The sequence below is a fragment of the Seriola dumerili genome, unplaced genomic scaffold (assembly GCF_002260705.1).
Source record: "Seriola dumerili isolate Sdu_G_001 unplaced genomic scaffold, Sdu_1.0 BDQW01000111.1, whole genome shotgun sequence".
In the NCBI taxonomy this organism is placed as follows: Eukaryota; Metazoa; Chordata; class Actinopteri; order Carangiformes; family Carangidae; genus Seriola; species Seriola dumerili.
Window position 1 is genome coordinate 2,299,361 of NW_019174366.1, and position 63,772 is coordinate 2,363,132.

Below are 63,772 nucleotides of genomic sequence, written 5' to 3' on the forward strand. Positions count from 1 at the left end.
CCTGTTACAGTCTGTGTTACAGCCTGTTATATTCTGTGTGACAGCCTGTTACAGCCTGTGTTACAGCCTGTTACAGTCTGTTACAGCCTGTTATATTCTGTGTTACAGCCTGTGTTACAGCCTGTTATATTCTGTGTGACAGCCTGTTACAGCCTGTGTTACAGCCTGTTACAGTCTGTTACAGCCTGTTATATTCTGTGTTACAGCCTGTTATATTCTGTGTTACAGCCTGTTACAGTGTGTTACAGACTGTTATATTCTGTGTTACAGCCTGTTACAGCTTTATATTCTGTGTTACAGCCTGTTATATTCTGTGTTACAGCCTGTGTTACAGCCTGTTACAGTCTGTTACTGTCACACCGTGGTGAGGTTGTCTTGTCCTGGGTTTGTTTTGTCCTGTCATTTCCTGTTTTATTTTGAAAAGTAATTCTCCTCTCAGGTCACTTGCCCTTCCTCATGTGTCTCAGTCTGATTGTCCTAAGTGTTTCCACCTGTCCCCTATTTCCCTCCATGTGTTTAAATAGTCTGTGTTCCCCTTGTCTTGTGCCAGAGTGTCTTCGTCTTCGACCTGCACCCAAGCCGTTGTCCATGTCCACAGCCATAGTAATCACCAAAGTAAGCCGTTTGTACCTCCAGAAGAGTGATTTTTTGTTTGTAAATTTTTCCATAGTTAAAGTTCATAGCCTTTTGTTTTTCCTCGTTAAGAGTGAATTTTTGTTTGTATTTCTTCCCTTAGCCTAGTTATTAATAATTCTAGATCCTCCGCTTAGGAGCGTGAGTAGATTATTTTGGTTTATTTTTATGTAGTCAGGTTTTTCCTCCGTACGGAGCGTTTTGTGTTAATCAGTTTGTTTCTTTTGATTAGAGCTTTTTTTCCTCCTCCTGGAGGGTTTTTCGTTCCTCAGGATTCAGAGTTAGTATCTAGTCTTTGTCATAGCCATTTTGTTTGTCACTCTGTCTGAGGTCTCCGGTGATATCAATAAAAGCCTATTGTTTTCTAAATCTCTGCATCTGAGTCCTGCTTCGAGTCTCGGCCTGACAGTTACAGCCTGTTATATTCTGTGTTACAGCTTGTTGAAGTCTGTTACAGCCTGTTACAGCCTGTGTTACAGCCTGTGTTACAGCCTGTTATATTCTGTGTTACAGCCTGTTATATTCTGCGTTACAGCCTGTTACAGTCTGTTACAGCTTTATATTCTATTACAGCTTGTTGCAGTCTGCTACAGCCTTATATTCTATGTTACAGCTTGCTGCAGTCTGTTACAGCCTGTTACAGTCTGTGTTACAGCCTGTTATATTCTGTGTTACAGCCTGTTACAGTTTGTGTTACAGCCTGTTATATTCTGTTACAGTCTGTGTTACAGCCTGTTATACTCTGTGTTACAGTCTGTTACATGTTGTATATATGTATATGATTATATGTATTTCTATGTAGATACATAGAAATGTCTGATAGTGATATAAGTTGGTAAGTAAATTGTCATACTTGATCCCATTTAAGGGTCAACCTTTACATGCCCCCCCCCCCCCCCCCCGCCGGGCCTATGGGCCAGGTCATCTCTACCCTTTGACCCCCCGACAGTGGAGCTGCAAGACAGAAACCATTTATTTCTGGCACCTCCAGCACAGTTCACAGTTCAGTTCAGTTATGTCACTTACTCTGTGAACGTCTTATGTCTCTCATCAGTGACACTCCACTCTATGCTTTTCTCTTTCTCTCTTTTAAAGCTTCTTCTCTTTGCTGGTCACAGTGTCTCCAGCAATTTTATTTCATTTTCAAGATTGTCTTTTAAATTCCTCAGAAAAACATTTGTTTTTGAAATATGCCCCATAAATAATCTGACTTGACCTGGGTCCAAATATCTATTAAATGTTGCTCAGGACAGAGGAAATCTTTCCCTGTAATGGAATGCAGCCATAAAATGTATACTGTACATCAGTGAGACACTGGAACAAGCAGATACACCATCATACTGTGAAAAAACCAAATATATTATTAATAATAATAACTTTATTCATATATTACCTTTAAAAATATAGTCTGGAAATAACATAACAACAGAATGTCAGACGGTGAGGCTGAAAAGAAGGAGGAGAGAAATGAGGTGAAGTTGGAGAGAAAAGACAAAACAATGTACGACAATATAAATAAAAACTGAAGAGAGTAGAAACTGTAAAAAAGCAATAAAAACACATAAAAGCAAGACTATAAAAATGAGTTTTAAGAGGCGATTTAAAACAAGTCAGACTCTGCCTCATCTGCTCCGGCCGAGGGGTCCTGACGACAGAAGCACGGTCACCTTAAGATTTAAGCCTTGACTTTGGAACGACCAGAAGGACCGGCCTGAGGATCTACGGCTGCGTACTGGCTCGTATGGGGTTAATAGTTCTGTTATGTAGCTCGCTGATCAGTAAAATTTTAAAACCAATTCTAAAAACAACAGGGAGCCAATGAAGGGAGGCGAGGACCAGGATGATGTGATGGCGTCTGTAGCTGCTGTGTTCTGAACCAGTTGGAGGCAGGAGAGTGACTTTTGCTTTATGGACTTATCTGGAGACTTTAGGGGAAAATGTAAAAGTAAAAAGGACAATTCTAGTTTATTTCCTGTCATTTCCATCAGTGATAAAAGCATCACAGTAGTTGTGAGACTGAGGAGTGCAGTGACGTTACTGCACCACAAAACTGGACAGTCGAGGATCATAGAGGTTGAACAACAAAGTCCTTAGAATATATATTAACTGCAGGTCACGGTCTGGTTCTTCTGTCCTTCAGGTTTGATGGGAAAATAAAAAGGTGCAGTGTTTTTGTTCAGCAGTTCATCCCTCACTCTCTTCTCCTCATATCCAGCACTTTACTCCACCCGTTCAGAACAGTGTTGTCTGACCTGTAAAATGTGGATTAATCTACCGCTGAAAATCGTTGTGAACAAATGCAGCATTTCCTCCTGTTTAAGTGGAGTTACCTGAAAACAAACAGTGTGCAACCGTTTTAGGTAAATCATGAAGCTTTTTACAAAATAAAACTATATAGTTGTGATCTGTTTTTTTTTTTTTAAAGACTTACAACTTCTGTAGGAACCACTGGAGAGAAATCATGTCTGAAGGAGCCTTTAAATGTCATATTTGCTGCATTGCTGCCTCTGACATTCGTGTGCTGCAGACACGTTTTGCAGGAGTCAGCGTGTGAATGAAAGCTCCGTCTGTACAGATAACCTAATAAAGACTGTCATGCACCCCTGACCACATATTGTCCACAGCAGCAATCTTGTGATAGTGATGCGCACATGGTATTTATGCTGACGCTGCAGCACTGATGGATGCTGGGAGCAGAGGCACATCATCAGGAGAGGGAAACCAGGCGAATGCTTGGGGCCCTTAGGGAGAAAAGTGGCCCCTGATGGCCCCTCATATTGACACATTTTGCAATGATAAATACAACTGTATAAACTCCCTTAAACCTCCCATAAAAACTACACAGTGCACTGCTGCTGCCCCCAAACCCCCCTAACTGGAGCACTGATGAAATGTGCTGTAAATAGCCTCGACCCATTGTCTGCATTTGAGGTGTTCAGGGAACATCTGTAAATTGTAGCTGGGCTTCGATGGACGTCATTGCCTGGGGCCCCCCCTCCCCCAGACTCCAGGATCGCCACTGGCTGGGAAGCTTGTGCAGGAAGCTGCTAAAAGGTTTTTAATGAGTGTGTGTTAAAGTCGTCATCATCAGAAAAGGCTGAGTGAGGACACCTGATGTGAGTGATGTCACCTGTGTGTGTTTGTGTGTATGGTGAAGGAAAAAGAAAACTCATTCATATTCTCACATTTGTCTCTCTCCATAACTTATTTGTCATCTCTTCTATAAAGTCCTGTGATGACCATCATTTCCTACTGAGGTCATTTTACTCATCTACAACATTTTATATCACCTCGTTGACATTTTTCTTCACTCCGCCTCTGGCTGATTTGACAAACTGATTCAAGCTACAGACAAATGATTGAAGTCCTGCCTCCAGAGAGAGACACAGTGAAATGGATCTGCATGTCCTTGAAAAACAGGTGGTGCTGAAATCTTGCTGCAATGGAGATTATACATTGGCAGGGCTAGCTGGCAAACAGCTGGAAAGCTAATTGTTAACATGCTAGCCAGCATCTAACACGTGAGTCCCAGAAGCTCACCACGCTAGCTTGAAGTTCACATGATTATTTGTACCAGTGACTTGCACTGTTTATATTCTAGCAGAGCAATAGAAAAGTAAATGGTGACCTACATATGACCAATGTTGTGGATCTTAAGTTATCAGAGACGTCCTGTGTCACTGACTTTAAATGTGAAACTTTTATTCAGTATTTTTACTGTTTATAATCAGCTGATGTGTTTGTTTCTCTGTGGATAATTCAGCACAAGGTAAAAGCCATAGATTATAAATAAAGATGGATGTAGCCTCTGTGATTTCACTCACAGGTTTCTGAAGAGTGGTTTTGAAGCTCAGAGTGAGCTGCTCAACCGTTGCCATCTTGGCAATACCTGACTCTGCCGCTAACTCCCAGTTAAAAATGGTCAAAGAGGAGGGGCGTGTGTGGAGCTGAGACTTCAGTGAATTCCAGTTTGTGGCAAGCATACGCTCACCCACCTGTCACTCAAAAAAGCCGCACCCTCAATTATACAGAACTTTAAGCCTTGTAAATGTAAACAGGTGAGTTATATAAACAGGTGTCATCAAGGAAGAAATTAGCTCTAGAGACCAAAACTGTTTTTGTACCAGGCTGTAAACATGTTTATTTCTACTGTAAAGTTGAACATTTTAACATGGGAGTCTATGGGGACTGACTCACTGTTGGAGCCAGGCTCTAGTGGTCATTAGAGGAACTGCAGCTTTTGGTTCTTCAGTGTCGGCTTCAGTTTTCAGGCTTTGAAGTTGCTGCTCTGTAAAAACCTCCCGAATGACACTGAAGGAATCCTAACAGGGAGAAGCTGACGGTAATGGTGGGGAAGACAACAACTCCCATGATCCCACACTACTTCACAACGCCACCAAACTCCATCTTTTGTTACTGTTTTTATTGAGAGACCTCTAGTGGCAGAAGTTACACACACAGACATATTTCAGTCAGTGCTCAGAAAAACTTCTTAGCTCCTTCACACAAACTAATAAATTGTGAATAGTCATTTAAAAGTTTGATGTCATCCTCCATGTTCAGACTCCTACAGCAGCTTCAGGTGCTCTGTAACTCCTCTGCTCTGCTCTGACTGTAACAGTGAGGTGCACTCTGCATAGTCTGGGCTCTCCAACAACAGTCAGCTGGATTTATTGCAGACTCACAGGACTCCTGCTACTGCCCCACCCCACCCCACCCCGCCTCACATCCCCCATTCCTCACCCTCCTCTCTCAGACGCACACATGCAGACCCTCCTCCCTCCAACATACCCCGCTCAGAAACACAACTCTCCATTTCACCGGCCTGGCTTTGTTTTCATAGCAAACCCAGAGGCCCTCTTCCTCCACACCGGCGACCTCAACAACTTTCCCCGCTTCCCTATCGCAGCCTGAGAGTCATTAACATGGAGGAGAGCAGTGTTGTTTTTAATGTAGCTGCAGACCTTTGGTGCAGGAACTGGTGTCTTTTTTCTGGCCTGGGGTGGTGATGTTGGTGTGGGATACCAGATGTGTGGAAATAGACAGATGCCAGGATAAAGTTCCTCTTCATGTTACCTTCAACAAAGATTCAGAGGAGGCGTTTCTCATCTGCAAACTCATCATAGACACATGTGCAGTGAAATACATAAAACATCATCAGACAAACTGAGTGAAGTTGAAAATGCATGCCCTGTTTCAATATATGGAATCAAATGTATGGGATCAGATAAAGGTCAAAAAGATTTAGAACATCTGTAAATCAATCTGAAAAATAATCCGGAGGGGAAATTCAAGTTTGTTCATCTGTAGAAGAGACTTAGATTTGTAAAAAAAAAAAAGAGACTGTGAATAAATGATATCAGTTGTATCAGGTTACTCAAAGACACTGTGACAGGGGAAGAGCTTTGTGAACATCTGTGAACATGTGTGCAGATACAGAGCATACAAAACTGTGTAAAAACCCAAAGTTCCCACACTCTGTGAGACACTAAAGTTACAAGTACACATTTTTAACCCTGTTCTTACACCTGAACCTGATTGAACAGTGACAGTCCAATCAGAGGGCAGGAGGTTCTGTCAACTTCATGTCCTGAAAGGTGTAGTAGAATTTCAAGACAGGCGACGTGCGACTCTTTCATGATCCAGGTGGGTTTCATTATATTTGATGATGCTGTCAAAAATAACGTTAAACATTTGCAACAACTGCGAGGAGCGATGTCATCACACTCACTTACAGAGCACACACACAGACGCAGTGGAGAGAGAGTGAGCTGCTATCCTGAGGTTGGTTTCTAAAAGTGCCGGAGCCTCCGTGTGAGACGCTTCGATCGGTGACTGTGTGCTTTTATAACTTATTTCGGGGCTGCAGCTCACTCTTTCATCCTGGCGCGCAGTGTAGCCGCCGTGTTTGTGGTTTAACAGCACCGTGCTGGACAGGTGACAGGTGCGTCTACAGTGTCTGTGCTCCGTACAAATGTTACAGCAGGAGAAGAGGTGAAAATTAGCGAGTTCAACTGGGTGTTGTGTTGACATCAATGCTGATCGGAGCCAGAGTTGATAAATACCTGCGTCTCCTGCAGAGTCATGTGACCTGGGTGTGAATGCTGACGGTTGCTTTTCATATTGACAACAAAAGCCTGATGTTAGCGGGTCTTATCGGGTTTTTTGCCCAGTGGAAATGGGGCTTTAGTATCCCACAATGCAACGTGAAAAGCAGTGTGCAACTGGTGATCACTAAAGTGATGTATACCATCAGGCACTGCACTTGTGTTGAAAGAAGAAAAACATGCCGCAGAGAAAATGACCCGAGTTTTTTAATATTGCAGATGAGCTCAGTGTATAGTCTCCTCCATAGAGCTCCCTGCATAGTGAGCGGGGAGCAGAGAATGAGTGAGTGATGTTGGACACAACCAAGGTCAACATTCACACAGTGGGAACTTTGAGTGCTGAGTTTTACACAGTTTCCTGCTTTTTTTTTTTATCTGTGCTCAGACGAACAAGCTTGAATTTCTCCTGCAGATTTATTTTTGCAAAAGTTGATTCACAACCACAAACTTTAGAATTGTTTGTGAGCCTCACTTTACACACTCTAAATCTTATTGAGCCTCATTTGATCCCGTACAAATGAAAAACACAAAGTGGGAGACGGAAGAGTTAAAGTCTAGAGAACAGAAGAGACAGAAGTTACTGCTCAAGTGATAATTCAGCCTCGTTTGAGTTATTAGGGACGAGAAAACTCTGTGCTACAGTTTGATGATGTATATGAGTTTGTGTGTGTGTGTGTGTGTCTAAACGGCACTTATGAAAACCATATGACAAAGACAGAAATGCAGTTTTCTGCACCTCCCCCATTCCACATACCCCCCCACCCCACCCCATCCCACCCCCCCCTCTTCCAAAAACATACAATTCTTTTCCTCAGCTCCCTCCCTCCCTCCCTCCCTTCTTTCTTGCATATATATCCCCTCCCTCCACACCCCCACCCCCCCTTCCCATTCCTCCCCTCCCTCCCTGCTCTCTGCATGCACTCAGCTCCGGCTCAGATCTGTTTCAGCAGGACAGAGTGAGGAGCTCAGACAGAGGGTTCAGATGAAGAGAGAAAAGTTCAGACAGAACAAAAGCCACAGTTAGAGGAAACTTTCCTAGGCAGGCACATTAGAGTGTAGAGAGTCAGGGTGAAGGCTGATTCAGAATGGGCTCCCTGGTGAGCAGTGCTGCTGCTCTCCTCTTCACCTCCCTGCTGCCTCTGCTCCTTGGAGTTTCTTCAGTCCTGGGCCAAGACCTGAGAGAGAGGGATGCACTGTGTACCGAGGACGGCTGCTTCGTGGTCTACTTCCAACGGAGGACCTTCCTGGACTCATGGAGGGCGTGCAAAGAGAAAGGTGGCAACCTAGCCACCATCAAACGCGAGGAGGACGCCTCCACTATCGCCACGCTCTTCTCCACTCTGGACCTGCGCCACTCACGCACCAACGTCCAGGTGTGGATCGGCCTGCAGCGCCAGCCTCGCCAGTGTGCCGGTGCACTCCCGCTGCGGGGTTTCTCTTGGACTACGGGAGACCAGGACACGGAGTACACAAACTGGCAGAGAGAGCACTCCCCCAGTACGTGCATGGTGCCGCGCTGCGTGGTCATGGGCTACAGCCTCCAGGAGCAGACTGATAACTTTAAATGGCTGGACGGTGCCTGCTCGGTGCCTGTGGACGGGTATCTCTGTCATTACACCTACAAAGGAATGTGTCCGGCCCTGTGGAGCGAAGGTGCAGGCAACACCCTTTACACCACGCCGTTTAACCTCCTGAGCACCCTGCTGACCCATGTACCCTTTGGATCTGTGGCTACCGTGCCCTGCCCCGGGGGCACCAAGGAAGAGCAGTCGGTTCTGTGCATGCAGAGGGAGGACAGCTCAGTGGGGTGGTCCAGAGACTCCCCCCTCTGCTCTGATTCCTCTGTGTCACACAGCTGGTGCGACCAGGATAACGGCGGGTGTGAGCACTTCTGCCGGCCAGCCGGTGATCAGTTCTACTGCGAGTGCGGCGACGGGTATCAGCTGGGGGACGATGGGCAGAGCTGCGAGCTGGCTGACGTTTGTGAAGGGGACCCCTGCGAGTTCGAGTGTCTTCCCCTCTCAGACGGGTACCGCTGCGCCTGCCCTGAAGGATACATGCTGGCGCCGGATGAGCGTGGCTGTCTGGACGTAGACGAGTGCCTCCAGAGTCCCTGTGAACAACTGTGTGTGAACGCTCTGGGCTCGTTTGAGTGTCAGTGTCGGGAGGGGTACCATTTAGATTCCGAGGGCGCTTGTGAGGATATAGATGAGTGTTTAACTGAACCATGTGAACACGACTGTGAGAACGCGCTAGGCTCTTATATCTGCCACTGTGACCTGGGTTTTTCTCCGGTGCCTGAGGACCCGAGCCGATGTCAGGACACCGACGAGTGCCAGATCCCCGGGACCTGTGAGCAGATGTGTGTGAACTATGAGGGCGGTGGGTTTGAGTGCTACTGCGAGGAAGGCTACGAACTGATGCCTGATCAGCACTCATGTAGGAAGAGAATGGAGGGAGACGACCAAACTGCCGTCACCCCTCCTTTTCCATGGGTCACCCACCAACCTGGACCTGTATGGGACTCCATGGACTATGACTGGAATCTGCAGCAGAGCCACACTGACTGGCCCCCAGAGGAGGAGCAGTCTCTGGACTGGCTCACTGATCCACCCAGAGTTTTGAACTCTGATGTCATCTGGGTCACCAGCGCTCCACAGGAGGAGCTGCCCTCTGATTCAGGACTGGAACCTCTGACACAGGGACCTGAGAACGACCAGGACAACATGGACAGCGGGGGAGCTGAGTGGTTGCAGTGGGGTGAGAGATCTGAGTCTGAACCGGAGGATTTACCAAACACTGTCTACACCACACCTCCACCCACCACGGCCTTCACCGCTACCCCAGACTCGTACGAAGATGACAGGGAGACCATCACGGCTCTTCCCTTCCTCTCCACCTCCACGATCTCTGAGGGAGCGTGGAATTGGTGGGCGGGGCACGCCACTTCCAGCCAGAAACCAGGAAATCCGGAGGATCCAGTCATAGACCACAACATGCCAACGGACTCCAGCTACCACAACGAGGGAGAAGAAGAACTGAACCCCCTCAGGGGACAGTCTGAGTCCCCAGAGGAGGAGATGGGGGTGGAGGAAGAGGACTATGTGGAGATTACACTCTCTCAAGACCAAACTGTTCCCACCCAGCTTCCTTCTGGAGAGGTCAGAGAGGGCGGAGAGAGCAGTGACGTCGTGGATCCAGTCCAGGAGGACAGCGGGCAGAAGCAGAGCAGCACTTGGCTGCTGGTGGGCCTCCTGGTGCCCACCTGCATCTTCCTCGTGGTGATGGTGGCGCTGGGCATCATCTACTGCACCCACTGCGCCGTTCAGCCACGCAACAAGAACGTCAGCGACTGCTACCACTGGATCTCCGGGGCTCATGACAAACAGGGGGCTCCTAACCCCTCGGCAGGGGTCAAGACCCCCGTTTAAACAGACGAGAGAGAAACTGACATTCCCATAAACAGACTCTGAGAGGTGAGCAGGGGGAGAATAATGTTTCACCCTCTGACTGTGGAGCTGCCCGCTCTCCGAACACACTCACGGACATTACTGTTGAACAGAGGGGGACAATGAAAACCACTGACTTCTTTTTAAGGGTGGGGTGGGGTTGCTACTGCTTTGATGTTTCATACACTGATCTGATTGCTTCATGATTGCACATAGTTATAAAATATCACCGCCTTCATTAGTAAAGTCAAAGAAACGGGAGGAGAACGTCTCACAGCTGGAGCCGGACCCCGCGGCGAGCACCCGAGCGCGGCGTCTCCTTCGCGTCAGCAGCGTGTCACCGAGGAGGGGCGTGCTAAAAAAAAAAAGGATTCAGACGCATCGTCAGCTCTCACAGCAGGAGGAGAGACGTTCTGCAGTCACATGATAATGCTGGGAAAACAATCACTGTGTTCATGAGCTGAGACCAAAACTTTCTTTGTATATATGTGGTTCTGTTGTATTTATGTTCATTTCTTTTGCTTTAGGAACTGTAACAACTGTAATGATTGAATGGCATTTTGATATCTCAGTGACACTGTTTATGGAGCCCATACACCTGGTGATACGCAGAGGAATGCCTGTCCACACATGGGACTGTTCCTTCTCCTTTAAAGAAAGTTCAAGTGCAGATGTAGGAATGTTGTAGAGGGCTGTTGTAGTTGATATTAACCTTGACCTTGTTCATAGAACGGCCATCAATCACCCTTCGTTACCCTGATTCATCGGTGCACCCCGAGATGTTTTTCAGTTCCTGCTGCAAAGGAATGCAACAATCAGATCTCAGATTATAAAATCCTAAATAACAGGAGGAGGAAAGCTGCGTTTTTGTGTTTTTGGAGAAGTGCTGATTGGACATTAGGGTGTATGGGGGGTGTATGAATTTTATAAACCAAAGAAAACAAGTCATTTACACATGAAATACGTCTTTATTTTACTGACAGACTGTGAACTGTAAGAACATCTGACGTCTTTTTTTTTCTGTTCCATGTAAAGACATTGTGAATTAAAAGGTGTGACAGGGGTTTCTGTGTGAGAGTTTATTACTGACTGTGGAAACAGTTCGAGCAGCTTCTTCTGGATCTTTCGGGGGGAGGGGTTGGGGGTGGGGTTGGAGCAGTGGTTCTCAAAGTGGGGTCCAGGGGCCCCCAGGGGTCCTTGAGGTGGTTCCTTGGGTTCCCTAGCAAAAAAGGGGATTAATTTCACTATGATTCCATCCATAAGTAAGACAGTGACAGAATGTATGACTGTCTGCCATGGGTTTCAAACCCTTTCTGTAATCAAATATCTAAAAGCAAAAAATCCTTCATGTGAAAAGGTTTGAGAACCACTGACTTAAAGGATGAGTTCACAGAATCTGCCGAGGAAAACCATGAAATGGGTTTGAAAGCTCCTGGAAAAGCTAGTAAGTAGCTTACATATGACAGGGTTTTTGTGGATGACTGATGTGTTTTTATCTCGTCATTCACCTTTTTCTGGACACTGAATCCGTGGTGGATTGAAGAGCTGTGTGGTGCGGGTGGAGGGAGGGGGGTAGGGTGGGAGGGTGGATTGGGCGTGTGACAATAAGGATACTGTAATTTTAAAGATTCCCATGATCCTCCGTGGGAGTTGTTATAGAAAACTGCAGCAGATACTGGAGCACAGCGAGGAAGCATTGTGATTTTATTGACTAATGGAATGTGCTGATCAAAACCAGGTTCTGGCTCTGAGTGGCTCTCAGAGGGGGTCTCTCCCTCTTTCTCTCTCTCCTCTCTCTCTCTGTCTGTGTCTCTCTCCCCCTCTGACCTATTTTCAGTCTTGTCATCCCTCCTACAGCTCAGTGTACAGACATCATTGAGCTGGGCTGTAACTGACTCTGAAAACATGATGACGTCAGTCAGCTGATTTATATTAAGACTCTGACTTTTAAAGTATAATTCCAGTTCATTACGAGCTGGGTCTTCCTGTAGTGTTTTCCATATTTGTGAACTCACCAGAAATCCAACAGGGAAAGAAACAAGTAAGACAACCAAACCATGTCACCCAAACTGACTGTTGTAAACAGGTTTAAAGACTTCAGGCTCTCAGGGGCCACAGTGTCCAGGTTTACTGTGTGGCAACTTATTTGGGATAAATTAATTATTTGAAATATGTGTTTAATTAAAGGTCCATATAGTATAAATGTAGATGTACATGTGTTGTTTGATTATAGATCAGGTCTAGGTTCTGTATTAACACTGTGAAAGTATCAAAGTCTCAGTCCACAGAGAAATGCACACAGCCTGTATTCAGACACTGAGCCTTAAAACCAGCCGTCAGGACTTCTGGAACTTTGTGATGTCACAACAAAGCAGTCACCGACCTCAACCATGCCGCAAACCCCGCCCACCTGGACCCACTATCCAACTTTGCAGGATTTAGTTTCTTTGGAGAAACTCAAGCTGCCAGATGTCAAGAGTTGCTCTGGTGAGTGAATAATAACTCAAATAAACAAAAAACCAAAAGTAGGAAAATAAACTGTAATTATCCCTTAGTATGTTTGTTTTTTGTAATACTGTAATCATGCAAATGAAAAAAATATGTCCTGTGTTTTTCTTTAAAAAAATAAAACACCCACACTATTCAGTTATAAAGGTGGAGTTATAATGCCCCCCCCCCCATTCATCGATCACAGTTCTGCATTCAACACTATCCTCCCCTCTAAGCTGGTGACTAAATTACTCCACCTCGGCCTCAACTCATCACTCTGCAACTGGACACTGGACTCTCTCCCAAGGCTGTGTGTTGCGCCCTGTCCTTTACTCCCTATTCACCCACGACTGCCCGTCTTTCCATGAATCCAACACCATCATTAAATTCGCAGAGGACACCACAGTGGTAGGCCGGATATCTAACAACAACGAGACCGTCTGCAGGGAGAAGATTCAACATCTAGTGACATGGTGCTCCAACAACAACCTTGTCCTCAATGTTAAAAAAACAAAGGAACTGATAATGGACTTCAGAAAGTGTGCGGAGAGGGCGCAACATCATCCAATTCAGCCCCACCCATTCCAGTAATGGATTGTTCAACGGTACCAGTGCCTCCAGGCCAGAACCACGAGGCTCAGGAATAGCTTTTTTTTCCCCGGTCTTGTCGTCATCTTGTCTTTTTCTTGTCATTTTTATTCCTGTTTTTATAAATTGCACTTTTGCTCTGAACTTCCTCAGTGACACTGCTCATATCGCTGTACGTTGCTCTGCTGTGTATGATGACAATAAACTGAAATGAACTGAATTCAATCGAACCTGTTTCTACCACCATGTTCACCAGCTGCTCTCTGCCTGTCTGTCTGCTGCTTGGTGCTGAGCAGGTGGTGGTCATGAAACAGCTGCCTCCTCCTCCTCCTCCTCCTCCTCCTCTTTTTCCTCCTCCTGCTTTAACCAGTGTTAAATTTATTCCTAAAAATTGTGATTGAGAATATGTTTCTCAACAAACTTTTTTTTCTCCATGATGAAGGTGAGACGCTGACAAGTCACAACTGATTTTATTAAAGTGTGACAAAATCTCCAAACAATATCACTGACAAAAATAGAGGAGACTGTTTGTTTAAACAATCATATAAACCACATCTTAGTTATTCACTGGTTCACTGCACATTTCCATCTCATGTTTCCTGTGACATCATCACAGGAAGCTTCACCTGGAGCTTCACCCTGCAGCTGCAGGAGCTCAGCTGACTATATGAAGGCAACAGCAGAAAAAGCAGCTGACATTTGGACTCCTCCAGATGTACGACCCAGGAGAGATGAAGCGAGTGTGAAGTGATGTTGTTGTCAGGAGAGAATACCTGCAGCTACAGCAGGACACACCTCACATACTCATTGTTAATTATTAACAGCTCACACAACGGGACACGCAGCGACATTGAATTGGAACAATACTCGGTCTGTGACTGACGACGTGTCACAAGTCTGCAAGAACGCACGGACAGAGAAGAGCGCAGACTGAGGAGCGACTCTAGTGAATGTTTGGGCCAAATTGGAAGAAGCTCCGGACGGACGACCCGAAAAACAACATGCCTCTGGCTGTCGCCGGCATGGAGGTGAGAGGTTTCCTTCAAAAGGTCTACATGGTAAAACTCGTCGTCGTCGTCATCGTCGTCTCCCACTTATCCGGATCCGGGTCGCGGGGGCAGCAGCCTCAGCAAAGAGGTCCAGACGGCCCTCTCCCCAGCCACTTCCACCAGTTCCTCCGGGAGAATCCCCAAGGCGTTCCAAGGCCAGCCGAGAGATATAATCCCTCCAGCGTGTCCTTGGTGGGCCCCGAGGCCTCCTCCCGGTGGGACATGCCCGAAACACCTCCCCGGGGAGGCGTCCAGGAGGCATCCTCACCAGATGCCCGAACCACCTCAACTGGCTCCTCTCGACATGGAGGAGTAGCGACTCTACTCCGAGTCCCTCCCGGATGACCGAGCTCCTTCTCGTTCTTTCGGTCATTACCCAAAGCTCATGACCATAGGTGAGGATCGGAACGTAGATCGACCGGAAAATTGAGAGCTTCGCCTTCCGGCTTAGCTCCCTCTTCCCCACAACGGACCGATTCAGCGCCCGCATCACTGCTGACGCCGCCCCAATCCGCCTGTTGATCTCCTGCTCCAACCTACCCTCACTCGTGAACAAGATCCCGAGATACTTAAACTCCTCCACCTGAGGCAAAGCCCCCCCCCCCCCGCCCCCCCCGACCCGGAGCGGGCAATCCACCCGTTTCCGGCTGAGAACCATGGCCTCAGACTTGGAGGTGCTGATCTTCATCCCAGCCGCTTCACACTCGGCCGCGAACCGCCCAAGCCGAGTGTGAAGCGGCTGGGATGAAGACATGGTAAAACTGTAAGAAAATAACAACACAATTTTCAGACACTTGACTGCGGTGTACCGCATTTCTATTTGAATATAAAATAGCTGCTCATTCGTTATAATCACAATGTAAAACGCAACAAAGAAGATGTAAATTCTAAAGCTACAGAAAGCCGCCAAGCAGCTATGCTACTAACAAAAAAACCAACACTCACCGGCTGTGCTCTCCGTAAAACAACAGGAAAGATGGACGCAGATTCAAACATCACAAATCCGACCTCTGTCACTGTCAGCCGTAGCTGAACACGAGGTCAGCTTCATTTCCTGTCATTCCTATTGGCTACTGCAACACACACAAATAAAATGAACCCAAAAACCAATAGCACCACCTGCTGGCGGGAATAATCTCTGCCAGCACAAACATTCTTAGTTTCTCTCTGAGAGTCCAGATGCTCAGATGAACATCAATTTCATATCTGTGTTAAATACAGAGCTGGAGTAAGCATAATGTTTAGCCTAGCTTATGACAGGTAGAACTGTATCGCTAATTCATTCATGGGCACTGATTTGGAGTGGTTGTGTATATGTGTGTGTGTTCACTTGGAGTGAGCCAATGGCTGTTTTGGGTGTTACGTCTGCAGTCATTCAGTCTTGGTCTCTTCCTTTAAGGCTGAGGAGTGTGCATGTGTGTGACCAGCCTGTCCATCGACTTGCTCAAGGTCTGCCGGCGAAGCATCGGTACGCGTATCATAGACTGAGGAAGCAACCGACCGGCAGCGCAGCTCGCCTTGACCCTGGACAACCCCTCCTGTCCACAGAGAGTAGGACATGGACCTTGTGAGACTTTGACTGTTCCCCTAACTGATTATAATTGAAGTCCAAGATTTTAATTTTTATTCTTTTATATAATAACATTAGCATATGGACTGTTGCTACTACCCACCACTACTAAAGGTCACTCACTCACACGGCGTATCTGATGTTGTTTACCTCGTATACTGACAGAAAGGTGGGAGTCGTGTGCTGGAATGGTTTTTTCATGCGGGCATGCAGTTGGTATGCAGGCCTCTTTACTGCCCTCAGCAGGCAATTTGTACTGTGAAAACAGTATGGTGCTGCTGTGAGTGCCAAGAAACAGTACCTACTACCCAGTGTTACTACTAACATGCTACAGAGAGCAATGGCTGATGGGAAAAAGGACTTCCTTGTCCTATTTTGCAACTAGTGGCCTGAAGATGTTGGTCTGACTTAAGGGCCTGAAGGTTCTAATCTGTGACTTTTCCACATTAAAACATCTAAAAACAACTCGACCTATGTTCTATATGTTGTTGAGTTGTGTTCTTACATTTTCCCAAATGTTTCCATCAATTCTCAAACCAGAGAAATCTGTGATTTTAATCATGGTAACGCTCCGTTTCATTTGGATACAGAATGACGTGACTGTGATAGAAAATCCTGTGAGCTGGATGAAGGAGTTTTCAGGAAACGCCTGATGTCTTCAGCAGAAGTATTTACTGCAGCTCGATGCATCAAGGAGACAGACAGTGGACAGTTACAGACAATAATAGTTAACTATTGTAATGCAATCCCAAATCTGGAGCTGTCGATATAAACCCACTTCTCTTCTCACACGGCTCACGCTCAGCTCTCACCAACTATATTATAGATTAGGTACACGATCTTGTCTCTTACCTTACTCACATTGAGGATCTTCCTGGACTTGTGTCCTCATAAAGATGATGCCTACGATCTGTCCCTGGGACTCTGATCTTACTACACCTGCTATCAATAGTTGCTCTGCTGTAACCTTTACTACAGCTGCTGCTGAGGGAGTGGAGCAGCTGCTCTCTCACTACACTGGAGATAAAAAGATAAAAGAAGAGGTCAAAGCCTGGAATATGCATCGCGTACAGTCAAGGAGGATGTAGTTCCATCCCTGAAATGAGTTTTTCTAGGTTGGCATATGTGTATACTTTATATATTTGTATTTGAATGTACAGTATGTGTGTGTATATGTATGCAAGCGGAGGTCTATACAAATTGATGTGACTTGTGTCACTCTTTGTCTTGTGTAATGTTGTGTGTTTCTGTACCTGAAGTCCCTCCCCCTGCAGTCATTCAGTAAGAACTGTGACAATGAGCTGCAGGCTTCAGACGTAATGACACTGACTGTTCATAATATAAAAATATTAATGGATTTCCAGAGAAAGAAAGAATTCAAAGGATATAATCAGAGAATGGTGGAGGACGCACAAAGACAAGATGGACAAAATAATTCCAGTTTTGTTCCAGATAATTGCACTCTGCATCATTTCTCTCTTTGTCCCTGTCAGTAAATCTATAATTAGTCCTACAAGCGTCTGATTAGTCGTCCGAACCTTCAGACCTGTGACGAATCTTTTCATGGATAAAGGACGCAGCAGTCACACAGGAACACTTTGTTCTCCAGGAGCACCATGAGTTTTCCTCATCAGACATTCCTGGAGCTGCAGTGTCGATCGTCACAGATGTGTTCAGCAGAGATTGAATCAGAAAGGTGCCAAAGGTCAAAGTGAGGGCGGCAGATACAGAGGTACGTTGGTCTCATGAGATTATGGGATGCACGAGTGCACGTTGGACAAACACTAAAGTATTTTTGCAACCTGCGGTTACTGTAACCAAATCCCTCTCTTCTTCTCTTTGTTTATGGTTTATCAACACATGAGGTAATCTTCATCTTCCTCTCTGACAGTGACCTCCAGATTCCTGAGCTGTTCTTGGATGGAAACAAGAAACCTCAAAGTCAAACTAAAATATTTAGCGGGCAGTTATTCTACTCACAATAATGGTGTTAATGTCTTATACAAATGTACAGTTTAGGTCTGATTACAATAGTTGAAGCTGGTGGGCTGAGCCTCAGCTGCATCTCCACCTGCTTTAACGAAAGAATCTGGTATATTCCAACCTGCCATATTTCATGTAGTTAGTACGCTGGCCCTGAGAGCTCAACGCACTGCAACTTAAGAAAACACAAGCAAACAGACAAATGACATGAGCTACAAAAACATACGACACAACCAAATACGGATACGCTGCAAGTAGCACAGATGACAGCAGAGGTGTTTCAAGGGGACACTAAAGATCGATGAACCCGGTGGGGGTGTATTATAATACATCCATGCAAGTGTGTCCCAGCTGGGTTCATCACTTTTTTTGTGTCCCCTGGAGTTGTTGTCATAATTGATGAAGATGTTTTCTGAAGCTGTTATTGTTTTGTCTAGTTGCATGTGTTGCCTTAAGTTGCAGTGCGTTGAGCTCTCGGGGCCACCATACGTTTGCATGAAGTAGTGCTAACTTTAAACTTACCATTGTTGAGAATCGGGGGAAACAAGAGGCCTGCGCACAACAACATGTCAACTGAAGTGGCTCGAGCCTCCTACAGCTGCTGACTCAGCAATACTTGCCTCTGACAAAGGCAAGCTTTTGTATACATAGACCGTAAATAAAGATGGACGTAGCCTCAGTGACGTCACTCACAGGTTTCTGTAGAGCGGTTTAGAAGTTCAGAGTGAGCTGCTCCACCGTCACCATCTTGGCAGTGTCTGACTCCGCCCCTAACTCCCAGCTAATCCAAAAATGGGAGGAGGTAATGTGATGTGTAATGTGTTTTGCTTTTTTTTATTGTTTATGTGGATTAAATCACACAAAGTGAAATGTGGGAATTAACCATTAGATTTTCATCAGTTTTTCATTAGTAGCAAGAGCGACAACAGAGGGTCAGAGGAGAGTCAGCCCAGTGTGTTACTGTGCAGAGGAAGGCCTGAGGCACTCAACCCAGGAAATTAGAGACATAAGTAACATCTAGAATGTATGTGTGTATGTAGTCAATAAGAAACAAATATCCTTAAAGGAGCTATTTGTTAGTTTAGCTGTTGCTACATAGCTAACATTAGCATTAGCACCTACTAGTCTAGAAGACTTCAGCATCAAACTTCATTCCTTTACTCACCAACATCTGTCTCCAGAGGTGGAAACAAACACCAATGTTGTCTCTATCACGTCTTTTCTTCTACTGAAGTTAGCATGCTAACCAGCTAGACTCTGCCTGTATCGTCATTTTCCAATAGCAACTCACCGTAGTCTCCAGTCTGTACTGAAGACGCAGCTGCTCAGAGGATGTATCATAACCTCTTGTCTTGCAAACACAATGCTGGGCGAGGAAACAACCAAACATGATGTTCTATCTCTCTGTCCATGCCACATTAATTGAAATACATCTTATTCATCAGTCACCTGATCACCAAGACTTTGGTTCTTCAGAGAATTACAAACGGACAAGAACATCTTTGATGATGAGGATGAATATTTACTGATCAGCAGACTCTAGGCCTTTTAACTGTCTGCAGAGTCTCAGGAATACTCAGACAAAGGAGGACAGGACAGACGTCAGCTGTGGGCAGCAGAGAAGTGATATGGTGTCATGAATCATTTCTTCTCAAGTGTTTTTAAGTATGGAGTGAAACCTAGATATAAAGTTTTAAACCCTGTGGGGCAGTGATAGACAGAATATTACCTTACCTCCTTCATGGTACTGAAACCACTGAGTCTGTGTAACTGTGAGAGGATGTTCAAAGGTTCTTAAAGATTTTGTACCAGACAGAAATAGATACAGGCACATTTTTAAGATGTTGTAATGTTAGAAGAGAAAGAACAGGAAGTCAAGAAGTAGGGAGAGAAAGCAGGGAACAAGAGGACAGATTGTCAATCTTTTCAGAGAAGCAGAAGTAAGGGAAGAAAATAATATAATAATGTAATAATAAGGTGTTTTGGTGACACTTTTCTGCACAGAGTTGATCAAATTAAGTAATTGGGTTTATGGCTTGACACTGAATTTACATTAAAAATCACATTGATCATGTTTTACGCAAAGTGAATTTTGGAACCAGTGTTGGTCCAGATACTGTTTTACACTTAGTATCCGGAAGAAACCTGCATCACAACTCATACTACCATTTTTAGACGATGCTGATGTTGTTTAACAGAATACATCTCAAACCAACCTCCTACCGCTTAATACAGCATACAATAATATTTGTAGATTTGTCCTTGGCTGTTCCTGTAGTACTCATCACTGATTAATATATAACTGTTATTAACACCCTCCACTTAATATAAGACACATTCACTGGCTTCAACTAATATTTGAATGTGTGCATTTCAACTTTCCTTACTATTGACAGCAGTTTCTGGTACCATGTTCATCGGTTTATCATTTGAGGCATTCAACACTTCAACACTTCCTCTCCATCCCTATAGTCCTAGATATTTATATCTCACTGCGCTGCAGAACAGAGAGGTTCAGGAGATCCTTTGTTCCCACTGCCATCAGGCTATACAACACCTCAGCCAGAGGAAGTGGACTAATCTAATTATTATTGTTTATTTATTATTACCTGTTTTTATTATCATCAACAATAAGCTAATGGACACATGAATTTCCCCTAGGGTATGAATAAAGTGTCTATCTATCTATCTAGTCAGAAAAGCAATTGGAAAAACAACTTTTATGTTTAAGCCTCCGACTGGATTAACTTGCCTTCAAACATAAGAACCATCAAATTATTCGACATGTTTAAACAGAGTGTCTTTCTATCTTGAGAATAATTTTTCATGTTTCCGATGATTTGATTTCATGTCTGTATACAGTATACAACAACAGTAAATTTTATGTATATGTAATATATTAGTTTTGTTGGGCATGCGTTTGTTCACGGCCTCTCTGTGGCCATCTAGTGGTTGTGTTGGCCATTGTACTTGTTTTTTTTATGTTTGTGTATTTATGGTCCTCACTGTTGCGTGTTTGTTGAATCGCTGATTGTTGTTTTGTTGTGTTTTCATGTTTATTTGTATTGTATGATAGGAGGGTTTATCCTGATGATTAAACTTGTATCAAAAAGCTGCCGTGGCATTAACGCTCAAACAAAGAATCCACATGTGGCTGATACTGCTGCTGTGGCTGAGCAGACAGAAGATTCACAACAGGGAGAAGAAGATGAACCAATTCACCCTGAGCCTTCCCCTCTCTCTCTCTCTCTGACCCCTCCACCAGATAAAGCAAAGCGAGAAACGAAGGAAAAGACTCAAACTTACTCTCCTGGAAAATCTCCCTCTCCAATAGCAGCTTCTTATGAGCCGAGGTGACAGAGGAGATGTGCACTAAATCAACCACATGAAGCTCAGCCACGGGCCAGCTGGGCTGTAAATCCTTCCCCAGTGATCCCTCCTCCGAGAAGTCAGTGTGTCAGCCTGTGGGGACTGGATGAGGATCTTGTTGTAGGACCCTCCCCGCGGCTTCATCATCATGAGGTTGCAGCAAATTGGACTCCAAGGTCCTCACATAGTCAGTTCATAAATCACTCCAACTACACTGATTCACATGCATGAAACTGGCACACCAGCGCCGCCAAGGAGTGGCAGCAGAGGTGAGAGTGATATTGGCTTGTCACGGATCAATCAATCTTATTTAAAGTGCAGCATGGTCCCAATACACGCAACAATTAAAGGAAATACATGGGACAAAACAGAAGGCAAGTAAATAACATATGTGTTACAAAATAAACAACCACATTAAAACATCAATGTTAGGATGTTTGAATATCAAGTAAAGACAACCATGTTTAAAGGTAAGCTGTAATAAAGTGGATAAAGGTAGAACCTCAGTCTTGATTTAAAGATTTCAACTGAATGCGCTTCTTTTAATGGAAGACCATTCCAGGTTAAAGGTCCATATAGTCTAAAGGTAGATGTCCATGTGTTGTTTGATTATAAAGCAGGTCTAGGTTCTATATTAATACTGTGAAAGTATCAAAGCCTCAGTCCACAGAGAAACGCACACAGCCTGTATTCAGAAACTGAGCCTTAAAACCAGCCGTCAGGACTTTGTGATGAGCACTTCTTCTCTCTCTCTCTTTCTCCCTCTCCAGGCATTTATATCAAAGTCCTGCATGTTGTTAACTATATATTTTCTCTCTCTTCTTTTGTTGTTTTGTTTGTGGTGCTGTTCTTTAGGTCACATCATCCGCTCGTGCCGGAGCCCGTCTTTGCCCGTTTTCGGCTGGTCCCTCCTCCTAATTTATTTGCCCTATCCCCAGCCTCCTGACTAATTGCGAAACATGATAAAAGCCAGAGGCGGCTGTGATGTTGGGTGAGCAGTCCACCTCTGTGCCTCTCGTTCTGTGTTGACTAGTGAGTGTCACGAGAATCGTTAACTTAGATTCAGACAGTTAACTTGATGTGGTTATTTGACGTACTGTTAACCTGACTGAGGCACGTGGTCTGGTGTGCAGGGATTTATGGGCTATATAGGCTTAGTTGTTTTGATATTCTCTTACACCTTCTGTTGTGCACCACACTCCATTTTTTTTTATTGTTTAGAATACACTAGGTTATGGGTATGGGTATGGGTTGCGGCCCCCTAAACAGTTGGGTTGTTTCATGATTTGGTGCCACTTCCTGCCCTGTCTTTGTCACCTGGCCTCTCTATGTTCTCTTTCTGTTGTTTGGTTATTGACCTGAGAGTTTGTATTTGTTATCGTTAATTAAAATATTTGGTTATATGAACAATAAAAGGCTTTGCTTTCCAGACCAATCGCATATGTCGCTTCCCTTCCCCCTAGATACCTGCAGGGTTGTTAACATCTCTCTCTCTCTCTCTCTCTCTCTCTCCCTCTCTCTGTGTGTCCTCATTCTGTAGGTATCTCTGACTCCTGACTTTTTGTTTTATCCATATAATTACTACCTCTGAACGTCCCTTTGTGCCTGTGTGGCGGTGGTATTTTTAGAGACTTTTAGGTATGTACCCAGTCACCAGCCGCTTCTCAACATTTTCATGTCCCAGCTGCTGAAGCTGGAATACACCGATGTGCTGACACTTGCAAATTCAGAAACATTGACATTAGTTCAGCTCATTATGCTCTCAGCTTCTCAGCTCCCTATAATTAATTGGTTTTATAGGTTTGATCTGTTTTGTGGGAAAACTAATGAATGGATTAGTTCCCCTGAGGCGTCGACTTTGAAGCACTTTATTTGCATGGGTAAAAATCTGGCAGGTACTTAAAGTTAATGGTGAAATACTACTGTATATATAATGTATAATTTATAAGATGGTAATTTCATCTTTCAGCCCGACGAACATCCAGCTCTATCCACATCAGCGTGATAAACAGGGAGCTGAAGATGTTAATGCTGATTAAAATCAAGAAATTTTCAAGTGTACTGTTTTCAGATGAAAGAAGCATCTGAGCTGCACCTGTCCTGGCAGCGGGGGCTGTTGGCATGAGACCTGGCTGGACCAGAACACAAGCTGCAGCTGTGGAGGAATGTTACTCAAGTGCTTGTACTTTACTTCCATTTTTATTTTTCCATTTCATGCTACTTCTTATTTCAAGTCCACAACATTTCACAGGAAGATATTGTACGGACATCCCTAAACGCCTCACATGCAGGCTATCAGTAGCCGCTACAATTTACAGATGTCCCCTAAATGCCTCCCATGCAGTCTATCAGTAGACTGTATAGTTTACTGATCTTCCCTAAATGCATCACATGCTATGTGCTAACTACGGCACACATCATCAGGGTGTATGAGGGGCCATCAGGGGCCCGAAGCATCTGCCTGGTTTGCCCGTCCTGACAGTGCGTCTCTGTGAAACACTGGTCAAACCAATTGTTTTGATTGTTTAATTGTTTTAAATACATGTTAATATCCATTTAACAGTGTCGTAAAAGTCATCAGTCAGTCCAGACACGTATTTAATTAATATTATGACTTTGGGCCCCTGCTCCTCTATAACATCGTCTGCATGTCCCTGTGTGTCACGGCCGGGTGTGTTTACAGGAGATGAAGTTTAGCCAGCTCGTGGATGAGAAGATTATGATTGGCTTCTTCTTCTTCTTCTGTCTGACTGTTTTCCTGTTGCCAGAAAAATCAAAGAAAGAAAAACTAAAGTGAAGTGCTGTTTGGCACAAAAGCACGTAACATGATGGAGGAAGTAGTTTCTTATCTGTGTTAGCTAACATGCTAGCTTGTGATGGTCAACCCGGCCACTGTGATGAGTTAGAGGTGACACGGAGGCACTTTCTTTGCTTGGTGGGTCTTTTCCATAAAACATGATCAAACATAAAATAGACAGTGTCGATGAGAACCACCTCAGTATGAACTACTGTCCTTACATTCCTGGCTCAGTTGAGATGTGATTCACATTGTGGATTTCTCCGTATTCGCAAACTACAAGCACATGTTTGGGTCAGGGTCTTCAGGGAATGGAGGCGGACCTTGATCCCTCAGCCGGGGCCCTCTCCTCCCACACCCCCATGAAAGGCCTGTGGTCAGTGAGACTGACCTCACCTGTGCCTGAATCTGAACGGAGACCATCCAGTCTCACGCAGAACTGAACCACCTACAGGCCGAGCTACAGCGAAGCATGAAACATCTCTCACATGTGGCTTCATTTATCAAAGAGCCCGCTCTGAACCTGTCCATGAGAACTGTCCGGACACATATTTATCAAACGTGTACACACATATGTGTATGTAAGGGGAACTCCATTTGACTCTGTTACTCCATGTGCTTTAGTGAGTGGGAGCTGTGTGAAGTCTGGTAAATGTCCTCAAATCCTCCTAATTTTACCTTTTTATTTTCTAATAGTCAAAATAAAAGAGGGGGTGGGTTCACCATTATTTTCTCTAATAGTTTCACCTTCACTCCAGAGACTGTTGTTGTGAAGTGTAACATTAACACTGAAGTTATTGAATGTTACCTTTCCCCCATCAACCACTGGCTTAGTTGATGACCTTGTTGATAATTCTAATGATAAAATAAGAGACACAACTCCCTAGAAACACAAGGCAATGAATCCACAAATCACCACAGAAAAATGCTGCAATTTGTCAGCTGAAAAGAAATTGTCTGAAAACTGAGACGATGGAGAAAAAGAAAATTACACGTTTAAATTTGAAATTTTTGCAGCCAGGAAAGGCGAGACATGATTATTCCAGAAAATCAAAATAATCCCAAAGTGCTTTTTCCACGATAACTCATCAAGTCTTAAATGTGAAGAATTTGCTACATTTTTAAAGAAAAATTGTTTCTGTCAGAGTCAGCCTCCGATGCCAAACTTTGATTTGGTGTCAGAAAATGGTGAAGTAAAGTAATTAGCAGGATGAAGTCTACACCAAGCTGTTTAAATCCTGTTTCCAAAGCCTCTACCAGGTAACAACTGTAGTAAACTCCCTTCATTTAGGCATCTTCCTCACAGTTTTCTGACTGCTATGGTAAAACTTCTCCTCAAGAAATCAGATTTAGATTACTCAGAGCTAAACAATTACAGAGCCCCAACAAAAGCATTTTAGGAAAGTTTTACTCTGGTTATCTGATAAACCACAGCACAGAGATGCCCCTACTGAAAGTTGTAGATGACCTGAGAATCATTGTGGAATCAAACAGTGTGGACGTTCATCTTCTCTTAGGTCTCAGTGCAGCTTTCGATACAATCGATCCCAAAGTTTTAACCGACAGTTTTGAGAAATGGTCTCTCTGACTGTGTATTAGCTGGTTTCAGTCTTATTTAACTGGTTTAAATTTTTGGGTGGGCCGCAATGGCGGGGCCAGCCCTATAACCTGGGATGTCCCTAATTGATTGACTGACTAATCATATTCATCATCACTGGTCAGCCAAGTGCTTCGTCACTAAGTTGGAGTATACAGACTGGGTATAAAACCTGGTTCATGACTGGACCGTGTGTGGATGCTGACCAGGGGACTAAGGCTACACCTCTTGTTACAGGCCGTTTCCTGGCTGCTTGGCAGCAATAGTCCGTCTCTTCTAACCTTCTCTGTTAGTGATCAATTTACAGGAATTACAGCTCAATCTTTGTCTTTCATTTATGTGTTTGGTGATTTTGTCAGACGATGTTGCAGTTATAAAATCAGGATTTGACCATTGGGGGTCCAGACATATACTAGGCTTAGACCTAGTCTTATCATCAGCCTGGGTGCTCATGTGTCTGAGACCCATAGTAATGAATACGGTGTTCCTCAAGGAAGTGTTCTCAACCCAGTTTTGTTTTCGTCATATATTCTCCAAATGAAAACATTATTACTGATGCTGTTTGTGGAAAGGCCCCCCAGCCCATGTACTTACCGAAAGCTAAGAGGTTTTAATGTCAACACCTCTTTTATGAAAATGTTCTATTCTTGTTTTATTGAGGCTGTTTTAAACTTTTCATTAATCTGCTGGTTTGACTCACTTACCCTGAAAAAAAGAAACAGGTTGGAGGTCATAGTGACATTGTGCAGTAAAATCACTGTGACTAATCTTGAGTTACTGTCAGTGTTGTACAGAGCCAGAGCCATAAAGAAGCCCAGTCAGTCCTGGCTGACTGTAGCTGACTGTAGTCCTGGCAGACCAACTCCCCTCAACTGTAGGCAGAAGGGAGTCGAGCCAACAAGAGACAGAAGAAGAGAAAGGCGTAAAAGAGAGACCCCTTGTTCAGTGAGTAGAAGTTGCTCCCATCTGGTCACAGATATAAAGTCTAGATACAGGATGTACAAATTGTTTGAGTGAAGGTTGGTAAGTGTGATTATTGTATTTACTGTACTTACTGTACTTTATTTATAGCTGGATGTGCAACAAATTGCCCCCTGAGATAATAAAGATTACCTGGAACCTAACCATCACCATGTCAATTAACATCTTTATGCTGATGATACACAATTGTACATCTCTGTTTTTGCCAAATGACCCCAATACGCTGTTTTCTCACATTCTTTTAATAGGATCCAGAGTAACAAAAGAGAAACTGAATTCATGTTTGGTGGCCTCAGCAAACATATTAAAACACACACCACAAACCCAGGAGAGATTATTGAATTTTTGTAAGTTTTCTCTGGTGCTGAACATGCAGGTGGTGATGATGGTGGCATAACAAGAACTTCAGCCAAAGCCAGACATTTTTTAAGTCAGAAAGATGCTGAAAATGCTCACATTGCTTCACATTTACATTACTAGCTGATTAGACTATTGTAATTCCCTTTTTACTGGATTACCTACACCTGCTCCAGAAAGCTGCGGCCAGAATCCTTACTAAGAAAAAGAAAATAAATCACATCACCCTGCAGCTTTTTCTTCAACTGTTCTTGTTTTGTCTGTCTCATTTATAAAGCTGTAAATGACCTTACTCTTCCTACATCAGAGATCCTCTTTCATTTTATGCTCTAGTCAGATCACTGAGGTTCTCACAGCCCAGCTTTTAAAGGTCCCACATGTCTCATAAAAGAACCTGTGAGGCTGCCTTCTGTTGTTAGTCCTCTAAACTGTGGAGCTGTCAGGTGTTCTTCTTCATCCCCTCGTGCATCGCTGTTTTCTTCCTCATGTTCCCTGTATGTCCCCAGTCTGTCTGTCTGTGTGTGTGTGTGTGTGAGTGTGTGTGTGTGTGTGTGTGTGTGTGTGTGTGGACGTGGCCCTCCTGCCAAACCACCTGTACACCTGCTCATGATCAGCTCATCAACTCAACAAGCCCGCAGTATTTAAACTCAGTCATCTGTGGCTAGTTTACGTTCATGTTTCCTCACTTTTGACTCCAGTCTATCACTGTTGGTCACCTCCGCCTGCCTCGCCCAGCTCCTCGCTGTGTATGTGACCTCCAGTCATCCAGTGCTCGTCCTCCAGTCCTGCCTGGTTTCCTTCTCTGCTGCAGGTCCTAATCTCCAGCCCCCGCCTCAAGCCTCACTTCCTAAGTTATACAATAAAGTGCCTTTGCCACACAGCTCCTCTACCTCTGAGTCCAGAGACAGCTTTACTTAAAACATAACAGGAACACACTCTTGATATTAGAAAGGAAAGCTTGGTTGTATTTTAAAAGGAAACTAATGAGCTATGTTTTTAATTTGGAGCATTGATTTAACCTTTGGTTTTATTGACATTTAGTTTATTATATATGTGAGGAGCTTTGGCCTGCATGTTGGTATGAAAGCTGCTGCATAAATAAAGTTGAGTTGAGATAAACCAAATTATTTCAGAGGTTTTATGTTTGAAATTGTTTATTTTGTTGAACTGTGTTTAACTTTGTATCTGCAGCCATGCTAGTGGCTCTGTGACAACTGGTAGGAGGCCTCTGGGCAGATCTGGGAACAGGAGGAGCTGGAAAACGCTGCTGGAGACACACAAAATACAGCTGAGACTTAAGTCTTGGATGAATTGAAAGTTTGACCTGATGAAGGCCCTGGATGAAAAGTCAGAGTGTCAAAACCATTAGGATGCAATGAGTTGGGACCAAAATCGTCTGAACCAGATTTTGTAATGATCCTGTAGGGAGCTCAGTGTCGGGGATTAATGATTTCAGCAGACAAGAACAAAAGTGGCTGGAGCACAAAGGAATTTAGTAACAAAAATATATGATCAATAATGTAAAAACTGTCTAGAGAGCAAAACTCAGCATCTGTAAATGAGGGGAAAACGTTCATGGGCTAATGACCAAATCCAAGACAGGAAGTAAAGCAAAAAGTGGACACACAAGGTAAGCAACTTCAAAATAAAAACAGGAAATAGAGCAAAACAAAAGAAGGCGTCCTCAGGGCAGACCGTGACACTCAGACGTGCCAAACTCACTCACTTAATAACTCTCCATACCTTCAGATCCACTACAGGGAAACTGCACATATTGTTTTATCATCCCTCTACGCCTGCAGTTCGGAGAGGATTATTATATCATGTCTACAGTATCTAATGTCTGTTAGCAAATACACGCAGACATCAGTGTAACCTCCTGTTCCTCTGTTCTCATATTTACATCCTGAGTGGATAATAATGTTCAGGTAATATCAGCTATTGAGGTGATAATATCACATCTTTCCATGACTCTCTGCCTCTTTCATTACACAGAATACAATGATGTGAAAATTCATCTCGTGCTCATTATTTCATATGCGTGCGACTTTGTTAAATTAACCACAATACCAATCATCTACTTTAAAAAGAATGAAAGTGGAGTTTGGTTTGGTTTCTCCACACTCCTGGCCTGATCCTCAGATTTCTGTCTTTACTCGCAGCACACGTTCCCACATCTTCCTGAAATTCAGCAGATTTGCCGCAGTAGTTGAACCGTGGCAGAACTAACCTGCTCAGGAGCCCAGGGGACAAATGAGATTCCTGGCCCCTCGCTCCGTTCCTCCCACTCACAGGGCAGTTTGAGTAATCTTCAGTCTCAAACGCTGGAGAACCTGAGACCAGACTTCCATCGTGATTCTGTGATTTTACTCCCAAACACAATTTCAGTTAAGGTAGCAAAAACCAGTGGAGACACACAGCGTGGCCCCTCGGAGGTCAGGGGCCTCAGGGATGTTGTCCAGCCTCGAGGTGAAAACAGACAAACATTACGATTCAGCCTTTTTTCAGACCAAGTGTGATTACTGAAGAAAGATTACTGAGAGAGTGAAACACAAACAACAAATCAAAAGAACCAGTTATCAGTCTCATATCTGTGTGTGAGAACAGATCTGAAGTCAGGACGTGGTTAGCCTAGCTTAGCATCAAGATTTGAAGACAGTGTAAACAACTGGTGGGGCTCTGTCCACTGTCACGTGACTTTCTCACTGTGAGCAAACACACTCTTTCCTGCCAAAGATTTCTTTATCTGTGCTGTTCTCACTGTTTTAATTCAGGTTGAAAAGTGTGATTTCATTTAATTCCATCCATCCATCCATCCAACAATCCAGCCATCCATCCATCCATCCATCAATCCATCCATCCATGCCACTTATCTGAGCTCAGGTCTCAGTGGCAGCAGGTCAAGCAAAGTAGTCACGATGCCCCTCTCCCCAGCAATGTTTCCCAGCTCCTCCTGGGCGATCCTGAGATCTCTGCAGTGGGTTCTGGGTCTAACGGAAGGCGCCCAATAGGATCACGATCTGATACCTGAACCACCTCACCTGGCTCCTCTGGATGAGAAGGAGCAGCAGCTGAACCTCAGAGCTCCTCACCCTGAACACACTGCCTGTGTTGCGTGTGCGTGCGTTGGCTGCATCATTGAACTGCTTGCGGCTCTCACACGTCTGTGTTCACACCAGCTGCTTTCTACATAGAGTTTGCAGGTTACTGGAATGTTGGATTTTTTTTTTTTTTTTCATTATGAATTCATTCATTTTTGAGAGAAAACGTCAGTAAAATGTCTCTGTCTCCACATGCAGCCACTAAAATGATATATATAAATAATATATTTATATTTTATCAAGTCTGTGTCATATTCAGATTCAGCCTTGACATAGAAACTATAGCGAAAGCTGTCAGTTTAATGTGATGTTGCTGGTGTGATGTCACTATGACATCAGCAGGTCTTTTTTCTCTATTTTTGCTCGGAGACGTGTCTCGAGTGAAGGAACAGACGAGAAGCTGAATCTCTAGATCGCAAGGAGCAAGACACGAGTGTCATGCGTTGTCAGCTGTAACCTGTTGTTTGTTGGTTGTCTCAAAAGTTTGTAAAATTTGTTAAATTCACTCATACTATCTACCCCACACTTTCCACTTTAACCCGTGTCATTCAGTGGGATGGATTGGACCGTGCTTTTTTTATCCAGGTGCTGGCATCTGGTTGAAGGCTGGCTTTCTGCACCTGAACCCAACAGGATCCAGTAGGTACACCGGGGACTTCCTGTTGAAACTGAGCATGAGTGCAAGATTTGGACCACCAACAGACACATATTCATATCATATATATATATATATATTGTTCATTGTCTTAACAAATACAGAGAATGTTATTAATAAGGTCTGACACTGAGTTTTCAGGGGCTTTAATCTGTTTTTAAAGCATTAATAAGCAAAACATTCACCTCCTCATCCTTCAAACTGGAAAATGAAGTGAAATTCCTGCAGGTCGTGGTGGCACCAGGGGCTGCTGGGACATGTGTTATTTTTGTGATGAGTGATGTGAGGTTTTTTACCCTCGGCTGTGTCCTGAATGAAATGTTGTGAAAGTCACAGTCACATTAACCCACATTAAGAGCAGGTTCCTGCAGGGTTCTCTCCGGTCTAATCATCAGACTTGAACTTCAGGTGACCAAGAGGAGACCTGGACCGGGTCAGGTTACTCTGAGCTCAAGTTCAAATCCAGCACGTTTACTGAGCAGCTTTCAGGATTTAAACGTCTTCTGCCACCTGAAGGCGTGAGCCACACATTCATCAGAGTATGTGTGTGCGTGTGTGTGTGTGTGTGTGAATTTAATTGCAGCTCCAGGGCTGGCGCTGCAATTAAATTCGTGGTCAAATGACAGAGAGAGGCAGACGATAGAGGAGAGATTAAATCCAGATGTGTGGAGTTTACGTCCAGGACTAACCTCTTAACTCAGACTCTGCTGCTTTGTTCCCGTCAGGAGAAGACAGCAGATAAAACAGAGGGGAGGGGGATGTGGGGGGGGGGGGGGTCCTCTCTCTCTCTCTCCCCCTCTCTCCCTGGCTCCTTTTGCAGATCAAATGGAAATGACAGAAGTTAGTGAAGCCCTCTTTCTGCTGCTAAAATGTTTTTACAGCCACTTGAAACTGGATTCTTCCGCTGATGAAAAATGCAATAAGTAGCGATGGAAATGCGTTTACTGAATAAGTAATGAGTCATAGTTGGCTCAGCTAGAGGTAGAGAGTGGCTTTGTACTCTCTGAAATGTCTGATCTTCCCACACAAGTATTATTATATATCACCAAGAAAAGAGACTGTTCAAAGATTCAAAACGGACATGTGACCAGCTGCAAGTAGCTGAGGTGGAAGTTACTGTTGGGGTTTGACAGCGTTGGACTTTTCAACTTTTGCAACTGATTCAATTTTCATACCCACAGTAGTTTGGCTCGTTTGGTCCAGACCAGGAATTTCTTCATTTTAAGTCCAAGGCCATTTCGGCACAAAAGTTTTAGGGCACAAAGGCCAACCAGTGATTTGATGCCTAAATAAATAACTTCACTTCGTAATAAGAAATAACTCAAACACAAATAACACAAATGACATGGAAATCATGAATTATTCACTTTTTGATATAAATTAAAAAAAAGGCATATTTTCAGATGCGGTCTGTTCATTAGTGCAGCAGATAACTGCAAGAATCTTTCAGATGTGGACACAAGCAGCAAGACCTGGTATGTTTCTCCCTCTGGGGCCATTACTTTGAAAAATCTCTTTAACCACTTGAAATTTCAAAATTTCAAGATGGCCACCATTTCTGGCACAGGAAACATTTTACCACAGAGTTTCACCCATGAGACAGATTTCAGTGATTTTGGATTGGAATCCTGTATTTTAGACTATGAGGATGTCAAATACAAAACTCTTACATTTCCTCAGAGCTTTATTTGCTCTATTTCTAATATGTCATGTGAAAAATTCAGTATAAAACACAATGTACTTGCAAACCATTTTGTATGAATGATGTCAAAGGTTGTATAAGAGTCGAGTGTCTGCTTGTTCACTTGTGCTAAGCGCTAGGCTAACAGTTTAGGCACTAGGCTAGTTATGCTTGCTTTTTTTGTGAGTGATATTTTTGAATTTCTGAATTAAGCTTTCATTTCATTTTTTTTTTACAGTGTACTAAACTCACATCATTCTGCACAGTAAAGTTATTATAATTACATATTGTATCTATATTTTCTGTCATGTTCGTGGGTGTGACTGTGTCCAGTTGACAAGGACTGGAGCTTATCAAGCTGTCCTTGACTCAGCATCTGCTGTTCTGAGATCAGTTCGGATATTGCAGCATTATATGCATGCGCAGATGTGTGTGGAAACTAAACTTGCATATTAGTTGTTAAGAGGCAGCAGGGGAAAAGTAAAGGAGCAGATTACGCTGATTTATCATCTCTGTGTGAGACCTGCTGTAAGTCTCAGGCAGGATATTGTTACAGGAGGAGAGAGAGAGGGAGAGAGAGAGAGAGAGAGGGGGAGAGAGAGAGAGAGCAATGATGCTGGTGTCATGTACGTTTAAATAAAACAAGCTAATAACTTAGCCCATAATACTCAGAAAATATTTGAAACCCGAGTACAAAGAACACCAGTGAACCTCAGTTTAAGCATCATGAAGCACATGTCAGTGGAACCAGTGATGAGCTCAACCACCACAAGAAACTCAACTCAAAGAAATGACCAGGAGCAGGACTGTGTGACTCTTACTTTGAAGGGCCATAGACTTAACTTCTTTTTTTATCTGAACTTAGAAAAAAAATTTGAGGCTCGATAGCATTTTATCCAATCAGATTCCTCCATCTAATCTGCTTTTGAAGCTGAATCCAGAGTCTCTTTAGGCAGCACTGAGAGCAGCTGTATTTGTTCTATTATTCACTTCATCTTTTCCCCCCGCAGCTACAACCTGAAAATATAAACCTTAATTTATCCCACGAGTAAGAATATGATCTCAGTGACTTTGACCGTGACATGATTACCGGTGTCAGACGGGCTGGTTTGAAACCGCTGATCTCCTGGATTTCCACACACTCTTTACTCAGAAGAACGAAAAAAAGGATGAACCTCATAGAGCCGAGCAGCTGGAGAACACAGAGCAGACACAGTAATTCACTCCTTAAACCCCTTGAAGTGACATCATTATCCTGATGCGGCGACGAGCTGCCGTGATAAGGTTAACATGGCGGCGAGTTGCTGTTGAAACGGTGTCACCTGCAGTGTAAGGTATGCACTGGCATGAAACAGACGAATAAGCAGAGCACTGAAGGCTTAGGCATAGCGCCGTGATTAACAGGGTGCTGCAGTGACAGGAGTTTGTCATGTGAACGGAGCAGTGGACTCGGGTCGGCCTCCTGAACGAGCTCAGGTTTCACACTCTGCGTCTTCCAGGTGAATCCGTGGAGATGAGGACAGACTGGGATGTACTTTCCTTGACCAAGAAGCTGATGCAACCCTGTTTCCTCAACAGGAACCTCAATCAGTCATTTATTACGACCTGAAAACATCCTTAAAGGAAAGGATTCAGGTCACAGCATCAGAATCAGTCAATCAATCAATCAATCAATCAATCAATCAATCAATCAATCAATCAATCAATCAATCAATCAAATTTTATTTGTATACAGAGGCTGTCATGGTTTGCTCTGATGGAAAAGTTTGGACTTTTTAAATTTGTTTTGGCTCTGAGATCTGTTTCATTTCCTGTTTTATTTTGGATTTACTTCCCTTGTCTACCTTGTGGTAATTTTACTTCCTGTCTTTAATACAATAAGATAATAATGATAATAATAATAATAATAAGAAGAAGAAGAAGAAGAAGAAGAAGAAGAAGAAGAAGGAGGAGGAGGAGGAGGAGGAAAAGAAGACTGCCTACACATATTACAACATACGTCCTGTAAATTTCTGCAATATTACAACTTCCCTGTAGAAAGTGCATCCTGTCCTTTGCACTCATAACAATGTGAAGTGTCAGTGTTCGCACCTGCAGCTGTGTTCTCCTGCTCCGTCCTACCAGCCCTTCTCATCAGCATCACTGTGCTGACTCAGTTCTGAGGCTGCAGAAGAAGACGAGCACCACATACAGATGTTAAAAATGTTTTACATTTTTATTATTTGCATTATCTAGCCGCCAATAACACACAAAGTGAAGTAGCCAGCTAATACACACATAGGGCTGCCCCAAAAACTAGCAGGTAGCTATACTAGCAAAATTTAATGTCACCTGAGCTCGCACCTAGCTACTGCGCCCATGCTTAGCTGTGACTGCTTAGTTATGACATCACAAAGTTCCAGAAGTCCTGACAGCTGGGTTTAAGGCTCAGTTTGTGAACACAGGCTGTTTCTCTGTGGACTGAGGCTTTGATACTTTCACAGTATTACTATAGAACCTAGACCTGATCTATAATCAAACAACACATGGACAGAGACCTTTAGACTATACGAGACCTTTAACAGTGACAAATATTGGGTGAGCCTTCCCTGTGTTAGTGATAACTGATGATGCAGAGGATACTGGACTGAGTCTTTGATGGGCAGTTTCAGCAGGTTCACAGTGACTGAGTAATTCCCTGAAACATCAGCCTGTCAGACTCAGATGATGATTTCTGGCAGGTCTGTAATTTTCCAGTTTGAGCCGTTGTTCCACGGAGCGATTTCCCTGATGGCTGCTGTCAGAAGATCTGTCCGAAAACCACAGGGAATGTGCTTTAATGTTACTGGAGTGGAGTCTGACATGTTGTGGCTGAAACTGTGGTCCTGAGACTATAAAACCCTCACCGCAGAACAGACGTGGGCAGATCCATATTTTACTGTTTCTCTTCTTACATTTCGGTCATAATAAGACGACTCTCACCCTGGCGGAAAGCAGACACCTGGCAGCTCGGGCCTGGCCTCATATCAGCGCTGTGTCTTCGTCATCTGAATGCCATTTGTTAAAGTCGTCTGTAAAACATCTGTAGCGGCAGTCACGTGGTGTCTTCTCTCAGTGAACTGTAGCAGCATTAGCGCGGTTCACTGCCTCCACAACCACTCCAGAGATAATTGCGATTGCAGTGTTTACAACAAATTAAGAGCATGATGTATAATGTGTCGGCGACTGGAGGCTGTGTGCACGTTGGTTTTTAGATGTAGACATCAGACTGTGAGCGTGTAGCCATCTGCTGCGTCTTCTCTTTACCCATCCGTCAAACCCAGAACGTTATCAGAGGAGGAAAAGTTCAGATCTAAACATCAGATCAGACCAGGAAGTTAAAGAGCAGCATCACTGGTGTTTTCGGTGTTTTCCTGTCCTGGAAATTTGCTTTGCACACCTGTGTGATGTTGCGGTACCGAGTGCAGAGCAGCTGACGGTGGACAGGTGGGAGGAGGGGCACAAGCAGAGGCGGCGCGGATCAGGTTGCTGGTGTGAAAATGTGTCAAACAGAAAATCTCCCAACCAAAGATTAAACCAAAGCCACGCCCTTGTTTCTCTCTCTTTTGGGAGTCAGTGGGTTGATTAGTGGTTTGATTAGTCATTTCGAATCAGCTGACCTCCACCTCTTCTGCTTGGTGAAATTCACCTTTACACACAGGTGATTTTGTCCATCAGCCACAGAGAGATTACAGCTCTCCCTTAATGCACTGAGATGCACAGGTTAATCCTCAATGAAAATAAAACACTATTGACGGTGTTTTCTAGATCCAAAGATATCCTTCTTCCAGGAAAAAAGATACTTCAACTATTGTAGTATTGTGCTTTTTCATCACCTGCCCCTCGTAGTGGACATCAGCTCTTCTTTTTTTTTATCACAGATTGTAAAGTTGTAATGTAGATTTCTGTTCAAATATCTCAGGTATCAGAAACAAGCCATGAACATTGATGGATCAAAATCCTCTGGTTTCAAGGTGCTCCTCCCACCGGTTTGTGGCCATTTGTGCTCTTTCTAAAACCTGGTTGTCTATGTTTGAAGTAATCAGAGCCTCCAGTCTTGGTGGTTGTTGCCATAAAACCACAGACTGTAAATAAAGATGGATGCAGCCTCCGTGACGTCACCCACAGGCTTTTTGAGGAGCGGTTTTGAAGCTCGGATTACGTCGACACTACTACGTTTTCATTTGAAAACGGGATTTTCAAACAAAAACGATCATCGTCCAGACTAACACATCTGAAAATACATACACACATGACCATACACATATGCATGCGCAAGCTGCTGTAAACAGGAAGCAGATCGTCTGCCCTGCAGTTGATTCAATGCAAAAAAAATGCTATGACCATGGAACAGCAGAGACAGCTGCAGTGTTAAAATGCAGATTTGACCTGAACAACAGCTGCTGGCAAAAACAACAAGGTCAGTAACACTGTAATTCATCATGTTGTATTCATCACCGGTAGTCCAGGCTGATGAGACCCAATCAGGAGCAACCGTGGGTGTCTACGTCATCGTTTCCAAATGGTCTCCAGTTTCTGTTCATCCAGACGACAACACAAACCCAGTTTTCAAACTAAAACGGGTTCAGCCGAGTTTCTGAAAGTCTCCGTTTTTTGGTGCTTGAAACCTCTGGAGTCGTGTGGACGGGAAGAGGAAAATGTAGTAGTGTGGACGTAGCCTAAGAGCGAGCTGCTCCACTGTTGCCATCTTGGCAGTGCCTGACTCCACCCCTAACTCCCAGCTAATCCAAAAATAGACAAAGGGGCGGAGCATGGGTGGGGCTGCAAATGCATAAAATGAGGAATTTTGAAAAGAAAGTCCATGTGCTCTGTTGGCGACTCACATCTCCCCCACAGTGCAGGATATAGATTTTTACAATAACATGCATATCTCCACTCTGATGGGGTTTGGTAGTGAGGTTGACAGGATACAGATATTTTCTGGCTTGATGAGAAACTGACATTTAAATAACACTGTGGTGATAAAGTGCAGCTCGTTGTTCAGGAACAAAGGAGCAGTAGAAGTTTCCCTCTCTCTCTCTCCTGGATGATGGAGATGTAGACCATCAACGTGTTTCTGCCTGCACTCTGGGACCCTCATTATTCTGCCCCAAAGTTCATTACTGGAGATAATTACAAACTCACTGCGGCATCTATATGATGACGCTGGTTGTCTCTTCCTGTCTGGGACTTAATAACCACTGGTTCTCATTTATCCAGAAAACTCTTGTTAGTGAATCACCATCTACATCTTATTCCTGCTGCTTTGATACTGGACCGTACTAAACCTCCAGTGATTGGTTGATGCTCCAGACGCCATAAGGGGGCGAATATCCTGTGTAGTCTCTTTTTTTCTTTATATAACACATAGTTCAGACCTGTATTAACATGCATCTCAGGCCATCTGATCACAAGTGGACAGCTCTCCCTGGAATTAACATGTGTGTCAAGTGACACTTGTGATAGGATCTCACTTCCCCACTTTATATGCAAATAAACCTGTACATCATTTTTGTTTGCAGAGAGAGAGAGAGAGAGAGAGAGAGAGAGAGAGAGAAGGGCATGAGAAAATCAAGTGTTGATATTGTGGCACCACAATTAAATCAGTGTATGAGAAAAACACTGCGAGAGGTCTAAGAAGTTTGGGTTCATTATTACGCTGCGGTGATACTGTGGTCCAGATGTGGCCCAGACCACCTTCCAATTTGGTCTGAGAGACCAGAGTGACTTGGAGCTGTGGCTGCAACACAGTGTAGCAGCAACACATTACAGACCGCATGAATCTAGACTCAGTCACTCGTAATGTCAGAGAGAAAACAGATCAGAGTAAAGGTCTAAAGCTGTGAGTGAACAAGTCTGGAACCAGGACTCCTCCTAGAGTTTAGTTCATGCAGGTTACAGCAGCCGAAACACACGTTAGATCCATGACTTACACTTTTAGTAATGGATTTGAAAATTATACAAATTAAGTAGAAATTAAAAAAATAAATATTCACCTGAAAGTATCCAAAACCTGTTTAAGTTAGAGAGCTGGTGACTTGTTTATAAAATATCATCACTGTACATCAGAATCAGGTTTATTAGAGTCAGAACACAGGTTTGTTTATTAGCAGGAATTTGCTTTGGTGTTTTGGTTCATAACAATAAAAACATATAAAGAAAGATAAAGCAAAGCAAGTTCTACAGGTCAGATAGCTTCAAACATAAATAAGATATTTTTACAAAAAAGATTTAGAATAAAAATTGTATAAAAATACTGTGTGTGTAATATGAATGGGGGATGTGATTTTAACAAAAGAAAAAAAACTTTAAATTCATCAAATAAATTCTACATCTACAATACATTTAAAAAATATACAGTATATTAAGACACAAATTAAGGAAGGACTTTCATGTTTTTTTCTAAAGCCTTTAAATGGTGCAGGAAATCCTCTAACATATTAAATTGTCCAGTGAATAAAAACTCCCCATGCAGCCAGTATAAGTGATCAGGTCGCAGGAACAACTAAAGCAAAACTCAAACTCCAGCAGCGCACACTCAGACGTCACTGTGACTTTTACTGAGAGCGAACAGCACCGTTCCACCTGCGGCTTCTTCAGGTTCACTCCTGTTCACAGGTGTGATGGATACACACACACACACACACACAGGCCACAAAACCAATCACCAACGTCCTTAATTTGTCATCTTTCAGTATTTTAACATTTTTTCAAAAGATGAACTTTTTCCCCCCCAAAAAACATGACAGCAATATTACACATGATCAAAAATCACAGCATTATGACTATGACAAGAGTTCTGACTTCTATATACACAACGCTGCATGAAAAAAGGTCAGTGTATTAACAGAGACAGACTATAGGTCCTACAGCTGTCCCTCTACATCACTGAGTGAGGAGGGTGGATGTCAGGGGACTTATAGCTCGTCTCTCCCTGAGGATCCAAATGACCTGTGTGGAGAGATTTAATGAGAATATTCACCTCTCAGAAAAAAAAAACTCTAATCCTGTGTTTCATTAAGTCCAAAGGGTTTGATTTTATTCAACACTTTCCTGCAGCCAGTTGTGTATATAGAAGGTAGTTGTCTTATTTTCGTTTGAAACTGTGTCACTTTTGTAACTCGAATAATATTAATAATGATTGATAATGCATATTGTTAGTCTCATGTTTTTTGTAATGTGTTTAAAAAACGTTAAAAACACTGAAAAATGATATTGGACGTGAAGAAGCCACAGGTGGAACGTGCTGTTGGTGTGAACTCATCTCGGTGCGAGGTGGTGAAGTTTGAGCTCGACACAAAAGCTCGTAACTGACGCTGTGGAGGAAGCAGCTGCTGAGGTCTGCAGAGGACACTCATGCATGTTCATGCTGCACCGTCTCTGTGTCTGATCCTCGTATCTGTTGCAGCCTGTGACTGCTTTTTTTTTTTTTTTTTTACGTGCGATAAGCTGCAGATCATTGAATCTATCAAAAAAACCCCGATACAACGGGCAGATGTTCAGCCGCAGCGGGCTCCTCCATCAGCCATTAACTGATCACTGCTGCTTCCTCCGCCACACGCTCTAACCACAGGGACTCTGTGAAATCAGTGTGGCTCACGCTTTCCACCGACTCCTTCCAGAGACCAGTAAATGCCCCTGCATCATGAGGCAGAGGTGTGAGAGGGACTTACGGTGAAGTTTCATCATCATTCGGCAGGAGGTTTATAATATCATTCAGACAGATGCGCTGGATCATTAGCCGTCTCTGTGTCAGTGGAGGAAATATGAAGCATGGAGCTCAAGTCTGGAGACATATTGTGAAGATTGAGTTTTAGACTTTGGGAAAATATCTGTGATGAGCCTAAATTCAAGTGAACCTTGTAGCTTTTGATCACATGACCTTCTTCAGCAGATGGAAATGTTTATCAGATGCAAGGTTATAATAGTTTAGGGATTCTTCATTGGTTTTTATCATTATTTAATTTTTTTTTCAATGTCAATTTAGTTTTATTTTATTTTATTTTTATTTATAGTTCATAAAGCAGGTTTGCTCGTTCAGTTTAGTTTTTATTTTTTGGAAAATGTAATAACAATTGATCGTATTTCTGTAAGAAGCCTCGTTCTGATCCGCTCCCATTTTCCACGTTATAATTACTGCATCACGCTGTTGAGACAAACTCAACACTTCTCGTGACCATTTCAAATGAATGGCCCTCTACAGTTTCAGACAGAAAGCCTCCATTTCTTAATAGGGCTTTTATTGTGAAACATTTTGCAGGCACATCATACACACAGGACGGTAAAGTGGAAGTGGTTGTCATTGGCCACGTTGGTGTTCAGACTGTTTCTCTCTGTCTGTGTCGACCTGCAGACACACTTCAGTCAAACAGACTCAGCACTAAGTTCTGCAGGCTCCTCAGCATCAGACAAGTGATGCTAAGTGCTGACTGTCACATGTCCAGAGCACATGCTTTTATAGATATGTGAAGGAGTTTAAGAATACTGGATTAATAATGCATGGTTTTGTAGTTAAAGGAGTAGTTCTACATTTTGAGGAACTGTCTTTCCGCACAACAGAAAAGTAAAAACATCTTGTTGAGTTGGGAGTATTTCTTGTTGCCACAGGTCGTCATGGTCGCAGTGACACCAGATCTGGTGTCGTTGTGACCTGAAGCAAAATCTGTGCTCACCAGCCTGAACTACCCAGAGACACACAAAAGAGACAAGAAACTCATCAAGAAACTGTTCCAGCAGGTAACTCCCCCTCAAATCTCACTTTGTCCGTTTTGCACTGATGTTGGAGTAGGAAAATATTTTGAGAACTAGAATCGCCTCCTGGTGGTCGTCTGCCTCCTCCACTCGGACTAGTTCCAGGTTACATCCCTGTTTATCCAGAGTCAGAGAAAACATGAACCATTTGTGTGAAATGTTGTCATAATTGCTGTGTTATGGCTAAAAAGTGTTTTGTGAGGTCATTCTGACCTTGACCTTTGACCACCAAACTCTAACTGGTTTGTCCTTGAGTCCAAACGAATGTTTATACCAAGTTTGATGAAAATTCCCTCAAAGTGTTACAGAGATATTGTGGTCACAAAGCCAAAACCACATTTTTTTACCGGTCACCGTGACCTTGACCTTTGACCACCAAAATCTAATCAGTTTGTCCTTTATTCCAGGTGAATGTTTTTACCAAATTTGAAGAAATCCCCTGATCCTGATGCGTTCCCAGTCCGGATGAGATGTATAATCTCTCCAGCGTGTCCTGGGTCCAATGGAAGGCGCCCAGGAGGATCATGATCAGACGCCCAAACCACCTCGACCGGTAGCGGTAGAGCAGCGGCTCTACTCCGAGCTCCCTCTGGATGTCAGAGCTCCTCACCCTGACTCTGAGGCTGAGCCCAGACACCCTGCTGAGGAAACCCGTTTCAGCCGCTTGTATCCATGACCTGAGATCAGCTGGCAAATCAAAAGCTTTGCTTTTTGGCTCAACAACAACCAGATGGAAGGCGATCTTGGACCACCGTCCTGGAGCCAGAGGTGGGAGGGGAGCTCGCCGATGTTACCTCCTCGTGGGCCGACCACCTGCAGGGACAGCAGTCGGGTCGGGGTGCAGGTCCTACTTGATGTTGTTCAGCTACTTCATGTTTTCATCTGTTGTTCTAATGTGACTCTTTGTGTGATTTACAGTGGTTTTAATATTTTGTTTAACATCTGGAAAAGAGACAACATTTTAAAAATGATCCTTTTGGATAAAACTGAGTCTGATTAATGTTTTTTTTTTGTTTGTTTTTTTTATTGTGAAAAAAAAAACAACAAAGTATTTCCAGGGTCCATTTTTCTTCCATCCAAGAAAAGTGCATATATTACTTCAGGAAAAATGCAGCATGACAGAGACAGTGTGTATCTGCCAAGAACATCACCCCCCCCCCCCCCCCCTCCTCCAGAGGAAACTTGGCTCTGTCCTCCCCCTGTCCCAGGTGACTGTCATCTCAGACAGACTTCCTGTTTTGTTCAGAGCACCAGCTTCGACTTTTCTTTCTATCATCATTGTGTTGTATGAATTGATTTCTGACGGTGTAAACACATCCTGTCAGCCCCCGTGAATCCTCTGGGGTCACACACAGACACGCGTCTTCAAAACCCACGATGATGCGCTCTGTCATCGCTACATCTGAAAGCGTGGGGGATGGACAGGCGACTGTTGTATGGACTTTACCTTTGGTTCCCTTGAAAACTGTGACACCTCAAAGTCTTCAGAAAGTTTCTGAGTTCTTCACGCCACATCGTAGTAATTAATGATTAATGATTAATTAACTTCTCAGTCAGTCAGGCCGTGAAGGACAGACGCAGTCATGAATCTTACTTCCTCCACAGTCCAGCAGAAACGGATGAGCCAGGATTAAATTTGATCGACCCGATTAGAGTGTGATTGACAGGTGACGCCCCGCTGAGTGACTGCAGCTGGAGCTCAGACTCTGGTGCCTCTTCATAGACCAGGCAGAGAGGATTGATTGGATGCTGGCGGAGGTGAAAGTGATATTGATGTGAGTGCTCTGGGCGTGGTGAAAGAGTGTGTGTTCTCTCACATGGGAACAAGGCTCCCACTTCTAATGTAATACAGTTAATATAAATTATATAATCACGTTTGCAGCTCATTAGTACAACGTGCACGACAAGGTTCCTCAGTGGGAGCGGACTATGGGAACACCCCAGTTCCCTCAGTGGACCCGACCCAGGTCCCCTGTCCTTGCTTGACCTGGATATCAAGGAGTCAACGAGCGAGCCCGTCCCCCATGAAGAATTCAGCAGAACACCACGACGTGTAAATACATCTGGCACGAAAGAACGAGATCGCGAATACAAGCGGCCGAAATGAGTTTCCTCCGCAGGGTGGCCAGGCTCAGCCTTAGAGATAGGGTGAGGAGCTCGGTCATCCGGGAGGGACTCGGAGTAGAGCCGCTGCTCCTCCATGTCGAGAGGAGCCAGTTGAGGTGGTTCGGGCATCTGGTGAGGATGCCTCCTGGACGCCTACCCGGGGAGATGTTTCGGGCATGTCCCACCGGGAGGAGACCCCGGGGTCGACCAAGGACACGCTGGAGGGATTATATCTCTCGGCTGGCCTTGGAACGCCTCGGGATTCTCCCGGAGGAGCTGGTGGAAGTGGCTGGGGAGAGGGCCGTCTGGACCTCTTTGCTGAGGCTGCTGCCCCCGCGACCCGGATCCGGATAAGCGGGAGACGACGAGACGAGACGAGACATTTGAATGAAATCACGGACAAGTGTCCAGTGTTCCTTTCTTTTTGCAATAACTTGTTGCAATTGATACAAGTTTACATGAAGGGGCTGCTGTGGCTCAGGAGGTGGAGCAGGTCGTCCACTCATCAGAAGGTTTGTCGGTTTGATTCCGGGCGCTGGCTACGGTGGCCCTGAGAGCTCAGCGCACGGCAACAGCATATGCAAATAATGCGCTGCAATCCTACAACTCAACAGAAGTGTTTCCAGGGGGACACAAGCATAGGGGTAGGGGGGGTGGTACCATGAAGGTGTAATCCTATCCGCTGCTCTCTCTCTCTCTCTCTCTTTCTCTTTCTCTCAGAATTATAACAAAAAATAACGTAAAAAGAAAAAAAGTGATGATCCTGCTGGGACTCGCTTCTTAATCGATGCTTTTAACTTCTACAGTCACAGTTGGGCATTGAGCAACAGGTCTCCTGGAAACACTTCTGTTGTGTTGTGTGAATTTGCAGCGCTCTGAGCTCTCAGGGCCACCGTACCTGGCAAGTGTCTTCGGGCATGACACTGAACCCGAAATGCGCCATCGGTGTGTGAACGCCGGCGTCCGAAAAGCGCCGTACGAGTGTGTGAGTGAATGCGGCTTCAATGTTAAAGGTCGATGAGACTAGAAAAGAGCAATAATAAAGAATTCAAGGCTCCTGCGCGTCCCAGTGTTGTGCTCACAGATATTCCATCAACAAAGCATTTAATCACAGCCTGTCATCGGTCTTACTAACTGCACATCTTTAATCACGCTGTTGTGTATCATCCCATCATTCATGTGACCTCAACTGTGCCTCATGTTAGAAAGAATAACAGGAAATTACTCTCTCTCTCTCACACACACACACACACACACACACACACACACACACACACACACACACACGTCTCTTCTGTTGAGCTCCTGATTGTAAGATTAGAATCACACACGCTTGTCTTTTGTATTATTATAATCATGTTCCTGTGTGTTTGTAGGTTACTTGTAGGTCACAGACAGGTGTGAGATGTCTAATCTATCAGAGAGATATGAAGAGATGAAACTTCTAATTAAACACAGGTCAGAACACGACCACCTCTTTTTCCATTCTGCTATTATGCACAAACACTGTATTGTATTCTTTCTGTACTGAGGACCCAGTTATAAGCCACAGGGGAAAATATAAGTACTTCACTGACCCTGAAGACGTCAGCTCTGCAGGATAATATATGTTCTGGTATTTTCACTTCACTGTAAGGAGATGTCCCTGCACTTTCAAATAATGAATATAAATATGTTGCGTCGGGGTTCGTGGCAGAGCGGTCGGATGGCCGAGAAGTCGTAAGGAATAAAATGGATGGAGATGGAGGAGTGTGAAGTGGCCGAGAAATAACAGAGCGTCTGAAGAGAAAATAGAAGGTGTCTCTTAGAGATAAGAGTCCTGAGTCCAATCCAGAGGGAGAGAGAGAGAAAGAGAGAGAGAACCAACATATTTTTGTCCAGGCTCCTTCCTGCCCACATCTGAAACATGACTAGGTAACATTGGCCTATTTAGTTTTACAACTGTGAATCTATAGTAATATTTTACCAAGTACTTGCTAATTTTGATCTTAAAGTAGCTTATGTTCTTTAAATGTTCATCCTTTCACATTATTTTTCTACAGTATTTGTATCTCCTTGCTTCATCTCTGTACGTTGAAATACTCTGTTGGATTACTGTCTGTAATTCAACTTAGACACTGTAAAGAAACGAACAGTTGGAAGAGCGCAGTGGAGGATAATGTTTACAATGAAAAGAGCTCATTGGCCTTAATTTGCATGAAACCAGGAAGCTGCTGCTGATTCCCACTGTTAGGACTGGACACATATCTCAGCAACACCTCAAGGGCATCCCTTCATATTTGGCATAAATGTCCATTTGGACTCAAGAATTAACTGATTAGATTTTAGTGGTCAAAGGTCATAAGTCCAGGTCACTGTGACCTCACAAAACCAGTTTATGGCCATGAATCCATGCACTACTTATGACACAATAACAAAACAAAAATGTCTAATAAGATAGAATGATGACATTTTTATATCCAAAAGGCCAAAGGTCAACTTCACTGTGACATCATAACGTTCTGCAAAAACACTTCTGGCCATTATTCAACACCGTAACTCAGGAAGGAGAGACTGAGACCAGATTTCCTGTAACTTGGCTCGTTGGCGTACAGCCTCTAGTTTATATCTAAATGTATATAAGTATACGGTGCTGGTGCTGTTTGTCCGTATGACACCTGATCAAGATCTGAGGATGGAAAATATTGTCAATTAAGATCTGGATCACGTTTTCAAAGTCAAGAGTTTTTGACCCCTGACATTGAGACTTTCAGGTGTGCATGAACTTTACAGCGATTATCAGGTTAAATAGTAAAATTAACTTTGCATGATGAAATTAATTTCTCAGCTTTTTCAACAGACTTAACCAGCAACAGAAGAAAAGACAGAGGGAAACCAGAGGTGGAAATAATAGTTTTGAACCTTTGTAATTTACATACTCAGACAAATCTCAGATTTAAACAGATCCACCAACAAATAATGAACAAACAGATACAAATACACAAATACAGGAACGTACACGAAGAGTCAAACATCGTTTCGAAGCCTTGAGAAAATGACACTCATTAATAATTTAACCTTCCTCTTATATGGATCTTATACAGTTTCTTTGTTCAAAAATATAAATCAATTATTATTGTTTGTTAATGAAAAGTAAAACTTGCTGTGAAATTAAGCTCAGTAACATCAATTCATCAACAGTTTTGAATTTAACTTTGTGTTATACAAATCTACACAACTACATATAAGATAGACAAAGTCAGTTACATTTAAAAGTTTGAGAGATTTGATCCGCTTGTGGTAAAATGTTTGATTTGTACATTAGCATGTTGTGAAAAGTGCTATGATGACAAACAGTAAGAACAAATAAGATATTTAATTTAAGATACACATCCTGACTTCATATAATGTTCAACAGCACCACTTCAGGCCCAAACTTCCTCCCAGCTCTTTGTTTGCATTTATTTTGTACATGAATGATACGTGTAATTTTTTCAAAATAAACAGTAGAATGATTTTGTTTGCGGACGACATACATTCATTTTTCTGTGGTAAGAATTTCAAAAACTTTTGGATTCTGTGGAAAAGAAATCGAAGCTTTTACATAGTTGACTTGATTTTAACTTAAGATCATTGGTAATCATAACAAATTCACACAGAAAACTTAAAAGGAAATGATTTTTAAATTGAATGGATACATTTCATTAATTTGTGGGAGTGACAACATACGATGATAATAAATTAATTTTGGGAAACTACATAAATATAATGTCAACATCTATTGCAATACTGTAACTATACTTGAAAGCCAGGCATAACAGCATAACAATAATAAACAAATTACTTAAACGTCCATATTTTCCTCTTCTCCTGTGTTTTATTTGAAGTGTTGATCCATAAGAAGATATATTTGTGGTTTTAAGAACCAAAAACCATCTCAGTGTAGTTTTACATCTCCTCTCTCAGGCTTCTCTCTGGAGCTCTGGTAACAACAGGTCAGTGAGCCAATCAGAAGAGAGGAGGTTCTGAGTCTCTCTTTTCTGAGTGATCCAATAAAAATTTTAAGCAGATTTCAGGTAAACACTCAGAGAAACCAAATCCTGCAAAGTTGGATGGCGGGCCCAGGTAGACGGGGCTTGGGGTGTGGCTGAGAGCAGTGACTGCTTTGTTGTGACATCACAAAGTGACAGAAGTCCTGACGGCTGGTTTTAAGGCTCAGTTTCTGTATACAAGCTGGGTGCAAACAACACATGGACATCTAACTTTATACTATATGGACCTTTAACAAGAATTAACAATCATTATGTATGACAGTATGAGTATGACATGGTCCTATTGTTGTACTGACTTTACCATGTCAGCCAGTATAATCAAGCAGTAATTACACCTCCCTCTTAATGTTTTGTATTTGAGGATTTAAGACGTTGAGTTGTATTTTTTGTTTGTGTAATTACTGATAGACCAAAATAAATTTCCATTTCAGTTTCAGTTTTGAAACACAATCTATGAACTTAAGAATATATGTAGTTTTGTTGTGCTGTTGGGCAGTATAATGGAGTGAAGTGTATCTTTAAATAAAAAGTTAAATTATGACAAATGAACATGGGTTTTTGTAATTAGGTTGAGAAACTCCTCCTGGCAATTTCTTGTTTTAGGTCCTGCTCCGGTTTAATGTCACACCGTGGTCGTACGGGACGTGTATGTCCCATTGCGAAACACCATCTCAGAAGCCATGCAGTCCTTGGGAAAGTCCAGAGGGCTGCACGTCGCTTGTCTCTTCAAAGCTACAGCACAGTAATCCACCTGCTCCGCATCCAGCCCAGACTCCAGCCACCGGAAACACACAATGCGCTGGAACGAACGCCGGAAGTTATCAGACACAAAGCCGTAGAGGATGGGATTGGCGCCGCTGTTGGCGTAGCTGAGGATGACAAACAGCTGAGTGACCATGGGGTCTGGGGGCCGGTGGAAAACGCTGACCAGTTGGACAATGTAAAAGGGCATCCAACAGAGGACGAACACCGCCACAACCAGCAGCACCATGCGGGTGATCTTCTTCTCCGAGCGCCGGCGTTGAAGCCAGCCGGCCTTCAGCCCCACTGCTCGCATCCTGGCCACCATGAGACAGTAGCACAGACAGATGGCGCCGACCGGCAGCAGGAATCCCAACAGGAAGGTATAGACCACGAATGCCTCTGACCAGGCTGCCTCAGGCCACAGGAAGTTACAGTCCACACCACCATCCTGCGCCGGGACAGTGTCTGCAAAGATAATGATGGGCAGGATGACTATGAGCGACAGCCCCCACACGCAGACATTGACCACTTTGGCAACAGTGGGTCTGCGGTAGCGGGCGGCCTTGATAGGGTGGACCACTGCTATGTAACGGTCCACGCTCAGCACCGTCAGGCAGAAGATTGACGTAAACATGTTGATACCATCCACGCTCAGCACCAGGCGACACATCAGGGACCCGAAGGGCCAGTGACGGACGGCCGCGGATGTGGCCAGGAAAGGAACGCTCAGCATGAACAACTCATCGGCGATGGCCAAGTTGAGGATGTAAATGTTAGTGGCTGTTTTCATCTTGGCGTATTTCAGAATGACATAGATGACCATGGCGTTGCCCGTGAGACCCACGCAGCAGACGAGGGCATAGATGGAGGGGATGATGATTTTACTAGCGTCCGGCTCCTGGTAGTAGTCCTCATAGTCCACGCTGGTGTTGTAGGGCAGGCCTGTGGGATAGGACCCATAGTCCAGGCTCCCATTGAAATCCATTGTCACTTTTGGTGAGCGTAAATGATGCTAACCCCTGAGGGCTGACAAACTCCACAGCAATGTCTCAAAAGGCGACTCCCTCCCCCTTAACCAACCAAGGGACAATTTGCTCCCTAAAGGGGCCCCATGTCATTTCCTGACGGTGACTACCTAAATAATTACCTATTTTTTGATCAGTGATTGATCGTTGGGCACACCCATTCACAGCTCAGTCACGTCTCTCTCTGGCTGCTGATTGGTCGGCTGCTGTTCTGTCCCGCCCACTGAACACGGTCATTGCAGAGAGCCACATCAGAGCTTCTTTACTGAGAAGGAGTTTTTTCGTTATTTTTCAGGTTTTTACTGTTCTTTATGTTCATATTTTAACGTGGTGATTTGTAATAACAATAAAAAAAAATCGTTTTGATTTCCTTAATTTCTCATTGGTGTCAGATTATTTATTATATAATGGTGATGGACACTGTATGGAAGGGCCCCCTGCCAATTTTTCACCTAGGGCCCCACGGACTCTAGAAACGCCACAGCAAGCTACTTGACCCACAGCTTGCCTGGACGTAATGTTCAGTCTCTGACGTCCTTGTGGTTTCTGTAACAATCCACAGACAGATGTATGTTATGTGTTTTTAGTTACCGTCATCCAAGAAAGAAGAAACTGTCCATTGTTTCGTCTTCTCACCGTCCATATGTCCTTAATTTTCCTGGGTCTCTTGTCTCATTGTAAAGTCCAGACAATCGTGACCATTCTTTTACTTGTTGTGCAACAACTTCTCTCAAGGCTCCTGCTGTACACTCTGATTTACCGGATTCTCGACCATCATGTACCATTCCAGTTTCATTGCTGATTAAGTATAACTCCCGGTGCCCGTCTGTTGGTAGTATGAGTGCAGAGTCCTGATCCAAAGCAGGGTGCGACCTCTCCACTCCATCTGTTGATTCCAGCAGGTCAGATGACACTGAGCGTGTATTTAAAGGTGGCGTTGTTCTGCTCCTGGAGTCATGTCGTGTCTTTGATGGAAGTGTGGTTCCTTCAGAAGCCTCTCCTCAGGACACATGATGCTCCTGTTCTCTGTGACCTGAATAATAGCAGCCTGTGGGAAAACAAAGAGCTGTCACTTAGTTTGCCTCTGACAGACACCGAGCATAACATCAAAGTACATGAGTCACACGGAAGAGGAGCTGTCACCGTGTCGGGTTTCCTCATGAATTCAGAAGCCTGAAGACATTTCTGTAAATGATTTGGGGCTTTGCAGTAAATATTTACATAAAACTCACTGTGCATCAGTTATAAAACATGTTCCTCACTAACTCTCACTGTCTGTATGTGTTATTCCACGGGCTCTCCGCAGCAGCACTGATTACCCGTAGGCCATTTGTGATAATTAGGAGGAACAGGTTCAGAGTGTGGTAAATAGCCCTGGAAACCCAAGGTTAACCCACACAGATGATTTGTCTTGTGTAAATGGTCAGAGCTCCGGCTGGGACTGTGGATGTAAACACACTGAATGACATCTTCATTCTAATCAGTACTTCATATAACATCCAGCACAGATTAGTCAAACTACAACCTAATGCCACACTCATGTCAAATAGTGGAGACGGGAAAGATTCCCATGTTTATGACCTGCAGGTCATAAGGAAGAGGAAGGACGTACAATATACTTCAATATAAATAAGGACAATTAGAGAGAATAGACTGTCGATAAAAGCAATAAACAAAGGTAAGCAGTCTAAGGTTCCAGTGACTCCCTATTGATGAATCACTGATTATTTTAAAGTTATATTTTGGGCATTTTTGCCTTTATTCGGATAGCTACAGTGAGAGAGACAGGAAAATCGGAAAAAGAGAGAGAGGGGATGACAGGTTTGACTGGAACCCCGGCCGCTGTGGGTAGGACTAAGCCTTTTCGGTCCAGGGAACCCTGAATCTCTGAGTTTTAAAGTCAAACTGCTTTCTTCAGAGTTTCTACTTGTTTTAATCCCCTGGTGTGTTTGTTATGGAGAGGAGGACACCTCTGTGGATAATTCAGCTGCTGGTAAAAACCTGCTGAACGTCTGCTTCATAAGTTATCAGAGAAACAATCAGAACAAAGGTTAGCATCAATCTCAGCTCCAGCTCTTCCCTGAGTCTCTGTCCTCCGTACAGCGTCGCTCAAACACTGACTTTAAATGTGAACCTGCTTTATTCAGTGTTTTTAATGGTTAGAATCAACTGTCTGTTTGATTTCCTGAACCACTGACACTGAAGGAACGCCGTCTTTTGTTATTGTTTTGATTGAGAGAAACCTAGAGGCTGGAGTTACAGACTGTGTGTTTAAGAAGTGATTTCAAAGTTACTGAGTAGGTTCCATCTGTTGTTCTGTTTGATTATGAAGCAGAGAACCACAGAGAAATGCACACAGCCTGTATTCAGAAACTGAGTCTTAAAACAAGCCGTCAGGACTTCTGCAACTTTGTGATGTCACAACACAGCAGTCACCGCTCTCAGCCAAGCCCGAAGCCCCGCCCACCTGGACCCATCATCTAACAGGATTTTGGTTTCTCTGAGTGTTCTCCTCCTCTCTTCTGATTGGCTCACCGACCTGTTGTTACTAGAGCTCCAGAGAGAAGCCTGAGAGAGGAGATGTAAAACTACATTGAGATGGTTTTTGGTTCCTAAAACCACAAATATATCTTCTTATGGATCAACACTTCAAATTAAACACAGGAGAAGAGAAAAATATGGAGCTTTAAACAATAACACAGCAGCAAACAACTATTTTCTATTTAAAGATAAAGAAAGAGTTTCTCTGGTCTTTGGTTTGGTATCGAGGACGGCGGCAGCATGTTAGTAAATGTTCTGTATATGCTCTGACAATGAGTTTTGATAAAAGAAAGAGCTAGAGTTATCGTCTTCCACATGAGTGACACAGCCGAGGACATTTCACAGTGATACATGACGATGAATCTCATTCAGAGCTACAGGGAATTCCTTTATGAATTGCAGTGTCTCATTCATAGAGGGAAAGATTTTGTGGTTGTCTGTGACGAACACACACGCATGCTTGTTGCTAAGCAATCCACAGCATCACAGCGCATGATTTGCACAGAACAGATGATCCTCCTGTCGTCGTCTCATCATCTTGTGATGCAGATTAGCTTGTCTTAAATGATTACTGACAAGCAGAGACAGTTTCCTGACAGTCTTGACAAGGTAGCTGACCACATCCAGTTAACACCCAGACCTCTGTGAATGGCTGTTTCCACGTTACAGCCAGTGGTGTCCAATTAGAGTGAGAGAAGGTCTTCTCTGTTTAACTGCTGACATGTTCACCACTCACCCTGAAGCATCTCACAGAAAGCTTCCTCTGTGCTTCTTCCTGCTCTGTTGGGTTGTTGTTACTCCACTACAAATTATGTTCTCATTGCAGCCATTTAGCTTTGTGCTTTTGGGGAAAGTGAATCTTCTCTCCAAATCTTTTATAACTAGATATTTACTACAGTATCGCTAGGGGCACATGAATGCTTTAGGTATGATCAGGGCTGGGCAAAAACCCACTCAGGTAAAGTTAGTGAAAGGTTGTCAGGTCGTCAGCCATAAATGACAAAGACGTCAGGACTGGCTACTGGTTTGACATCAAGGCCTGAGTCCAGAACACTGGTGTTAAAAGGCTTTCTCCACCCGTCCACCTCCACGAACTCCACACCTCTAAGTCCTCAGGGTGTTTCAAACAAAGCGCTCGTTAGACTGTGTAACCGCATTCGAAACTTCCTTCCTGGGGTCCCAGAGGAGCCTAAAATAAATAAAAGCCGACTCAGAAGAGTCCAGCTCCACATTTAAGTGCGGACCTTTTGAAAAGACTGGCAGCTAAAGTATAATGATGGCGCCGCGCGAGTAAAGTGTCATCACTTCCTCACAAAGTGCTTCTGTTCAGGGAAGGACAGAATAATTGGAGGCGTCTGAAACACTGACTGCTCTGTATAAAACACTAACACGTGTCTGAAGTCATTAGACTCAAACCGTACGACTTTCACCTCGTTCATACAGACTCGCACTGGAGATGCAACAGAATCACATTACCAGAGAAATGAACCTGGAAAAAACATGTTGCTGCGCCACACTCTCAGAAGTGTGTGATGTATTATTTACATGCGCAGTGTGAATTAATTAAACTAATCAATTAATATGTGGAAATACACTTAATACACATACACATAATACACATAATAAACAAACTAACTGTCCATGCTTGTATCATTTTACACCTTAGACTATAGAAAGTGAAAGGCTTTTATTTTGAAATATTTACCTTTACTTCTGTGTCACCTGACTACCTTTCTTCATTCTTCAATTCAACAAGGAAAAATGAAAAAAAAAGGAATTTGCAAACACCGTTTCTTCTGATTGGATGTTCTTGTTTTTTTAATTCTGACAACAAAAGCAAATAAACGTCTGTTTCCTGTTTGTTCATCTTTGGTTTGAACCAACAAAAAAAAAAAAAAAAACAACTCATGTTTTTTTTTGTCTTGTTTTGCATTTGCACGAAAAAAAAACGAACTGCCTGAAAGAACACACATTCACATACCTCCCTCCAATCACAGCATCATCACAGAGCTTCAGTGTCCAAACAGAGAACCGCACTGACTTCACAGAGTCTGGAGCAGCCCTGATGTAGCAGCTGCTGACCAGCAGTATAAAGTGTACTCCTGAGGAAACATCAATGATGGATGAGGAAGATGAGGCAATCTGAAGTTTTAAATAGTCTTCTTCTCCTCAACAGGCTGCCAGCTTTAATAAGGACAGGCAATCAACCTTTTGAAGTTGCATTAGCGCTGCTTCATAGAAGGAACATGTCAGTGTTTGTCTGTAATAATAATAAGAAAAAGAAAATACTGCACTACAGTAATACTATATAAAAATAGTATGATTTATGTAAATACTCGTGAGAAATTGAAACACTCATGCAAATCCCCTCCACTGGCTGAGCAGATAAAAGCCCTGAAGCCTTTGAATTTTTGGTCCATTAGCGGAGGAGCACTCAGGATGAAATGTCGCTGTGTTGGTGAGTCCATCTGTCAGCCCAGGGCTGCACCAGCTATTAGTAAATCCATGAATAATTTCTGTGTGAGGTCCTTCTGAAGGTCCTGTTAGCCAGTGTCAAACTAATTATTTACCAAATCAATTAGAAGCATTAAAATTTAACGAGTGCGTCTGGTAATATTCTGTAGTTTTTTTTTTTTTTACTCTAAACAACTCCACACTGTTGCATGGTGACATGTTCCTTCATCAACATGAAAACACACACTGTAGATTATTTTGACTCCCACACACACACACACACACACACACACACACACACACACACACACACACACCGTCCTGCTGCCCAGATACCCACTAGAGTGAGGCCGTGCTGTAAAGAACGAGCCCATAGGTCGTCTGTGCCGCAGGCTATAGACCTTATTCACACAGAGGCCATTTTCCTCTGACGTCATGCTCAGGGTGCGGAGCTCAAATTCTGTCACAAAGAGGATGGAGGTGGTACGGCTGTGTTCCAGTTATAAGCATATCATTATCGTTATGATTTAAACGCTTCCTTGATCAATCGGCAACTGAAAGATCAATGGATGGTTTTAATCCTTTTGGGGATTCATCTGCCCATTTACCAATTTGGTCAAAGGCAAGTGATGGGAAACCAGTCAAGTCTTCTGAACATCTCGCCATTCTCCCACACAGGATTTATTCAGAGATATTTAAGTGGCTCGTAGAGGCTTCCCAACCTCTGACATCAGAGGAAAATGGCCACTATGGTCTATTATGATCCAAAGTTATGTTTTGTTGCTAAGCGACATCTAGTGGTGGAAGTAATGATGACAGGAGCAAAGTTTTCCCTTGTGCGGTGACGTAGTATAAAGAGAGACAAAGTCCAGGTCAGGAGGAGGTTGTGGTGGATGGATGAATGTGATTCAGGAGAGCGGTGTTCCATTCCTATGTGAAAGAAGCTGTTTATGTTGCTCCTATTGTCCATGACTATTTGACGAAGTTAATTATGTTGCTATTATTGTAACCATGACAACAAAGATCATCTAATGTTGAGGAAGTACTTATTTTAACCCAAATCCCCATCTTTTCCTAAACCTAACCAAGCCATGGTCGTTATTATAGTAACTATGGTGATGAAGGTGGGTACGCCGTTGTTGGTACAGTCTGTGCGTTTATCATTGTAACCGTGACAACCAAGGTCCGGTACGCCTTCCGATATTTCAGGAGACACCTCTATCGGTGGTATCAGAGGGTTGGAGAAAACGACCTGTAGGGTTGTTCAGGTTGGAGGACTGGTTCACCGGAGAACCGAATGTGGATTAATTCGCTGCTGAAAATAGTGCCCAACAAAATCCTGACTGAGCATTTAAAAAATGAAATCCAGTTTGTGAGTTGTTTGTCTTCAGTAGGAAGTGGGAGTAGGGAAATCAGATCAATCAAGTGTTGAGAGACGGACGAACACATCGCTGGCTTTAATGTTTTCATGAGATTCATATTGAAGTCTTAGCTAAAGAACACACACTACACACTACAGCATCACCAACATGAACATGACTTCAAAATTTAGAATTAATCATAGCAGGTCTGACATTGATTTAGTTATATCTTTTTATGAGTTTATTATTTATTATGTAGGAATGTATTATTATTATAGACTCTGGTGTCCACAATCAGAGAGTAGAGGAAGTAATGAGCTGAGGAGCTTAGCATCTGAATGCTACATTATCTCTGGGTTCTTTCTCTGTCTCTATCATTTGTCATTCCTGACTTTCTTCGTTCCAGCGCAGTAAACCTCCCCCTCCACCCTCACGCTGAGTCTGATAGCATCCACCATGCACCATTCTCTCCCTCTCCATAAAAACATGATTGCTGGAGGGAATCTAGCAGTGGTAGTAGTAGTATGTCCTTTTTTTCTAGTGCCAAAAAGTCCATATTGTGTAGAATAACTGTCATGTCCTTCCACTGTCATGCACTTCCCTCTTAGTTCTCTGAATGTTACATGTAATAAAGATCAGCTCCTTCATGTGAACCTGCCTGAATGAACTGAGCCAGATGATAACCAGCTTCACTCATCACTCACACATCACTTATCCAGGATAATCAAGGCGAGAGAGCCGACTTGCTTTATGATACAGACCTCAGGAGTCAGGATCTGATTAGCTTAGCTTAGCATAAAGAGTGGAGAAACAGCTAGCCTCCTCTGAAGCTCACCGATAATATATTGTCTGTTGTTTATAGACTGAAACGAGCCCACAGGTCGTCTGTCCAGCAGGTTACTATGACCCATAGTTACGTTTTGTTGCTAGGCGACTTCTAGTGGTGGCAGTAATGATGACAGGAGCAAAGGGGAAAAGTGCGCTGACGTAGTATAAAGAGAGAAAAAGTCCACGTCAGGAGGAGGTTGTGGTGGATGGATGGATGGTTTATGTTGTTCCCATTATCAATGACCGTTCGACAACTGTAACCACGTTGTTATCATTGTAACCATGACAACAAAGATCGTACTTATTTTAACACAAACAATCACTGTGTTGTAATTCAGGGACCATTGCAGACCGTGAACGCTGAACCAAAATTGAGACGTTCTCGCTTTGCGTCGCCAGCTGTTCCTGCCCTTCCTGTTTCCTAGCAACTTTGACAACATGTAACTTTTTATCACAAAAACGTGAGGTTTTAAGGCCCTTGCTGCTGAACTGAGCTGAAACACAGTTCTTACATTTAACAGTGTAATGCTCAGGCTCTCTGTCAGTGTTGTTTACTGCCATATTATTTTCATTACTGGTATGCAATGAATCTTCAGATATGCTGGACCGTGAAGGATCCACCTGTTGGATTCTTCGTCCAGGAAAAGAAGGACGCATTCGAAAGGAGCCTTTGAAATGGGACGGTCTAGTCCCGCCGCTGTGACGTAATGGGTCTTCAAAGGCAGCATCTGAAGGATGAAGCCCCTGAACTGGAACACACTAACAATCTTTTCCTAAACATAACCAGGCCATGACTGTTTATAATTGTAACCATGACAACCAAAGTCCGGTGCGCCTGCCACCATAGGGAACAAACAACCTGCCTGGTCGTTCAGCTCGATACAAACAGAAATGACAGTTTGTGTTTTCAGTGACAGTTATAATCCGGAGCTACTTCTCCACTAGATATTCGGACAGTTAGTGAAACGACTGTGCTGGTTTTCTGCTTTAGCTGCTGCTCGTTCTCATGGGGACAAAAAATGTTCGACGTTTCCAGGCTGGTTGGAAATGAGCAGACAGATCTGTTTAAGACCAAAGGGGGGAGTTATTTGTTCTTACATATCTATACACGGTGAACTCATTTACCTTAGATCCATCACCTTCAGACATTCTTTGATTTTTTCTTTCGTCACAAAGCTTCACTTCCACCCAGAAGGCTTCGTTTGCTGCCCTAATGATCATCTGACAAACCTAAAGGAGCATTCAGTCAGACTCCAGCGGTAAATTAATCTCCGGAGCCGAGCTGAAATTGTCCCCCTTCGAAAATGTTCACCCTATTTCCATAATCACGCAGCCGTTGGCGCGGTGCGGGGAAAATGAAGTGCAAGGGAGAGAGAGTTTTGAATGCTCGTCCTCACTTTCATTTGCATTCTCTTCACTCTCTGCTGTGGAGGTTTACATGCTGGGGCCCATTTTCATCTCATTTCATACGACATATCTGCGGCTCACAGCCTGAAGAGCTGCCTATTCTTAGCTGAGGTGGTCGAGGAGCATCTGATAGATAGAATGCAGCATGCGCTGTAGTCGGTATGATTGAATAGGTTCACTGCGTTCACTCTTATTTCTACTGGCCTACAAACAGAAGTGCTGGTTTGTGCATAAAGTGTGGGTTTAAGAAGGTAGAAGGAAACACTTTCTTTTCATGTCTATAAATTAATTAGGAATCTTGGCCATAATTCCTATCAGTAATGACGCTTTTACATAATTGATCTTGGGACACTAGCGCTGGTAGCAACAGTGACAGAGGCTGTAGCTATAGTAACATTAGCTATGTCTCAATTCAAAGGCCGCATCCTTTGAAGGCTGCATTTGAAGACCAATTGCGTCGTAGCGGTGTGAGACTAGACTGTCCCATTTCAAAGGCTCCCTTCAAATACGTCCTTATCTTCCTGGGTAACGAAGGCTCCAACAGATGGATCCTTCATGGTCCAAACTATCCCAAGATTCATTGTGCACTGGTAATGAAAATAATATGGCAGCAAACAACACAGACAGAGAGCCTGAGGATCACAGTGTTAAATATAAGTATTGTGTTTCAGCTCAGTTCAGCAGCTAACGGTACAACTGTTGAAACCAAGGGCCTTAAAATTCTGTCAGACTGACGTTGACATTAGATGTTGCCCTGCGATACCCGACTTCACAACCTACATTATGATCTAATGTTGGTGGCAACTGTGTGTCTCCAAACAAATTACTGTTGACTTGATGTTACGTTAACATCAGCTTACCTTTTTCAAATCTCTGACGCGCAGCTGGTGATGTTAGCTAATGTTACTGACAGACACCTGCATCAACTTTATTTCAGTCAAGAGGATTTGTTCCATAGTCCAATTTTTGTTTTTAGAAATTTCTCTTTCAAACATTATTGCTGTCAGTGTGGAGAATGATTTGAACTGACATTTGTTTTATTATTTAGGGTGTAAGCACAGCTTAAAAGTGACCGAAAATATAATGAAACAGCTTTAACAAATAAAACATGGTAAAGGTAAATAATTAAAACTTTTTGCTTGGTATGTTCCCCAGAGGATGATTCCTAATGAATTTAAATAGGAAAGTAAATAAATAGGGGAATTAATACAAATAAATACAGAAGGGAATTAAAACAGAAATATCAATTAATCCATGCCTGTATTTATTTTCAATAGTATTGATGTATTTAAATATCAATATATTTATTTTTGATTTTGGCAGCTTCAATCCTCCATATAGGGCCAGAATTGACCCATAAAATACTGCGAGCATGTTCATGTTCCTCAGAGGAATTTCTTTGATTTAAAAAAAATCTTTCAACCAATCACGCAGAGTAGTTTTAAAGGAAATACACCATCAAATATGACACAAAATACCATTCAAGGGAATAAGAAAGTAGCCTATTGATTCAAGAAATGTATTAATTGCATTTAGTGATGCAATTTCGAGTAAGAAGAAAAATATATAAATATATATATATAATATATAAAATAATTCATCACACGCAATATGAAGCAGTAATCATACATTAAAACAATAAGTGAAGAATTGATTTTCCCAAACATTAGGTTTCTCTAGAGAAAGGATCTATAATGATGAATAACAGTTTCCCTTAAATGTGCTGATTTAATTAACTATGGTTGTAGCGAATTGAATTAAATTCACTGAGATTTGCTGCGTCTCCTGAGCCCATTGAAGAGAGAAACATGGATGTGTAATTTCTTTTATGTTTACTCAGCTGACACCTTCACACATCTTCTTTAAATGAGGCCTGGGAGTGTTGGACATAAAAGACACAGCTTAACAATGAACATAATTAGTTACCAGAAGCAAGCACACATACAGGACCTCTACTCCAGATGCCTCATATACAGTACATCTCATACACTGCTCCTCCAGAGATGTTCTGCAGCCATGACGGGAGGAGGACAGAAAGAATCAGACTAACTCTTAGTCCTGTTCTTCTCTCATGATGCTTCAAACACTATCTTGTCTGTCACATTCAGGGACCAGTCTCCCTCTCAGTCAACGCCACTCTTCATGAAACACATTTTCCCGCCCCTGCAGTGTGAATCAGGCTTGTAACACAAATGTTGCGGAGTAAATACAAATACGAAAACTGAATGAGCAACACTTTAATTGATTTAATTCGAGCTGTAATCAAGCTGCTTCGGGATTTGAGAGCATGCGGAGACAGTTTGTTCAACACTAAATGTGCTCTCAGGGCGACATGTTCCCTCACAACTTCCTGCAGGTGTCTTGGAAAACACTCAGTCCTTGAGAATGTCAGACGGAGCATGCAAACAATTTCAGGGTAATCCAGTTCAAAATGATGTGCCCGGCATCCCGCACATTTCAGAGTTATGCCTGAAGACATATGGGAAAGCCATTAGAAACCGCCTGGAGTTCTGCCTCTGGCACCTACTTTGATTTAGTTTATGTCCTTTGTCAGGGACTAAAACATCAAAATGTGGTCCTCAGGTTTGAGTCTAATGCCAAGTTTCCATCCAAATGTTGCACAAGTTTTACCCAAATGCCCATAAAATTGTCAGAAGAAAATGTGAATTAATGCTTGTTTCCATGTTAATATGAGGCTGGAGCTGATGCTGGTGCCATTAAACCATCTCAGAAGGAGAGGACATATTAAACCACCTCAAACTTCAAATGAGGGAAAACAATGTAGAACATATGATGGATTTGTTTCATGTATTAATGCGAGGAAGGTTCCTCAGCTGGTGTGACAGATAAATCACATGCCTCCTGTTTGTCATCATTTATTCACGTTCAATACACCAACTTTTCCACCTCAGCTAAGCGTGATATTCTGTTTGTGATATCCCAAGGATTTTTTTTTTTCAAATTTATGTTTTGTTTTTGTAAACTCAAATTGAAAATACACCAACAAACAGGTAGACGGAAACATATTTTTTATGGAACATTAATGTAACGTCACAAAGACATTGGACTGAATAATAAGCTAATTTTGGTTGGAAATGAAAATCAGGTTGACATCAAAACTCAATCATAGACTGTAAATAAAGATGGACATAGCCTCCGTGACTCCCAGAGTGAGCTGCTCCACTATCACCATCTTGGCAGTGCCTGACTCCACCCCAAACTCCGAGTTAACCCAGATATGGACAAAGAGGTGGGCCTTGTGTGGAGCTGAGGCTTCAGTGCATGCCAGTTTTTGGTAAGCATACGCCCCCCCAGCTGTCACTCAAAGAGGCCAAGCCCCAATTCTACAGAACTTTAATCCTTAATAAAAGGTAAACAGGTGAATTATATAAACAGCTGTCATCAAGGAGGAAATTAGCTCTAGAGACCAAAACTGTTTTTGCACCAGGCTGTAAACATGTTTATTTCTGCTGTAAAGTTGGACATTTTAACATGGGAGTCTATGGAGAGCCAGACTCTAGTGGTCAATAGAGGAACTGCAGGTTTTGGTTCTTCAGTGTTGGCTTCAGTTTTCAGCCTCGGAGGTTGATGCTTGAACTCAACGTTGGCTAATTTACATTTAGATGTTCAGCAGACGTTGATATTTGCTGACAACTAGAATGTTGGTATTTTATGTTAAAATGTCATAGACATGAAACATTTGGACAACACTGGATGTAAAACCAACAAAATATCAACATCGGCTGTCGTCAGTATTCTAGATTAACGTTGACGCTAGACGTTGTCCAGACACTGAATTTTAGTCACCTGACATCACAACCTACATTCAACCAAATATCATCTAACGACGTTGGTGGCAGCTGAGTATCTGCAGAAAAAATACTGTTAACTTGATGCTACGTTAACGTTAGCTTACCTTTTTAAATCTCTATCCAGCAGCTGGCAATGTTAGCTAATGTTACCAAAGAAAACATTACGATACACTACAGTAAAATAAGACAGAGGCATGCAGGTTGTTGAATAAGATTGGGCTTTAAAAAAAGTCAGTTTACATTTTGTCGTACATGTGCAGAGGCACTTTTCATTATGTTTTGTCTCTAATTGTGGAAGAAAAGGTTGTCAGTGAATATGTTTCATTACATTTATTTTATTTCGTTTATTTTATTTTCACGTCTTTCAGTTTTTGGTGATAGACATAAAACTAATACCGCACAACTCTGAAGATATTCAAAACTAAAAATCCTACTGCTCACTCAAATCTGATTCATCTTCTTCTTGCAAGTTTCAAACACTGATTAAACACATGATATGTGTTACTTTCTCTTAAATGTGGATGTGTTGATTGAAAATTAGTTTGGTGTGTTCTCGTTAGTTTTGTCACAGATGAACTTCCATACCTCAAGTACAGTGCAGACAGCAGGACACACACAGCAGCTTCTTTAGATTTTGCTCAGAGCCAGAAGTCAACCGACACCCCTGTCTGAAATGATCCTCCAGTAGTTTCATTTGAAGAAATCTTTATGTTGTGTATTTTGTATTTTAGTGTCAACTAAAATAATGGAGGTCATTAAAAAAGATTTCAGTGTTTATGACAATGAGCTTCAGTCGTGCATAAACTCATTTAATATTAGTAATTAAATAACAACAAACCAGTTCAAACTGTGGTGAACCTGAGGCTGTCAGAGCCCTCGGGGACCTGGCCCCCCAGGCAGGAAGTGTACGCTGTCAGCACAACATTCAACAAGAGTATGTGTTGAAAATTGTTGCACTGATTATATAACAAGTATATAATAATATCATAATTATTTCTGTAACTCTAGAGTAAAGATAGCCATGTATGGTGGCCTGTAGGTATCAAGATATGCCAGTACAGGAATGTCAAAATATGTTTCAATGTGTATTTAATTAATTAAAAAAAACAACAACAACAATGTTTCTGTTGCACAGTTTGTCCACTAACAGTTTATTTTTACATTTTAAAATTCATCACAATTCTTTATGAAACAAATTTAAGGGATTGTTAAAGAAAATGTTTTTAAGCCATGAGCTTGTGAAAAATGATCATGGCTAATAGCCTATATCATTATCAGATTTTGAAACCTCTCAAATATTAGTAACAGCCTCCAAATCCTGTATCAGTTTTGCACAGTGTAAAACTGGGACCTGAACCCACCTGTGCTTTATTTCATGTTGTAGTTTTAATCATAATTTCTATCAGTTATGGTAAAATTGTACTCATTAACATAACTGCAGAGATCTGGGAACATGCTGACATCACTACAGTGAAGTTCAACAGGGCAAGAAACTTTTTTTCTTGCACTTGCAGAAACTATTTTAGTGATGTTTTCATAGCCAAGAAATGAACTTGGCGAGCACAATGTTACTATTATCAGCAGAAACAATGAAGCAATTATCTTCAAGACCCAGATACAGACCACATTCTGTTTCTCCTGAGCATTGCCTGTACACGACACACACGGGTGCAGATGACTGGAACAGTCAGACAGAGACAGAAAGAAGTTTCTTCATGCAAAGTATTTGAAAGTAACCAGAACCTCCTACTGGTCCCTGACACCATCTCAGGTGCCGTGTCCATCTCTTCTGTTTTCCATGCGTCTGTTTTTATGTCAATTTGTGCAAAAATGAAAACCTGGAGAAGTCGGTGTTTTGATAAGATAATAGAGTTCAGAAGGAGATAAGTGGGAACAAACTTAGCGAATAAATAAAGACTGAAGAAGCATGTCTTTTAAACAACACTCGGCTTTGTGGTGAGGAGATGAAAACATCAGGTGTGCGGAGCGATGATGAGGAGGCTGGAACCTTCCTCACATTAACACATGAAACAAACAGAGACGTCAGATCTCCATCATGTTCTCCTCATGGTTTTATGATCTCATCTTCCTCTGCAGTGGTTTAATGGCACCGACTGGAGCATCAGCTCCACCAGCTGTTTATCTCCATCAGCACATTCCTAAGTACTGGATGGAGAGTTTACCTTTGTTTGATTTTTTTTTTTATGATTTTTTATTAATTTTTCTGTAAATTTGATCAAGATTACTGATGGATTAATAGATTGATGAAACTTGACTATTGACAGCT

General features: G+C 43.0%; 2 protein-coding genes across 2 annotated transcripts; one reads left to right on the top strand and one right to left on the bottom strand.

Moving 5' to 3' along the window:
- Nucleotides 1-7,669: 7,669 nt before the first annotated feature.
- LOC111223649 (endosialin-like) lies at nt 7,670-11,246 on the top strand. The gene has a single exon (XM_022747891.1). It carries the CDS (start codon nt 7,826-7,828, stop codon nt 10,169-10,171), a length of 2,346 nt encoding a protein of 781 aa, XP_022603612.1. The 5' UTR covers nt 7,670-7,825; the 3' UTR covers nt 10,172-11,246.
- A 36,689-nt stretch (nt 11,247-47,935) lies between these two features.
- On the bottom strand, nt 47,936-49,042 carry LOC111223586 (somatostatin receptor type 1-like). Its single transcript, XM_022747791.1, has one exon. The coding sequence runs from the start codon at nt 49,040-49,042 to the stop codon at nt 47,936-47,938; it is 1,107 nt and encodes a 368-aa protein (XP_022603512.1).
- Between the last annotated feature and the right edge of the window lie 14,730 nt (nt 49,043-63,772).

Bases quoted from the DNA above. Each gene is read 5' to 3' on its own strand.
- LOC111223649 (XM_022747891.1), top strand. From the start codon at position 7,826: ATGGGCTCCCTGGTGAGCAGTGCTGCTGCTCTCCTCTTCACCTCCCTG.
- LOC111223586 (XM_022747791.1), bottom strand. From the start codon at position 49,042: ATGGATTTCAATGGGAGCCTGGACTATGGGTCCTATCCCACAGGCCTG.